The 72,089-nt window shown below is 34.6% G+C and overlaps 1 pseudogene across 1 annotated transcript; it reads right to left on the minus strand.

The window, feature by feature from the left end:
* Window positions 1-22,059: 22,059 nt before the first annotated feature.
* On the minus strand, window positions 22,060-40,467 carry LOC309656846 (poly(A) polymerase alpha pseudogene; annotated as a pseudogene). The gene has a single exon. The product of its transcript is annotated as a poly(A) polymerase alpha pseudogene (transcript).
* Window positions 40,468-72,089: the final 31,622 nt, after the last annotated feature.

Here is a 72,089-nt window from a genome sequence, read left to right on the forward strand (position 1 = left end):
TGTCTGTGAGATCATTTAGAGACAAAAACCAAATCTTACAGATGGTGATAAAATTTGGGGATTTTAAGAATGGTGGCTATACATCCTGGTCGATCTAATAAAATCCAGATTTATATATGTTGTCATGGTGTTAAAAATTAATAGCATCCTCATTCATTCTCAAAATGATTTGGTTTGAATAATAAATTATATGGTCACACTACTCTTAAAAGATGTAGAATCATATAAACATTCTCCAAGCTCTCAGTTAACTTTCTTTTTGCTTGAGCACATATTCCACAGAGAGATTGAAACAAAATGTAAGAAAAGTATGTATTTATTCACTAATCAGCAGTTCAATTGGTCTATGTGACTATTAGGTTTAATTGCCTGCAAATCATGATCTAGTACATTACTATTGGCAACCTAATTTCCATAAAGAGCTTCCAAATCAAATATTCAGAGTCAACATACTTCCAGCTTATGAACACACAATGCACAACAAAAATTCCATTGAGTTTTAAGGTATTCTGCTAATAAAGGAAGTTTTTTTAAAAAAATGATAGTGACCTAGGATAGAGACAGATATTCCAAAATTACATTTCTATGGTAATAAGGCTAACATAAAAGTTTAATGTGAAAAGTTCAATATCAAGGGTTACTTTTAAATTAATGTGTTATAGTGCTGTTGCTATGCATCAAATCCTCATGCTGTTTTAGAAAATTAAATGACTGTGTGATGTATTTATTTGCACTAACACACACACTTCATGTTTTAAACTGAAGAAGTAAGAGGACTATAATTGTTGGAAGACAATTCTCTGCGGGCCTTTTGTATTTCTGCGTATCAGGTGGCCAGAGACACTGATAGCCTTTTTCTAGACTATCTTTTTAAGGATGTTTGCATAAGGAATAGCCTTCTAAGGCAGAGAGAGTGTCTCCCTCCAGAGCAGACGGCAGGTGTGTTAAAGTTTAATAAAGATAATGTCTTCCCACTAGGCAAAGTTTGGGCAGGTTTGCTGGCATCTCGTTATAAAAGTTTGGTGTTTCCTAAACTCAGGTTTCCTCAGCTGTGATGCAAATCGCAACATTTTCAGCATCCACCTAGACCCACCTGATCTGCCTCCATTGGATTTCTGGTGTATGAAAAACATGGTAAGTATGAAGCTCATAGTGTCTGCTCTAATATAATAATAAAGTCCTTTGTCTGTGACCCAGGAGTCTTGAATCTATGTCAGCATATGAAACTGTGGCAGGCTAATTTGTTACCATGCAAACCAGTAAATTTCTCTCCACTGAATCATAATAAGAAACATGTATTAATACTCTGTATGTGACATTTTATTTTTTTGTGCATAGGCACACTTACATCTGGGGATATGTGTGTGTGTGTGTTATTTGCAATGCATGCTTTTAAGTAAACTATATTATTAAAAATGAGTTTTACTTCACAACTATAGAAATAGGAATTATGACCTCATACAAACCTAAAACTGGTCATGTTATCAGAAAAAGAATAATTTGATTAAATGACTTTTTTTTTTTATTAGTTTAAGGTCCAGCAGAAACATAATTTACTAACAACTTTCTTAATGACTTCTGGTAATGAACTTAACAACGAAAATATCCAAATATTCTTTCTACAAATTTATCACCACTTCTATTAATAGATAGAGAAATTACATATTTTAAAGAAAAGCAGAAGTGTATAAACTACAAATATTTATTTGCTAGAGACGTTTAACAAATTAATTAACTTGTTAAATTAATTTAATTTTAAAATCTTAATTTTTACAAGGATATTTAATTGTCCTTATAAATTTTCTCTCACATGATAATCTCTGTAACCTGTACTACAAAATGATGGTATTTTTTTTGAACTTCTATTTTTTAATCTGTACCAATTCCTGAGCTAATATACACCCTTAACATACTTTAACTCACAAATGTCACATCAAATATTGATAGAATTACCTCTCTGGTATGTTAATATAAAATTATAATTCCAAATATTGCAGTTTAACCTCTGCATCAGATTTAATAAGAAAAAATAAATAAATGGAGAAGTTGTTGAAACAAATTATTTTGTAAATACAAAGGACTGCGTTAGGTTTTTACTCTTTGTTTGGAACCAGAAAAATAGAGAAAGCTTGAGAGTCTAGAAATACTTACCTAACAGCATAAAATTCAAATTATCCTTGCGTATTCTGACTCTTCTCATCAAAACTAAATTACATCTTTATTTATTAAATTTTGTGAAGTTCTACTTTATTGAAAGTTTCCAATAATAGCTTTATTCTGAGGGCTATCTGGTAAATTAAAGAGAGATATCCTTTGCCATTTCTTCCATCAATTTGTGGTTTCTATTTCCCTTTCCCCTGGAGATGGCTGGTAATGTGATGGCCTTCAATTAACAGAAAGGATCTAAAGGGACGCTCTGTAACTTCTGAGGTTGGATCTTTAGAGATTTGCATCTTCTGCTGTCAGCTCTCTTAGAAGGCTCCTTTTTTAAAACTCAAACACCATGCTGTAAGGAAGTTCAAGCAATAACATGAAGAGGCCCTAAAAGCTCATGGAAAGAGAGGATTCCAGATTGACAAACCCTCTCAACTGACAACTCCAAATGAATTCCCAGTCACCAGCTTTTCCAGCTGGCACCTCCAGCTGAGATCCCTGCCAAGATCAAGAATCAACTGCTGGTCACATGACTGAGGCCATTTTGAACACTCCAGGCAAAGCCTTGCAAGCAGTGAGAAGCCATCCCTGTCCAAACCTGTCTGAACTGCAAAATCATGACAAAGACCTGTGATTATTTCAGGCCAGTTGTCAGCAAATATTTATGTAAAGGTATATATGTGAGCCACATGCAATCTTTTTCAAACTTTTTAAAAAATTCTACAATCCTTTAGAAAATGTAAAAGCCACTCTTCACCCATGGGCTTAACACTAAGGAACCCCGGGCAGAGTTTGGCCCATGGGCATAGGTTGCCATCCCCTGCTTTAAGCCACTGAATGTTGGGGAGTTTTGTCACACAGCAATAGAAAGCCAAAACAGACTATATCATGTAATCTCCACATTATTTACATTCTAAAGGATTCACTTGTTAAAATGTTTGTTGTAGAGAAGTGTGTATAGTCACTTGAAGATCTGAGTTTTCATAGATGTTTCAATGCTCTCATTCACTTCTATGTAATCACTCCCACTTTTTCTTCACTTAACCCACTAAGGATATATATATAAAACAATATAAATTTTTTTACAAGTAAAAGATGCTTTCACCCTTGCAAAGTTAATTTTTGAAAGTTGAATGAATAAAATAAGAAAAATAACTGATTTTAACAGATTTATTTTAGAACATAACACTGCATCTCATTCTTTCTCCAATTTGCAACTGAGAGTTTTCTCTGTTGATTTCAATCTTTTAGATATATTTTTCTAAGTATCAGCAGTAGGAGCCCAGCACATTTTCTTGTCCTCTTTTGTACGCTATGTCTGTTAAGGACATAACCTTAGCTGATCTGCTTAAGCTAGAAACATAAGGCTTATCCTCAATGTTTCCCTCCTACTTACTCTACACAGTCAAATAATTATTCTTCAGCTAAATGTTATCCATAGTTATTCTTCCTCTTTATCCCAACTGCCACTGACTTTTTTTTAAAAAACTCCTTCATTATCTGGAAACTGAATTCCTGATACATATTATCTCTGGTAGATGAAATACAGAAATTCATGGAAACTTGCCTTAAAATTCATAATGTTAATTAATGGAAATTCCAGCACTCATTTGTTAGACGTGGCTAAGAACATACACTGATTACATTAAATTACCCCTTGCATGCAGGAAACTGTTCTTCCTTTTACTCCCCATCTTCCCGGTTATAATTTTAGAGTCTGCTTTTTCAACTATTCACTTTAATCCATCACTTCCCTAATATCACTAAGGAATTCCTCAGATATCAGGCAATGATGATGGCCTTTTTAATTTTAATTTTTTAAATAATCAACTTTCTCAGAAGTATAAATACTTATTACTTTTATTTTTTCCCTATTTTGCAAATCCATCTCTTCTCAGATATTCTTCCCATGCTAGTGAATTGCTTTTTGAGCATATAGATATTATTATCCAGTCACCACTTAAAACAAATTCCCGTTGCCTAAAGTATCAAGTACTACTGTTTAGCTGAAAATGCATGTTTTTTCTTGAACTGCTCCCTACCTAGTTGAACATTACTCTGCTCCTCTCTTGTGATTCCTAAACATAAACCTGACTAACTCTTCAATATACCTCAAGTAAGTCATTTTCTTTCAATCTATTAACTTTGCACGTGCTGATTCTTTTTTTCTGTGCTACTCCCCATCCCCTTTTCTCCATTTATCCAATCCTAACAATTCAGTCTAAATTTCACCTCTTTTTGAAAACTGCCAGGACATATATGAGCAGAATTAGTTGTTAAACTTAGCTTTGTTTCCATAATACACTGTGCATTTCTTAAATAAACTCTATATTCTGTTTAGATTTTGATTTCTTCAAGGAAAAATGGCAGTGAAGTATTGACAGATTCTTACAATTAATATTATTTACAGGTGCTCTCTCTTAGTGGAAGAACCATAGTCTTTTCTTTCAAATATCCACTTGCCTTGGTGAAGTTATTCAAGAAGAACACTGCATTTTTGCTGCTGTCCTATAAGAGTGGCATTAATAAATAAAAATAAACGTTTTACTAAAGCCAAAAGTAAAATAAGAATATATGCAGTGAGATACCTAGGTACTCTATCTACCAAGGTACTCATAAAAATTTTCTGTTTCAATGAATGGATGTCACATATTTCCCATACTTGATTTTTGTCCCCTCAACTTAATCAGAATTTACTTGACAGCAGCAGCTAGCTGTATAGTGCCTGCTATTATCAGATAATTTTTTAAAGAACACAAAATCACTGTGAATCAATATAATCTCCATACTGTGGTATGAGGAATTCTAAGATATTCCCTGGTATCTCTTTCCCCTGGTGGTACACGTTGTATAATTCTCTCCTCTTGACTGTGGCTGGGAACAGTGACCTGCTTCTAACAATAGAATATGGCAAAGGTGATGGGACATCACACACATAATTAAGACTTACACCATACAAAAGTCTGTGCTAGCAGAATAGAGTCTCCTGCTGGTCTGGAAGAAGTAATCCTGTACACTATGAACTGCCTATGGAGAGGGTCACATGGCAAGAATCTGCAGTTGACCTTTAGATGCTGAGGGTCACAGTCACAGGGCCACAATGAAATGAATTTTCCCAAAAACATGAGTGAATCTGGAAACAGATTATTTTCCATTTGAGCCTCCAGATAAGAATGAAGCCCAGTTGACAAATTTATTGGAACCAGGTGTGACCCTAAGCAAAGGACCAACTAAGCTGTGCCTGGATTCTTTATCTACATAAACTGTGAAGTAATAAATGTATATTGTTTTAGGCCACTAAATTTTTAGTAATTTGTTATGCAGCTTTAGGAAACTAATATAGAGCAGCAATAAAATTCGAATACGCGTATTCTTGGCTGCTAATGTCAGGTATAACCCCTTTCTCTAGATTTCACCTAATGTGGAATTTTCTAAACACAGTAAGAAAATGTTCAGGATACGAAGAATCCTAGACACTATTCAAAGTTTACTCCAATAATCTTTAATCCCTACTCAAAATATTAGTTAAATATACTTATTTTGATCACATTCATTTCAGTCTTTTTTATATGATTTCTCCCTTTTCTCTATGTCTTATCGTTCTTGACTTTTCACCACCTGAAGCTTGTTCACTTTGCGGCTAAGTGATCTTAGCAATAGATTTACATAAGCACATTTTTACAAAATATGCAAAAGTAAAGATTTTAACCACAATTGTTTAAGAATACTGCCTCTTTCAACTTTGGTCTCCAGTCTGCACACTTCCTCTCTTGTGGGTGACTTTTGAAGTGGCTATAGTTATTCTGGAGATCCAACTATGGGAAAGTGATTTGGGGGCATGGTTAGGAGTTAGCCTGATTCATTTATGTTCAGAGTAACTTCAGTAACTTTTTAAGTTATTGCCAACTTTCTCAATGTTAGAATATGTTCCAGAAACACGTCTATGGCCTGGATTTCTGACTCATACAAAGTTGTGAAACCCAGGATGTGTATAATACGTGCTTATACCGATTATTCTCTTAATGAAATCAGAGAAAAAGCTAACTTCACAGTATCTACATTTGTTGGCTCTTGTTGCCTTGCAATTTTTTATGTATTCTTATTTCAAGTTCATCTAGCTGCCAATATGTATTTTTTTAAGTGTAATAAGATTATCTGCCCACTATAAATCTGTTCAGGCTTTGCAATATGAGAATAAAACCATTTTAAGCATTCTAAAACATATTTTCAAAATCTGAGAAGTGAAACCCAAACACAAATAAAATGCTAAAGTTTATTTTAAAAGTTGATATGGCTTAAATATGTCATTCAATTGCAATTCTAAAAGACATTTTGGAATGTTATTATAAAACAGGAGAAATAACAGATGCCTAGTTTGGACACTTATGAAAGGAGGCCTTTTTGTTGGATTAATATTTGTTTATTGAAAAACTGAGGAAAAATTCAGATTGGAAATAAATGAAATGTGCAATAATGATAAATATAATTGGTGTAATTAATAGAAAATATTTTGATATTATGAAGTAAACTGTTACAGAAATTTGATAATATTAAATATAATAATTCACTAAGAATAAGAGACAAATTCCAAAAATAATTAACAAATAAGGTTTGGGTTTTGTGAATCCATTCATATGAAGGAATTAATCATAAGAAAATATATCAAAAATTTAAAAGAGTTGTTCATTTGACATATAAGACCAACACCAGTGGAGGTAACATAAAGTAATGAAATGTCTTTTCCATAAAATATTAAAGACAAAGTAGTTAATGAGTGAATACTGAAAATTAGTCACTGAAGAAAAAAAATTTGAAACACCTTGAAATCTTACAGCTCATATACCAAAAATATTTTGTTAGGAATTTCCTCAAGTTTAACAACAATTCTAAAAAGTTGTATGACATCATAAAAATTTACTATGAAGCCCAAAGCTACTTTTCTAAACGATCAGTAATATAATAATAAAAAATGTATCTAGTATACTAAAGAAAAGAGTGAAATATTTTCTCTTTCTCTTAAAGAAAATATCATAAAATATTTTCATATTAGAGGGTGATCAGAATATGCAGCCAAAATTACTACGCTAAAAGTGATATAGAAGCATATCAGGCTGTTAATTAATAAAAATACCCTATTTTTTCCTAGCTTTTTAATTTGTGAGCCCTTTAAACTTTTAGTACGTTTTGATTCCTTTTCTCATTTAAAATATATAGTTGCTTGCACAATCAGTTTTGTAGTGTTTTCTTAAAACTGGCTCTTTATGTTCTATACCCTTGAATCTGTCCCAACTTTGGTGTGGGGAGTGCAACAGAGTGGTGTTTTTCTTATAAGTACATGTTGTTTTTTTTTTTTTCTATAGGGAAGCAGTTGATGCTTTTATATTTAGTCTTTGAGCAGATACAGTTAACAGTAAGGACACACAGTCAGGGATTCACTCCCTTCTTCGAGACAGGTCAACTGTTCTCCAGTAACTACATCACACAAAATTTTTGAATAGAAGGTTCTCAAGGGAATTTAGCAAGTTTTTAATGTTCCATCTTTTGCAATAATGTTAAAGAAGATGGATGGCAGGGTGTAGTTTAATTATTTACTTGAACATATACTTCACAGTCATTGTTGGGGTTTGTTTGCCTTAGTTTGTTTGTTTCTCTCTCTTTCTAAGAGGGGGAAAAAAGTAACTTTCTGATGAATTCTAGGGAAGGTTTATGTCTCTGAAATAAGTCTTGCAGAAACTCTCTTGAACCACTGATACTCTTTTTTTTTTTTTTTTTGGCCAAGAGGCTTGCAGGATCTTAGCTCCCCAACCAGGGATTGAACCTGGGCTCTCGGCAGTGAAAGCATGGAGTCCTAACCACTGGACCGCCAGGGAATCCCCAAACCATTGATACTCCTGATTAGAGTTAAGGGATATGCTAAGAGAGGATTCAGGGCAACACACACCATCAGAAGAGTCAGACACAATTTCTGCAAAAGCTTTGACCTCGTGAATTCTTGGGGAAATAGAGAAAGGGACAATTTGCTAAGCGTGTATTGATCTCATGGTCTTCACTAGTTCCAGCCAGATTTCGATCTAAAATGAAACATTTACAATTACCTTTTTGTGGCATCTTCACTGATATATACTTCACACATGATAAAGTTCACCTACTGAGGTGTACAGTTGAATGATTTTAAGTGTGTTTACAGAATGATGGAATCATCACCATAATTTAGCAGTACTTCCCTAACACACGCTTTCGTCTTCATCAGTCATAGGCAGCCACTAATTTCTTTCCTGATAGATTTTCTTATTTTGGATGTTTCATATAAAGAGAGAATCATACAATATCATATTTTGTGACTAGCTTCTTTCCTGTAACATAATGTTCATCCTTACTGTAGCACGTATCAATACTGCATTCTTTCTATTGTCAAATAGTATTCCACTGTATAGACATATATCACTGTATTTATCAATTTATCAGTAAATGGACATTTGAGTTATTTCCAATTTTTAGCTATTAGGAATAATGCTGCTGTGAACATTTATGTACATGTTTTTGTGTGGATGTATGTTCTCTTGCCTCTTGGTTAGAAGTTTAGGATTAGACTTGCTAGATTATATGGCAGCTCTATTTTTAAACTGCCAAACAGTTTTCCAAAGTAGCTGTACCAATTTATAATACTTTTCCACCTGCAATGAATGTGAATTCCAATTTTTCTACATCCATGTTGACACATGTTACTGCCTGTATCAGGGCTCTCTAGAGAAACAGAACCAAGGAATATAAAAGGAAATTTATTAAGAGGAAATTGTTCCCATAATTATGAGTGCTGAAAAATCCCATTCAAGCTAGAGATCCAGGAAAGCTTGTGGTATAATTTCATCCAATTCCTAAGACCATGAGCACCTTTAGAGGAGCTCATAATGTAAATCCAAGTCCAAAGGTGGGAGAAGATGAGATGTGATGTCCCAGCTCAACAGTGAGGCAGGAGAAAAGAGGCAAATTCCAACTTCCTCTGCCTTTTGATTCATTCATGACATCAGCGGATTGGATTATGACCACTCACATTTGGTAGTGTGACCTACTTTAATAAGTCCATTGATTCAAATGTAAATCTCACCCAGAAACACCTTCACAGAAATAATGTTCAGTGGAATATCTGGGCATCCCTGACACAGTCAAATAGACAGATAAAAGTCACTATAACATTATCTCATTTGTTATAAGCATTCTGGTGAATGTGAAGTTCAGGTATATCATTGTGATTTTAATCTGCCTCACCCTAACTAATGCTGGGTACCTTTTCACATACTTAATAGCCTTTTGTGCATCTTTAGGGAAATATCTATTCTAATACTTTGGCATTTTAAATTTAAATTTTATTTATCTTTTTATTATCTAGTACAAGTTTAATATTTTTATTAATAGGCTATATTTTTAGAACAGTTGTTGATTTACAGAAAAATTGAGCCTATATTTTTATTTTTACCTTTTCCTGAAAACAGTTTCCTCTGTTATTAACACCTTACCTTAGTATGGTAATTTTCTAACCATTAATAATTTAGTGTTGATATATTATCATTCACTAAAGCCCATAGTTTATTCAGGTTTTTCTTTCCTTTTTTCTTTTTTTAGTTTTTATCTAATGTCTGCAACTTTTGACACCAATATTAAAATAACTAAATGACTTTTTCAACCATTTCCTTCTCCTCTGATTCCCCCCAACTTCATCACAATGAAGGCAGCAGAAAGTGTTTCTGAAGATAAAAATGTCAAGAGGAGTTTTAGTATAATTGGGGACAGATCTCCAGTGTCCTGTGTGAGATTCTAGCAATGTGTTCACATGATCACAATTTTTTAACATAGAAAAATGAGATTTTTAAAAATATATTAGTATAAATAAGACTCCAAGCATGTAAAACCTTCAAACCCCCCAAACTTGGATAAGCCCCCAAATACTTTTTATTATTCAAGAATATAAGACAACACCAGGTAGGTTTGGCATCAGATTTTACATTGTACAGTAAATACTTCAAGTTACCTATATTTTAACTGGCAGTAAAGGTAAGGTGTTCCAGTCATAGAAAACTTATTATTGGGAGCTCAAAAAAGTGTGATAGGAAAATATATCATCTTTTCCCCATTAATTATCCCTAAGGAGAAATGTCATATCCTTCAGAGAAAATGGAAAGCAGGACAGTATTAACATACACTGCTTGTTTGGGTCATACCAATTCTGTTTGAATAGTATCACTTTCATGATTAATGTTAGTCCTCTATAGAATAAAGGTATTTTATATTTAAAATCCAGCAACACATTTCTTATCATGTCTGTTGAGCGTATTGTTTCTTACATTATTCATATCTACTTGAAGACTCTTGTGAGAAATTCATTTTGAGCCTTAGTTTATAGGGCTATAGGGCAAATAATTTTACTTTTATCTTATGAATATGGTGAAGTGTATGAATTATAAAATTTCTGAGATATTTGCTAGAAAGCCTAGAGCTAAGATATAAGATATTCATCTACAGAAGTGCCTGGATCTGTCTGTCTATCTATCTATCTATCTATCTATCTATCTATCTATCTATCTATCTATCTATCATCTATAAAACACCTTTTTAGCTCAAACTGTCCTGACTCTTGTTAGGACATCTTTTTAGCTCATCTTGTTAGCTCATCTTTTCCTGCACCTAGACTTAAGATCTTCTTCCATTTTATTTTACATGATATGTCTTTGCAAGTCAATTTAAAATCTATTTTAGAATAAGGCAGGATATAAATTAAAAATATATGTAATAATCAAATAATGAATACAAGTAAAATTGAGTCATGAAATAAAGCTAGCTTTATGAGTATGTCTCATTAGTTTCCTAGCATAGTTTTGAAGTTGAGAAAATGTACCTTAACTTCATTTTGCTATTGAAAAAGTCAGCTTCCTTAGTATCTTTTAGTTAGAAAATTTCACACTGCTGCACTTTTGGGGATTTGCTTTGCCTAAATAGAACCTCCATTTCACCCATCAGTTTCTATGACCTAGAGTTTGAAAAGCCTTGGATTGATTGGTTGTTTCAAGTATTAAGATCTTTTCCCCACACACTCAAGATTCGCCAGCCCAGCACTAATCTTGAATCAATCCTGAGGATTATTTTTAAAATTTTGCCTACAATTGTGGAATGTCTGGATTTAAATTTATGATTACCAAGATCTATGAAGATATCTGACCTTGTTATATTGACACTCTATCTCTGTTTTCTTATCAAAATGTTGTTTGATTTCCTAACTCATTCAATTTTTGTGGAAATTGAATTTATCTCCTTAATTCAATTATTCTTGGCACCCTGACCCACCCTTGCCAGGCTAATCACTCTAAACTAGATTATATCTCCCATTCTCCTAGACAGAGTTAGATGGTTTAGCCAAAACAGAAGAACCACATCCTACCACATGCATGATTCCAAGAGGTCCTGAATTTAGATTACCTGTCTGCCCTGTCCCGAAATGATTGGTTGTCTTGTGATCATTAGGTTCCTAGGATTAAGACTTGCTTAAACATTAATTCGTGCTATTAGCCCCATATCTGGGCTGTTTCAATAACCTTCCCATCTGCACTGAGCCATGTTACTGTGGTCCAGCAAAGCCACAGAATTATGACACTGTCACCTTCTTCTTGTTCCCCTTCCTATGGGAAAAATGAGCAAACTTGAAATTTATTCCAAACATGCACATTTCTGTTTTGAAACAGGGACAATATTTTCATGCAAGTTGTGCAAGGAACATTCAATAGTTTAGGTGAAACTGATGCTTCACCTCAAAACTCTAGTTAAGGGGCCACAGAATTCAAGTTACAGGGCTTATCCTGATCATCTTTTTGCCATTATTTTTGTTTTTCTTATAGCTGAGGTAAGAAGATGATGAGAAATATTTTTCTGAAAATCTTTCTCTCTCTCTCTCTCGTGTGTGCACTCACTCTTCAAAAATATAAAACCTTCACTGTAATGTTCTGGTCCAAGTTCTGCTTGGCTTTCCTGTAAAAGAAGCGCATTTGCCCAGTGACAGGTCTGCTTCTGTAGAAACTCTATATATATTACACAGGAAATTTGGAAATGTTCTCACCACCAAATAGTTCCACCATTTAGTCACCTTTAAAATTCTATATCAAACTTACTGAAACTAACCTTACCAGAAGCATACTTGTTACTGTCAAGTCAGATTTGTGTGTTTTTACACTAATGGATAAAATTCAGGAGCCCTGTGCTTAACAGACTAAACAAGGGGTACTAGGACTAGAAGTTCTTCTGCCTATGAAGGCAGGTGTGCTTCAAGTAATGGATAAGGAGATTTCAAGAGCTGAGCAAATAACACGGAGAAGAGATTGATAGACGCAAAAGCTGTAACAGACAGATCCTTTCTATTGAACATTCCATAGCATTTGGGTACTATGGATCACTAAAATCATCATAGTAGCCTGCTGCTATCATAGAAACCTTTTATGATTAATGATCAGAAACCATGCTAGTAAATATAAGAATAGAGAAGGATAGTCTGTTCAAGGTTGTGGAATATATCATCGCTCAGTAAGTACCAAAATGGCCACAGACCCGAAAACAACTACGTGTCATGACCATAATTTGTTCTACATGTTCCATCATAAACATTGTCCTTATAAAGAGTGGCCTTTGTGATAGCTGTGCTTTGCAGAATATACTTTTGGTAACAGCATTAATACTTCACTCCATATATTAAAGCTCAACAAATTGGGGGCCCACGAGTGTGCACAGCAAATTGTAAGACTAAAATAAATCTTCTGGAAATGACCCATTTGTTTAGTCAGGATTGACCAGGTTCTGCTCCAAAAACAAATATCAGTGACTGAATTCAGCATAGGTGTATTTCTTGCTCATATCAAATACAGTCTGAGTTTCCTAAATTTTTGGATAGCAGTCTTCCATGAGGTGCCTCAGGAATTCAGCTGCTTCTACTGTGTTGTTTCTCCATTCAAAATATGGACTCTGCGACCCAACTAAGCCCTAAGAGAGAACACAGAGAGCTTACACCTCTTCTCAAATACCTCTTCATAAAAATGAGACAGGTCACTTTTGCTTGCACCCTGTTGGTGAGTACTGGGCAAGTGCCCCATTAACTACAAGAGGGCTCAGAAATCTAAGCCACCCAGGTGCACAGAGAATTGAAGACTAGAAATATCTGCAACACTACTGGGCAAGAATATGAGATAGTTTTCCACAAGAGGTCTTGTTGGTCATACAGATATAGATTCTGTCTAAATTATAATTATTTTGCTATCACATTTCTACTGTATATTTTTTATTATAAAACATTTTGACTCAGTCCTGCTAGGGTCTGGGTTATTCCCTGATTGAAATATACATTGAATTCTTAGTCACTAAGTTTAGAGAAATTAACTTATTTATATAAGAAAATCATCAGATTATACATATTGTACTAAATACTATATAGATATCAAGGCATCTTTTGTTTCATTTCTACAGAACCCATATTTCTACACTGTATTTCTCACCAATGGATTGCCCAGAGATGCACAGAATTAGGCATATAATGATGAAGCAGTGATGAACAAGATTTAGAACCTGTCTGAGGCAACTGTCATTTCTCTCTGCAGTATATTTCCTCTCCTCACCCCTGCTATCAAAACAAAGCCTGTTAAAAGTCAGCAATTCTGCAATTCTCAGTTTCAGACATTAACTATGGATTCCATAAGGATATACATACACAGTTCCTAGTCAAGTTTGTTTTTATTAAAGTATAATTGACTTACAATATTTTATTTGTTAGTGGTGTTCAACATAGTGACTCAACATTTATATATTCAATATGTTACAAAATGGTTACCACAATAAGCCGTTAGCATCTGTAACCATACTAAGTACAGTATTATTGACTATATTCCCTATGCTGGAGACTACTTCTCTATGACTTATTTATTTTTTAATGGAAATTTGTACCTCTTAATCCACTTCACCTATTTCATCAATCCCCCCACTCTCCTCCCCTCTGATAACCACAAGTTCTCTGTATCTGTGAATCTATTTCTATTTTGTTATGTTTGCCCCTTTGTCTTGTATTTTAGATCCCACATGTAAGTGAAATTATAAAGTATTTGTCTTTCACTGTTTGGCTTTTTTTACTTAGCATAATATCCTATAGGTTAATCCATGTTGTCACAACTGACAAAGTTTCATTCTTTTAGATGACTGAGTAGTATTCCATTGTGGTTTTTCAAATCTGCTTAAAACAGGGAGCAGAAGATTAGTATTAGTAAACTTAATTATCTCCCTCCAATGCAATCTAAATAGCAATAAAGGTCATGCTTTGCTATGGACTTAGGAAATATCTTTATTCATTTTAAATTTGGATAAGGTCTTTTCCTTGAAAAACTGAGATTTATGCTTGAATTTTACAAGCTTCTTTCAGATATGCTAATATTAATGATTAATTTTAGTAATATCATTTTTGAAAATATTATTTGAATTGTATTTTGACTTCAAAATACAAATACATTTTTGAATTTGTATTTGATAATGATTATAGGGTGATTTTTTTCCAACAGCAGATTTTAGGATATAGAGAAACATAAACTTCTCACACAGATCTCAGACTTTACAGAAGGATTTTACAATTTTAGAGGTTCATTTTACATTGCATGTGTTATGTTCACTGAAACAGAAGTGAAGCAATGATTATTAAGTATTATGAAATTCTAAAAACTAGGATTTAATGCACATACTTCCCTATACAAATAGTTTGAAACCATCAAAAATTTAACTTAATATATTTCATTTCTGATATTTCTTTATACCAGCTTATTTAAGCATAAGTATTTTAAGAATCAGAATATTTACCACAAATATCAATAAGCAAATATGTAAATAACTTTCCCAAAAGTAAAAAACTGAAACATAATTTACACATTTTTCCACAAGTTATATGAATTATATCAGTAGATTTTTGTTGTTAAACCAAATATTATGGACATTTAATCAAACTGGGTCTTAATGTACTGTACTTAGATTACTTTGTTGGATTTGGTTTGCTAATATTTTAAGAGTTTATTTTCATATTTTCTCTTGCGTGTTATTATACTGTACTTTTCTTATTTTGAACTGTCTTTTCAGTCTCTGACATAAAGGTTTATGCTAGCTTTATAAAATCACTTCATGATTTCTCTTTTGCATCTATCTAGAATGATTTATAAAATATTGGAGTTGCAGCTTAAATAGTTGATAAAACTTAGTAATGAGATTATCTAAACTGTGTCTATGTTTGTGTGTTTGATTATTTTGATTCCTAATGCAATTTCTTTGTAATAAGCGTACCATATTCATGTTTTCCATTTCTTCTTTCAAACGCTTTTGAAGATTAACCTTTATAAATATGTGTCTATTACATCCAGGTTGTCAAATGCTGGCATGAATTGTTTGTATTTTCTTTTTTATTCCTGATTTATTCTGTGTAGCTTTATTCTCTGTCTCTCTCTTTATCTCTCTCTGTCTCTGATATCATAAGATGTATGCTTAGCTTACAAAATTTACCTCAATTTCTTATATTAAAAAGATATATGAGGATAATATTAGCAAACATATTTTTATTTTGTAGAAAGTTTTGAGACAATAGGATTAAAGTCAAGCAAAATTTGGTAATAAAATATGTATACAAATCTCATAAATTGTTAACCCTATAAATAGATAGATGCTTAGAAGACAGACGGATAAATACAGTTGTCCCTTGGTATCCACAGGGTATTTTTTTCAGGACCCCTCCCCTCGCCATCACCACAAATACCAAAATCCATAGATGCTCAAGTTTCTTACATAAAATGGCATAGTGTTTGCATATAACCTATAAACATTCCCCAGTACACTTTAAATCATCTCTAGATTACTTAGAATACTTAATAAAATGTAAATGCTATGTAAATAGTTGTAAGTACAATGTAAATGCTATGTAAATAGTCATCAGTGTGCAGCAAATTAAAATTTTTCTTTTTGGAACTTTCTGGAATTTTTTCCCAAATATTTTTGATTCACAGTTGGTTGAATCGCAGATGTGAGACCCATGTATACGGAGTACAGACTGTATAGATAAAATATTTAAAAATGTAATCAACTCGAGTTGATCACTAAAGTACATCAAGTATGTTCAATCAGAATTTTATAATAATTATCTTGATAATATACATTTACTGACTAAGACGGTTATGCAGCTTTTACATGGAACTCACTCCTGTATCATAAAAACAACAGCAAAGGGAAATGGATTTTTAAAAAATAAATTTTATTATTAATCTACAGATTATGCTTTCATAAATTAAACTGGAGATACTTTCATTTTGGTACATAGGTGTTTAATCAGCTTCTCAGTAGAAATATACCTAGAACTAGAATAAGGACTGTGTCTCTGCTTTTGAGCAGGAATGTGCATAGAAGTTAATTGTATCATAAAGATCATCTAACTCTTAGTGGATGGGCTTTGTTTTAAATTCCCTGTATTTGTGTTTAGCATTAATCAGTGGTAGTGAAGATGGGTAAAAAACATGGCTTTCTGTTTAATTTCTGTTAGTTATTCCAAATCATTTTGCTCAATTTTCTTAAGACAATGATAGACCTGAAACAAATGTAGGGCTTTCACTCAATCTACCTTTATTGATGAATACTTCAAATAATTGACAACTCAAAACACTTTTTAAAAAATAATAGTTTACAGCTGGCATCTTCCAAACAGACCATCCACTGTCAACGAACATCATAAATCATCTCAGACTTGAAACATGGCTTAAGGTAAGGTGAGTAAACTAGAGCAATAAGGGCACTTGATCTCTCAAATGTTAGTGAGGCAAAAATAAGTGTTCAGATTTTCTTGAGAGAGAGCACAAACTTTGAAATAAAATTTTATTAAAATAATATTTAGAGATGGTTCTCAATAGATATGGGATGGTTATGCTCAAAATACTATATTTTATCTTATACATATGCATGTTAAATATTTCAAAATGAATCATGAAGAAAGTTTCCTTTCATCTGAAGACTTCATTTGTCCCCATTTTTTTGGCTTTCCTTAGTTTCATTTATCTTTTTCTTTGAGATTTGCTAGGATGTCTGTTTGCCTGAAGGGACCATTTTACTAAGGGGTTATCAGCAGTTTGTGCTTGTAATATATTGTCACATAGACAAAACTCTATTGTTTGTTTGTTTGTAATTTATTTATTTATTTATTTTGGGCTGTGTTGGGTCTTCGTTGCTGCGCGCAGGCTTTCTCTAGTTGCGGCAAGCAGGAACTACTCTTCATTGTGGTGCACAGGCTTCTAACTGCAGTGGCTTCTCTTGTTGCTGAGCACGGGCTCTAGGCGCGCAGGCTTCAGTAGTTGTGGCACGAGGGCTCAGTAGTTGTGGCTCACGGACTCTAGAGCACGGGCTCAGTAGTTGTGGCGCACGGGCTTAGCTGCTCCACGGCATGTAAGATCTTCCCTGACCAGGGCTCTAACCCGTGTCCCCTGCACTGGCCGGCAGATTCCTAACCACAGCGCCACCAAGGAATTCCCAACTCCATAGTTTCCATGTGGACCTTACAGTCACTAGGATTTAGAAAATGAAGTTACTTTTTTTCATTACAAAAAAAAAAAAAAAAGCTTTCTCTGTTAAGCTAACATATTTCTCAACTGAATGCTTACACTTTCAAAATACAACTTAAGCTGCTCTTTTTTTACACAACTGCTTGAATGATGCATGGTATTACATATTGGAGTTTCTTGTGAAAATTAATTGCTTGCTTCTAAATGGGTGATTACTTTATAATTTTTACTCCTGTGAAAATAAAATGTTGTTTTTACTGAATGTTGCTTGATACTAAATCTTTAGCATAAATGAATAAAATTTGTTGTTATCTAATAGATCTTACTTGGTAATACACAGACACTTTTTGGTGTTAAAATAATGTGATCTAGTGAACTTCATATAGACATCCTTTTTCTTTAGTAAACTATGACAAATTTAAGTTTTAATGTAAGTAGACTATTTCAATTTATTTCTCTTCTTTCAGTATTTTGCTGTAGTTGCTGAATAGTTTCTTACCAAGGGAAGAAAAAGGATTAACTTGACTAAAACCCAGTTAAAATGCAAATGAAATGAATTTCTGGGCAATAAAGCATGCATTAAGCTGGGACTTTAATGAATATAATAGTAAAAAGTCCCTGGAATATTTATGCACCTCTATTTCATCTTTATGCTCATTTAGATGTAAGTCTCCTGATTATTTTAGAGCCTTTGCATTTCTGCTTGCCACAAACATGATTAACAGCTGTATTGCTCCATTTTCTCCAGAGAGGTCTTAGAACCTACTTCATTTCACTCTCTTGAAATCCAACCATGAAGCTAAAAAGAATCTTATCTGACTTCTAAGATTTATGCTCATTTCAAAGAGATTACTGAAATTCAATGATAGAAGCGGTATATAGTATAAAATGGCTAAGTATAGTTACGAGGCTTTGGTGCCTATTTTGAAAGGAATTTTATATTTGAAATGAAAGAAAATGTAACATTTGTGTTATATCTGTGTGTTAATTATTAGAATAGAGATAATGAATATTTCTGTATTTGTAGAAACAGAGACACTAATTCCTCTTATCAGCCTGAAGGTAAAGGGTAGACATTTGTAGTCTGGGGAGGAAAGGCTTTGATCTTAGTGATGGATTTTGCTGAGTCAGGTTTTCCTTTTGTAGAGACAAGTCAGAGTTTAAGCAAATGCAACTAGGTCATTTCTTTTACCTTGTTAGACCTCTTCACATTTTGCTCAAAGGCGTTTTTAAAATTCAGAGGATTTGAATATATTATCCTATAAAATAATTGTGTAATCTATTATTGTAATAGATCATAAAAGAGTATGGTCATTATGGAGTAAGTACTATTCTAGAATCATAAAATGTTAATAAGTGTTCAAGGTCAAGAAAATATAGGATAGGTTGAGAGTTAAATCTACAGAAGCTGGTACATTGTAAGTTGAAATAGCTGCAAAAGATTCATAAAGTCTATTCTGTGCCAAGAACAGTATCCTTGAAACTAATTTAAATGATTAGTTTTGCTTTTTTCATGTTCATCCTTTAGAAAGCATATGGTATAGCCTCAGTGATTATAGAAATAAAGAAGGACCATTTGCTAGTTATGGCAATGCTGTGACTACGAGATGTAAGGTCAAATAGAGCAAAAGAAGACTAGTCTTAAAACTAAGAGGCATAGAAATGTATCATTTAATGTGCATTATCCACTTTATGTACAGTATATTTTTGATGTTAAAAAGAAGGTATTTCTACTTGGCCATGAAAAAGAATGAAATAATGCCATTTGCAGCAACACGGATGCAACAAGAGATGATCATACTAAGTGAAGTAAGTCAGAAAGAGAAAAACAAATACTATATGATATCACTTATATGTGGAATAAAGTATGACACAAATGACCTATCTCCAGAACAGAAACAGACTCACAGACGAAGCGAACAGACTTGTGGTTGCTGAGGGGTAGGGGTGGGAAGGTAGGGGGAGGGATGGACTGGGAGTTTGGGGTTAGCAGATGCAAACTATTACATATGGAGTGGATAAACAACAAGGTCCTGCTGTATAGGATAGGGAACAATATTCAATATCCTGAGATAAACCATAATGGAAAAGAATTTAAAAAAGAATATATACATATAACTGAATCACTTTGCTATGTAGCAGAAATTAACACAACATTGTGAATCAACTATACTTCAATTTAAAAAAAAGTTTAAACAAAGAAGGTCTTTTGGCCTCCGCTATATATTTCCATCTATCTACTAGAGAGAAAAAAAAAATCATTGAATTGGGTGGTGCAAATGAATTACTGAGTGGGTGGCCCCATCTACTCATCCAATTTGATAGACTATCTCCGGATTCGCTTTCTGAAGCCAGAATATTAACTTTGCCAATTGCTTCGTGACTGAAAGATCCTCTCTCACGTATATGCGCTGTCCTCTAGGAAATACAAAGTGCTGTGCTGCCTGGTGACTCAGAAAGCACTTTAAATGGCTGAGGAAATGTAACTCTTTTACTGTCCTATTTAAATTATCCTATCTACAGTTAAAATTGAGCTGTTATTCTATCATAAAATATGTAAGTATATACTCATTTAGATTCATGTAGTCATGTAGTTCTTAATCTTAGTTTCTCTGGAACAATTAATTCTATTCCAGTCATGCTCTGGGTACTGCTCTTCCCTGCCATTTCTATCTGGTTCTACCTCTGCGTTCTATTTGAATTCTTCCCTATTATTAAAGAGAATAGTCTCAAGATGAATATGCATTTACTGTGCTTATCTGAGGCAGCAGTGCTTTGCCTCTGTGAAATGTTTCTTTTTCTAATTTGTAATGTAGTATTTATTCTTTAAGGTAATCCACTATTTCAGTCATTAATAGTGGTGGTTGACAGTCTACGTTCTTGGTGAACTGTGTGTAGATAGAATATTGGCTTGCAGATGAAAAAATTAAGTCACTTGACTAAACACAACCGCCATTGTTTGCCCAACACTTTACCTCTCATATCCCTACAGGTATAATGTCACCATCTATTTATTGGAGATCTTCATTTAGTAGGACATTCTTCTAGTAAACACTCCATCAAGGTGTCAATGCCATTGCCTCATCCCCCCACCTCTGTGATGAATTCAGGGATGAGCACATAATTAGGCAGCCTGATAAAACTCTTCCCAGTAGCTGCCTTACTGTAAAGGGAAGGGATAATTTTCTCTTTGTTTTGATGGAATTTATTTGTATAATCCAATATCAGAATAAGGGGTCACTGTTCTGATGTAGTTATTTCTATTCAAGAAGATAACACAAAACATATATATTTTTTCATATACTTTAACAATGGATCAGTCTACTTTGACATACTAATTTAATAAGTTTTAAGGAGTGCAGGTTATAATAATTATGTGATAAAAATTGATGCACACAGTTTGAATCAAAATATAGCTCAAGGAGAGTGTAGGAATACATGCTATTCAATTAGAAAGTTTTCTCATAAATAGATGAAGCATTACTTAAAATTAAGATGTGGATAATTCTTTCAATGAATGAAAATTGGGTAATAATTGTAACAATTTGATAAATTTTAGAAAGGAGAAGAACACTGTTTTACCAATAATTTTTTTCTTTGCAGCACACTATTATCCAGGTATTTGAGATTTTGAATGAACACTAGATATATTTAAGTCAATTGTTTAAGACTTGATTATATTGGGTAAAATATATATTAATGGGAATAGATTCAAAATATTGTAATAGATTCAAAATCATCCTGGTCATTTGTAAAAATTTCTAACCAATCCAATTCCTCTATAACCAGTGGAAGTGAGTTAAATTTCACTTAGACATCTTATCGCAAATATCTGATATAACTTATCAGGCTGTGGTAATATATGGGGTGTAAAAACCTAAGAAATGTATTTCACCCAAGATCCCTTTTGCAGCAATGGTATGTAATGATCATGGAATCACTTTACCGTTAAAAACAGGAAGTTTTCATGTCAGCCTAATCAGGAAGAATTTTTCTAGAGTTCCCTAGCTGTTTATAGTCTTCTTGTATACCTCCACTCTGGTTTCCTCCATCTTGTACTTTCTCCCTAAAGCCATCAGTAGATGACAGCCCATTCAGACCCCCCTGCACACACCTGTCTAAAATGCTTTTCCTTTTTTTGTTAATTGAAGTATAGTTTATGTACAATGTTTCAGGTGTACAGCTAAGTGATTCAGTTATACACACACACATATTTTTTTTTCATAGTCTTTTCCATTGCAGGTTATTACAAGGTATTGAATATAGTTCCCCATGCTATACAGTAGGTCTTTGTGACGCCTGTGGTGGGGGCCTGTCCCATAGCACTCATCAGGCCAGTATCTCACAGTATCAAAAATCATGGGGGTTCCAGACATCTTCACTGATGTATTTTACCTTTTCTTTTTCGCAACTACCTTCTCTTCTCTTAAATCCCAGCCCTCTCCACAGAAAAAGACCGTCTCCTGTGTTCAGGCATCTCAAACATTAATACTTCTAGCTGGAACCTACTCTGATCTGCATTACAATAGGAAATGGAATCTTTTCTCCTTGAAACCACAGTACGGGGTGGGTGACCATCCCTGACAGGTGCTCATCTTCCTCCCAGTGTGCCTGGGCTGTGTGCATGGTCATTCAAATGGAGAGACAGGGGGGTGTGGACTGTGTGGAAAGCCACTCATGTTAGCCCGGGTGATGCAAAAAAGTTCTTAGTCTTCCTCAGTCAGGGGCCTTGGAGGGCACTGACATACAAAACTGCACCAAACCGGGCAAAAAGTTACGCTATTTCTATGCCCATGTTACCACTCTTGAGAAAGAAAATAAGACTGAGGAAAAGTAGTTGAGAAACTTCTAATGTATAATGTGAGAAGAAGTGAGTTTTAGAACAGTGGATGATTAAGAAATCTAACACTGTTAATGCTTTGAAGGAGAGAGAGGAAACAGAACCAAAAATGATTGGAATCACATGATAATTGTCAAATGAAATGCATTTGTTCAAAAATGTTTATTTTAATATATGATAATAATGCTCAGAGGAGAGAGTCCAGGTGTTTCTGTCCCACTTACCTTAGTTGCTCTCTTGACTCCTGTTACTTCTTATTCTTCTCAGCTACACTATTTTCTTTCTTTTCTTCCTTCCTTCTCTGTCTCCCATGGACTCAGCCAAGAGCCTCACTGGTGCTTTCTCTCAATGACATGTTTCTCCTTCTAATGTCAATATGTTACTGCTCTTTGTATTAATACATCGCCTAAATCATTAATGGTGGCAGTCTACACTCTACATTCTAGATGGAACGTATGTGGGTTATGGGCTAGAAGGCTGACAAGTTAAGTCACTTGACTTCTTTTTTTTCAATCAATTTTATTTTAACATAATCTAAACACATACCATTTAGAAAATATGAAGAAAAATTTACGTACAAGTGTTGATGCTATTGCATTTGGATAAAGCTGACAAGTTCTTGCTACTAGCATAGCCCAGGAAACACCATGGAGGAAGACCAATATATTGGAATAGATGTTGTGGTGTTTGGCCCACAGTTTGATAGCTTGCAGGATTAACCTGAAGTTGTCAATGTTTGGTACTCGATGTAAAATTTCATTGGTTACCCTGCATCTTATATGTAAATTTTTAAGCAGACTATCATCTCTAAAGTCCAGGTGTTCTGGAATAGGCTGCAAGTGCTAATCTTGCAAACAAAGTAACAATCTCTATCCTAGAACACAGTTTGATAACTGGTACAAATGCTTCTCTAACAGCTCTTAAATCGATTTCTTCCTGTAATTTCAATTCATCATAGAATGAGGTGAAAAAGTCACTTCGATCACCATGTCTTGGTGCAACACACAACACATCAAGATCGGCACCTTTTTTATGTACTCCTAATTTATAAGTTCCAAATGTAAAAATTTTTCCTCCAACATTTTCAATTACAGATTGTGGAAGATTCTTGCTTTCACTGATTTCTTGTATCCACTCTTTTACCACGTTATTTAATTTTCCCAAAATTTAAATCCTGTGCTGCAATTCCTCTTCCTCTTCAGAAACCCCAAAGGGCTTCAGTCTTAATTAGTTTCTGTGTAAGTAGGCAGTCAGTCTCCTTGGGGGCTGCTAAGCTGATGGGAGAGGTAATGTCCTAGTGCTTCTGCGGCTGCTGTGTTTGTTGTGATCCCTGCATTGAAACTGTCCTGGAAACTCTACCACCTCCCAACCCTGCCACCACCCTGGGCATGATCCACTGAGGCAGGAGGGAGGCAAGGGTCTGTCTCAGCCCTGGGTCCAACACCAATATCACTTGACTTCTTGACTAAACATGGCGATAAGCCATGTGAGCCTATACTTAGAAAGGTTTTACAGCAAGGAATCTTAGTATTTAAAGGGAATAAAAGAGTAAAAGTCATAATCATATACCTTCACAGGAATTTACAGTTAATTAGGAAAACCTTACATTAAATAATATTCAAATTCCAACCGATGTTTGTGTTGGACGTACAGTGAACAATAAAGAAGGTTCCCACTCTACCCTCATTATAAACACATTTGAGGAAGATTTTTCTCATGGTTCTGACAGAGCTGGAGACATTCTCTTCTTAGTTTGAACTATATAGAGTAGTTAGATACTAAAGGACCAAATGAGGTCGGTCTCAATCTTCTCAATAATAAACAATTTTTGAAAATTTAATGGTAAGTTATAAACCATGGTATAACAAAATTTTTTAGAGAACAGATTACTTCTAACATTTAATCATATAACGTTTTACTTTAAAAACAGGATAAATAGATTATTTTAGTTTAGGAACAAATGCATCAAGGGTGCTGCTGCTGATGAGATGCTGCTCCTTTTCTAGGCATTCTCTTCTGCCCGTGATTTTACACTGATTAAATTTAAACACATCCTGTTCCACCAGTTGTAAGATCTAATTTTTCCTTTAGTCCTCTGAGTATAGAGAGATTTAACTCTTTTGTTTAACATTATTCACTTACAAAATAAAAATTCACATGGTAATTTGGCTGGACTATTCTAACTTTTTAAAGTAACTCCGTTTAAGAATATACCTTATGCTTAAACACTTTTTGACATTGTCCAGATTTTCCTGCTAAAGTTCTTCTTTTGTTCCCATTTTACTTCTCATTTTTTAAAGTAGATCTCATTTCATGTTTGTAGACGCCATACTTTTTTAAACAAAATCTTCAGTGAAGCCATTATTCCCCACTTTTATCTACAAATATTTTTAATATCACTCTAAGAGAATTCACCTGCAAGCAGTGACAGTTTTACTTCTTATTCTCCAGTTTGTATTCCTTTTATTTTTCTACTTTGTCGGTAACTTATACAAAGACAGTTGGTATCAGAAAAGACCCTTGAAAATCCTCTGGATGAGAGTTTACTCCTGAATTACTAACAAGCAGAAGAGCAATGAGGATCTCAGTGAAAGAAGGACGTGTGTGGGGATAGCTCTGGCTTTCAGTGGCATCAGAACTATTGTAGTTTTCACCTGTGCCCAAGTAGGATCACCTAAGTAGGAAAGTGAACCACTGTGATGTCCATTTGCTGCTCACTTGACCAGTATGGGAGAAATAAGTATAAAGATGGCAGACTTGTTTGGTTAACTGATTGAAAGTCTTAAAAATAAATATGCCAGGCTAAGACCAGCACAATTTAACTAAATGAGAAAGACATAAGATCTCTAAGGTAACTTTGAAACAGTTCCTCATCTTCTAGAGCTACAGAGAAGTCTGTGCTAAAATCAGGTCCAGGTTCAGAATATAAAGGTGGCCGACCTGTAAAGTTTTGATGGATCTCTTGTGTCAAAGTCAGGGTGCTCTGGAAAAGAAATTAGTGAGACAAACCTGGAATGGGGAATATGGATGACAAACCTGAGAATCTTAAACTTCAAGTATCCCTTGAACACTCAAGAGAGTGTTCCAAATATGCACATTTAAGTTCAAGGAACTGAATATTTTTGCCCTTTGGGGGATTAAGGTCTAAATACACCTAATGGGAAGTAATCAGCCCAGGGGATAAAGCTGAGGGTAATCTAGAACATGTGATGGAGAAGGAAGATGAGAGATATTAATTATAGCCTGTAATCAGCTGTAATGATGGGGTACAGAGCTTGCTGAGTGTCATTCAGTTATTGTATATGGTATCACTTTGAAGGGAATGCTGTGGTTCATTGAACTTTTACTTCCACTCTTGTAAAATAAGTGAAGACCTCTTATGCTCACAAAAATGGTGTCCATGTATCGCATCATGGCAGCTTACTGTAATCAAGGAAATGAGTGGAACCTAGTGGTTCGGGGGGTAAACTGCATCAGACACCTCAAATACAGCATTTCATATCTACTTTGCCTCACCTGTCTCTTTCTCCAGCTGCACTTATTAGCTCTTGGTGGACACAGGTACCACCTGACTGCACCTGACTTCATGCCAGTTCAGCACGCCTCTCAACGGACTTCTTAGATGATACTCTTGATTCCATTATGGGAACCCCTATGTATCCACTCATGCTACCTGGGAGGATGGAGGAGTTGAAAGCAAAAGATATGTCTTTTACCAATGGAGGAGCAGAACCAGTGGATAAATACGCCTCCCTTTCCTCCCCATGATTGGTGTTCCTGAGATGTATTTTATATGGCTAATACAGTACGTTCCTGTGGTTCAGACAATTGCTCATTTATAGGGCATCCACTTTGATCAAGCTTTCTTTTATTGGGCCACCCTCCTTTCATCCTGAGGTTCCCTCCTCATGTTCTCCGGGATTATATGATAGTGAGGTAATGGCAACAAAGATCTCTGCCTCAGATTTCATTTTCAGGGAAACTCAGATCAAGATATCATTCAATAAATACGATTAAATAAATTACTTTAAATGAACAAATCATACCTATTTAGTGTATAGAGAATACACTAAAACTAAATTTGGCTATTTTTTTTTCTTTGTTTATAATTTAGTTTTTGTAAGAAACTCTGATGTTTCTCAGATTTTCTTATATGCTGCTCCCTTCTCTGAGGGGCAGTTTGGGAATAGCTGCAATAATTTATTCAAATGATTTCATCTAAAAAGTATGCAAAATATTTTATAATTATGATTATAATGTAATTTCTGTAATAGGAGGAAAACATCAGAAACAGATGTATAGAGAGTCAAGGTAAATAATTTAAATAAGGTATGATACATATAAAGGATGGAATATTATGCAATAATTAAAATGTACATTCTGGAAGCATATGTAAATGTCTGTAATGTGATCCTAGGGAAAAGTCTGTTAAAACCTGAATATAGTGTGTGACTTTCATTTTAGAAATATACCAAAATATTAATATATTATTAATAATTATTATAGGCATCTATGATTTTGTAGAATATTTTTTATTTTGGATATCATTTTTATGTTTTTAAATTTCATATAATTAAATTATTACTTCTAAATTAGATAAGTAAATACCTTATTACCATAAATAATCTGATTCTGATTTTTGCAATATTTTAACCTTTTAATATTTCAGCATCTTTTTTCATGGTAAATGATCACAGTAAATGAATGTTCACATCTTTCTCCCCCCAAGTGCTCTCCAAATACTTTTTTCTCTTCTCAAATAATGTTCAAAATAGACTGCATCATAGAAATTCAAACACATTGGTAACTAGTCTTATTAACATTTCCAGAATCCATAATGGAAGGCAAGTGATATATTTTAAGAATACAACTAGTTGCATATTCTAGAAATATTATCAATGCTAATATTATTAAAATATAAGAAATAATATCAAGACTGGTATTATATTTACTTTTCCTAGATAAATTTGCATAACGAAATCTAAAGTTATACTCAAATGTTATGAGCAAGCATTCTAATGACTCCTAATTTAATACACACATCTGCCAGACTACTCCTTAATTTCCCACTGATGTCTCTTCTGAGATGTCAGATCTCAGGTGTATGGTTCCTTTCCCCAAATCGCTCCCACAACCCCCAGTATTTCCTGCCTCTTTGATAACAAGTTTCTATATCCAGCTGCTTTCTACCTAGAACCTGAAATTCATTCTTGTTTCCTCCATCTCTTCAACCATTCTAAGACCCATATCTAATACAGCAAAAAATACCTTTGACTTAAAACTCCAAAATATATTTTGAAATAGTTTTCTTATGGTCAGTTCCACTTTTACCAGCTAAGAACACAGCTCCAGCTCTTACTTTGCTAAAAACATAGTGAAAAGAGTCCCACAATATTCTTCCCCTTCTTAAGAGTAGTAATATTGGTCTCTTTGAAAGAGAAATCCTATGTTATTAGCCCTTTGATAAAAGAAGAGAACAAAACCATGATCAAATGTGCCCCCATTGTATCGAAGATAACTCAGGTGTGTCAAACTCCTTGTGCTACATGGCTTTCCCATCTCTCAGTGAACTGATCCCTGCCTACCTCTCATGTCTCCTCATCTTCCTCTTCTTCTCTGTCCTAGTCTTCCATCTTCCACATCATGCTCAATTCTTGATCAACATAAAATGTGAGAGCTTAAGGGACTCTTCCCCCCAAATTCACCCATCTGGCCCCTTCTCATTAGTCATGTCCCTGCTTAGAGATCATTTCTTAACTAGGTGTTCTCTACCCTGACCACCTATTTAAGAAGCTTTCCTTTAAAAGTTACTCTCTGTAATGTTTCTGTATTGTATTCTTTGTACCACACATCACAAACTATTAACACCCTATTTTTCAATTTAAGTTGGTTAATTTCTCTCCACTAGAAGATAGGCTCCAGCAGAGCAAGAGTTTCTGTCTTTCATCACTTTTGTATTCACCTAAGAGGATTTCTGGCAGAGAAGAGAAAGAGTGAACCTAAAATAAAACAGCAACTTCCCCTTCTCCTCCTCCCCACCTCCTTCCCCTTGTCCCTTTCTTCCTTAAGTCTGTCACAGTTGCAATATAAAGCTCATGATGTAAATTTAGTCGAATTCAGAAAGTCACTTGATATCTGAACAGCTAATCTCATTACAAATAAGAGCATCACTCCTGTCTGAAATAACTTTATTTTTTTAAAATTCTACCTTGGGTTTAATTATGTGGAATGGAAGCCAGGTAAACCTTCAAAGCCAAGGTCACTATTATGATCCTTCGTGAAGGTGGTAGAAAAACCAGAGATTGATATTGGAAAGAGATTGTTGTAAAATGGCCTCAGAATTTCCAAAGAACCTCTACTCTGCTTTCACAGGAATATTTATCAAGGCTCCCAAACTCGTTTGTCACCTACATCAAGTAAAGGGCATTGGAAAGTGCTAGCCATGCCTTCCGTCCACTCCCTTCCTCAGTGTATCAAGCATTTGGCCTTGTTGGTTCTTCGTCTTCATGATATGAGAAACAATGCCATACAGCCATTCAAAGTGGGATTGAATATCATGAGATGCTAGGAGACAACTTTGCAGTAAATCAGATGTAGTGCTGTCCAGGGGAAAAGAGAAAAAATGAGGTACTTCTTTGATTTGCTGGAATCACATGTATAAAACACGTAAACTAGGTTAAAGAAGATCACTTAATTACCATGTCTTCTACATGGCTATGACCATGTAGAAAGGCTGCTTCAGCACATTCCTGAGTTTCTGCTCTCTAAGAACATATCTATATGACTTTAGCTACCAAGGATAAATTCCAGTGGTAGAGATAAAGTCAGTTTGCAGAAATTATGATGATTGCATTCAACTGTGCTTGCTAGCGTCTCTCTCTTTCTCAGTTAATAAGAAAACCGTAATTAATAGCCCTTTAAAGCTTTTTGACACATTATTTCTGGAAATGCCATGGTCAACAGCAACTAAAGTCAGAGAGAACATTTGTTGTTGCTTCCTGAAGCTCCGGCAATAAGAGAGTTAACTACTGACAACTGATTTGAAAACCAATATTATCAGGTGCTCAAACACCTAATGATATGGAAATATTTACCTTTTATGCAAATATCTCAAAGAGACAAACCAACTGAAGAAGTTACCAGATTGGGCACTGGTTGATATTTCAATACTGCCTACTTGTTTAACAAAACCTTAAACACTGTTATCTTTTTCTCAAAGACTTTTGAAGGTCAGCTCCCTGATCAAGGATGAATGTTAAGACTAGTACCATTAAAAACATGTTCCTGAGAATACATAGCCAGAAGACCAGACAGTGTATGTTCTAACCTCAGCTTTCTATGTAAGCTCACATGTTACAATGTAAATATTCTTACCAACCTGATTACTGTTTTTCTGATTTAGTTGTAGAGATTTGATATTTTATTAATCCATTGAAAGGAAAAAAAGTCCACATAGTTTCCCAGTGGGGCTATGAGGGCTGCAACATTTTCTTTGGAATGTCAAATGATTGAAATAGACATCCTCATTGCAAGTAATAATAATAGAATATTACTGCTATGTATCCAGTACAATTATCACTGTATATATATATATACATACACACACACACACATATATATATATATATACACCCATCTAAAAACCACATTTAAATGGTAAGGATTCTATATAAGTATGTATATACATATGATATTATAAAAGTGTATAGATAGATGATAGATGATTGATACAGAAGAAACCATAAAATATCAGTTTACCAGAAATGTTTTGGAATTCCCCAAGCACAAAAGGAATTGATATTAAATTCTTTCATTTGCTGAAAAATGCCAGGAAACTCTTCTAGCAATTTAGCACTATCCACCACTCCCCTGTGTTCTCATTTTCCTCCTTACCAGCTTACACTCTATGCTGAATCTTAAGGAGACCTACAATGACCCCAACTTCCTCTTTCCTTTTTTTCCCAATAATATGCAGTTGATAAAATCACAGTCTTGCTTAAATCTAACTGTCCAGGACTCCTGTTCAGCCTCTCAGCCCCAATGTACTTCAGGGCACTGCTGAAAGAATTACACACATCTGACAAGCTGTACTTTAAACGAACAATTCAGTCACATTGTTTGGAAGAACAGTGAACCTAGACTTTACAAAAATGTCAGTGTCATAAAAGAAAAAAGGAAAAGAGGCTGAGGAACTGATCTCTATTCAACGAGAATAGAGATACATGACAAATAAAAATAATGTGCAATCCTTGCTTGGATCCTGGATCAAACCATAAGCCATGCCTACAAAGTTCATTATTGGGATAGTTGGATAACTCTGAGTACAGACTGCATATTAGTTTGTAGTATTGTATAAATACTATAAATATGATATATTAACAAGTATTATATTATTTATTAGATAGTATTATAAATATTATATTCCTGAGGGTGGTCATTGTATTGTGGTTACTCAGAAGAAGTTTCCTTTAAAAATGTCAATAAATTGACAGAAGGAGCAGAGGGGGAAAAGTTGAATCCAGAATCCATGTAGAAGGGCACGGTTGAAGGACTGAACAGAGGCGTTCACTTAGAGCAAGAGAGAAAAGGGGGTGGTGAAATGAACATAAGAGTCACTAAGAGAAGGCCGACCTCCAGAACACCAGGGACAGCAAGGCCTGGCCTTTCCTATCTGGTTGGAGCAATGAGTCCAGGTGAGGCCTTGGCGACCATTGAAAGGGAAGGAACTTCCTGGAGAGCCAGCATGTACACTGAGGACATTGAACACGGGGGAGTTTGAGTGAGTACTCACAGATCGTTCATAGGTCTGCTTTCTACAATGAGAGCTCCTAGGGCAGTTAAGAAGCTCCCAGAATTTAGCTAAGTGGTTCTTAATACTTAAGGCTATTAATAATCTTGTTAGAAATGTTGACTCATAAATCTAGAATTGCCTAGGAACCTACATTTTAACCAGGAAAACAGATGATTTTTATGCAGGTAATAAAGTTTCTCATAAAGAAACTTAGATCTAATGTATGTTTTTCTATATGGTTTTGTGACTTATTATGGTTATATTTTTTTCCTGACGAGATTGAAAACATTCACCCTTATTTTGCATTTCCAGATGAGTTTTAGCACAATACTCGGGAGGTATGTCAAGCTGTATGGCTATTTACAATTACAACTCATCACCTATATATTATACTTAATATTACCCAAAGTATGTTTGTATAGAATGATGTTTTTCTGAAGCCAAACTGATAGCAACTCTGCCAGGTTGGTAGGGCAGGGGCCAACCTCATTTTCCTTATAAGAAAACAAATTATAGAAACTTTAAATAACATAGTTATAACTTCACTTACAATTTTTATGACAGAAAAAAATATATTGTTAAAACAAAACCACCTTATGTTACTGTGGCTTTATGTCTTAAATTACTGAATTCACACAAATCTTGGTTATTGGTTGACAGAATAAACACCTCCTGAGGGTAGGTGCTGCTATACCCCTAGCACCTAGAAGTATGCCCAGTGAAAACAAAAACTAAAGAGAAAGAATAAAAGTTAAAAAAAAAAAAAAAGAATGGTGAGGAAAGGAAGCACAGCTAAATGTATAATGGTGAAACTAAAATATTCCTAGAATTTTCTTCCTCAAGGGGGAAAAGATATGTAGTGTGCCTCCTGTGTTTAAGTGTAGCTTTATCTTCTTACCCAAAAGTCTTTTCCTAGCCTTTAAACCCTCTAGATGCATGTATACAATGGAATATTACTCAGCCATAAAAAGAAACGAAACTGAGTTATTTGTAGTGAGGTGGATGGACCTAGAGTCATACAGAGTGAAGTAAGTCAGAAAGAGAAAAACAAATGCCATATACTAACACATATATATGGAATCTAAAAAATAAAAAAAGGTTCTGAAGAATCTAGGGGCAGGACAGGAATAAAGACACAGATGTAGAGAACAGACTTGAGGACACGGGGAGGGGGAAGCGTAAACTGGGACGAAGTGAGAGAGTGGCATGGACTTATATACACTACCAAATGTAAAGTAAGTAGCTAATGGGAAGCAGCCGTATAGTACAGGGAGATCAGCTTGGTGCTTTGTGACCACCTAGAGGGGTGGGATAGGGAGGGTGGGAGGGAGACGCAAGGGGGAGGAGATATGAGGCTACATGCATGCATATAGCTGATTCACTTTGTTATACAGCAGAAACCAACACACTATTGTAAAGCATTGTAACATCCAATAAAGATGTTAAAAAAAAAACAAACAAAACTAGATACTTCTTTATTTTCCATTATACTCCATTGTGAAGTACTTTCCTTAGCCTGCAGTGAATTTGAATCAAAGTTCCATATGCTGTTCTGAAGAGCTTGTTTCTATAAAGTGTTAATTACAATTATGGGCGACCTTTTCAATTTTTGTTGCTGCTGTGTAGTAGAACAGGAGGCAGATCAGATAAGCGTGATTATGAGAGTGTGTGCATGTGAGTATACTTTATTGACCTTTATCCGTACCTTTGTATATGATTAGTATTTTACCTATGTCAAGATGTATTGTTAATATGTCAATGTATTTTATTCAAATGATTAATCAAAGTGAAATGTAATAGAAATATTTTAAGAATCTATTTATAGCTTTAGATCATTAACTCCAACTATTTTATGTGTAAAAGACAGTGTAAAGATATATGCTTGAAAATATGTATCTGCTTTGACAATCATCTTATGAAATAATCAATTGGATTATATAAGAATTTTTCAAACATTCTTTGGTGTATATGTGCGTGAGTGTGTGAATCAGTTTTCCCATTTGATCTTAAACAGGAGATATTTTATTGACATTCATTTGCTACTACATGGTCCCAAATTACCCTGAGTTCTTCCTTCCTTCCTGGAAAAATTTAGCAGGTTCTCCTCCATAGTAAAAGGAGTTATATTAACATCATTTTTTTTTTTTACAAAATATTTAAGAATCTTGAAAAACATTTACATAGGGTAGGAAAAGTGGCTTTGGGGATTTTGTTTCATTAAATTTATAATTCTTCTTAATCCACATAAACCAAATGTTTTGAAACTTCATGATTCAAAACTTTTTAAACAACTCCTATGAGTATTTTTCTCATGTAGAGTATAAATACTGGTACAGCAGATATTAAATGTGCAGTGCAATTGAATAAATTTGTTTTACCTGTAGAGTGTGTACCTGTAAATAGATTTCTAGTCATGCACTGAACTGAAGTTTAGGTTGGTGTGGCTAGGGAAAGAGAAGATAATTATGTAGACGTCTACAATAGAAGGTGGTGCATTGTATTTACTTCTACACTCTCTACAAAATCACAGGCTGCCCTCCCCACACTTATTCTGCAGTTAAAGAACTAGGAACTACCTGGCCTCAGTATTTGAATGATTCCCTTCACTTCAAATAACACAGGGAGACTCTTCCTTTTCAGGAGTAATCAGAGCCATTAGTCCCAAAGACCTGTCACTTAAGAAGAAAATTGCTAGTTTTAAATTAAAAGCTGTTTCTTACATGCAGGTCTGAATTGTAATAGTATCTTTGTGTAATTTTCATTGTTTCTGACAAAATAGAAATTTGCTGGTACAAAGGAGCCATGGTCATATATTCAATACATAGACTATTCTTCCAAAGGCTAATATCTAAGAAGCTAGAGGTAAAATGAGCTTTGTAAAAACATTAAATATAAGGTAAATTCCTGTATTGGCTGCTGTCTTTACATTGTACAACTGTTTAACAAGTTAAACACAGTTTAAAAGATGGAGAAGTGGAAGGGTGTTTCTTCTCCTCTGTGTCTCTCTCTGACACCAAGTAAAGCGAAATGACTATAAAACAGTTAAAATAATGTAGACTATTTGAATAACTAATATGAAATATGGAGGAAGGATGCCATTATTTAATATTTTCCTATCCTAATCTGCACAGAGTGTACCATATATGTTTAAGAGAAGAAAAAGGAGGGGGAATAATAACCAAAAAAAATGTAAGAAAAGTGTTTAGAGGAACCATTATTTCAAGAAGCAGAAAATATTAACAAGTACTTGACTTTTTCCAAATTGTGAAAAACTTAAAAATGAGCAAAAGTTTATTGAATGTTCTATACATTGTACCATTCTGAATGATCTCTCTTTTTCACTGTCTTTAAGCTATTTTAGAAATCTGTGGAAAAACTTCAGAGTGGTCTGAGATTTCACCAAAAATAATGAAAAATCACTGTCAAAAAAGAAAAAACAGTAAAAGAGAAGTTAGGAGAGAGATATAAATATAGAGAAATTATTAAATTCCAGAAGAAAACGACACCAGGTTCTCCAATAAAACTAAGAACTTGAGGATACAGGGCAGATGATAGTGGTGTCAGCCTAGATTTTTAATCTTTTGATCTCTCTGATTTCCCCACTAAAAACACAGTAAATAAGATAATTCCAAAAAAACAAAATAACTTATTGACAGATGACGGCATATAACCACCAAGCATCTGTGCAAAAGAAAGCAGACCTAAGCAAATGGTCCACTTATTCACCTATGAATGGGAAAATAACCGAAGGGCTAAGAGATACTCACTGGAAAGTGGGAGTGGCCAATTTAAGATCAGCCTCTGATAGGGTGAGGGGTTTTGCATACTGCAATCCAAGGGTGAGTACAAAGGAAACTTGGGGATGTAGTAAATTCAACAGCCAAACAAACTTTTTAAGACAATCCCATACTGTCAGAAAGACAGATAAAATACTGTCAACAGGAGCAGGGACTCTAAGGGCAAAGGAAATGGAACTTCCAGATGAAAATGAGGGAGTGGTAGAAAAGCATTCCCGCATTCCATTAAGCTATACTTTTGAGTATTGATGAAACCAACAGAAGAAACTCCAGCATTGCAAAATGAGTCTTTTCCTACCTGCTCCCCCCTCCCCCGCTGCAACATACTTCCTTCTAAAATTTGGGCATGCTAATTTCATGTCAAATAAACAACGGAAAAGGATTGTATTTAGAGAGTATACAGATTTTCTTTTGTTAGAGAAATGTAACTAAAACAAAATCTCCTCCCAAACCAGAAACCTCTCCGAAGGTAGAAGAGAAAGAAAATGATTTCATTATTAAATAAGCACTAAACTAGAATGTGATGCACATCACAGGCAATCCACTAAGAGACTGGAAAGGCAGGAGGAAATCTCACCCTTTATGTTGCCAAGCAGTTACAACTCATAATATAACGTCCCCAAGATGAGAAATAACTCCTCTTAAAGTAAAAGGACTTGACAGCACATTTTGTCACCGATAGGTCATCTTAGATTCACCTGGTAATCTGGGTTAGTTATCTGCATTGACTAATTAGCTTCATGCAGTGGAAAAAAATGGACAAAATATAGTATTGGGACTTGGAGTGAGGCTCGCACAGTAATTAGTCTTCTCCCCTCCCATAGGAACTGGGAAACTGAGGCTCTATCTCCCTTGAAGATTACATTTCAAAGAGATGGTTCCGGGTTTCCTGAAAAAGACATTTTTGGATTCTAAATCTGGCAAGACATTTATTTAGCTTTTTTTAAAGGTTTACGTACATTTCAAAGAGACAGAGAAAGAACTTTCTAAATCAAATGATCTGAGAAAATTGAGGGAGTCTCTTATGTTCAGCAGGGAGAATTAAGCCTTTTTTGTTTGTTTTCTTAGGTGTATACCTCCTATTCAATGTAACGATTATCTACTTTTAAAGAAGTGATGATAAACGGGTGTCATCTTGGATTATTTTTGTGTGTGTGAAAAATAAGTATGTTTTCCAAATCAAACAAAATTTTTTTTTTGCATTTCTTTTTAATTCCTAGCTTAACAGAATACTGCTGCATTGTTATTCCTGCTTCTGCATTCAATATGTAGCAAAATGTTACGGTTGAAGTATATGAAGAAACATATATGTGCTGTGTATGCTATATATCAGAATGGAACAGCACGTGGGGTTGCTATGGGCTTGGACCTTGGCAGATGTCACATTGGGTCCCCAGGTTCAGCGCCAGAAGGCCAGTTCAGGCCGCCTTCTGGCTCCGGGAAGATTATAGATTGGAAGCTCACGCATGCGCAGTTTACTCCCGCCTTCTGGCTTGAAGTGGTTGCTCTCGTGCACAGCCTGTAAGCCAGCGCCTGTCTTTCTGCACCTGGTCCAGCCTCTGGAGCGAGGCACCACCGCACTATGAATCTGGGGCAGGATTGGGGCGGGACAGGGCTTCCAAAGAACTGAGATAGATTTGTGTGATGGGTGGTGTGAGCCATGCTTTCTACGGGCTAGAGTCTGGGATGAGGCACCTCCAGTACCAAGGACACCCAGGCGTTTCTCATCCCAGGACTCCCTTGCCAGACCCAGTAGAACTTCTGAGATCCCATGAGATGGAGCTTCCTCTGGGAAAAGTGAAAAAAAAAAAAAAAAGAAAAAAAGATATATAATGGATAGTGAAGGTGGCTCTCCTGATTACTGAAGAAGAAAATAGCAGTTATTTGATCCAGAATAGATATTGGATCCAGCATAGGACTATGAGAAAGTAGGGTAGGTGTGTAGGTTTTCAGATAGGAGGAACTCGAAGGGAGAAACTTGTCTTGGTCTAGGAATTTGTGAGTGTCTGGCATGCCCCTCTAATTTTGTTCAAGTTCAAAAAAAATTAGTACTAATTACAATGTTGTAATACACTGTGCTTGATAGTTTCCCCAGGGTACTTGGACTGAGTGTCTGTGAGTGTATAGTTATGTGTGCCCAAATATAATTTTTATGCTCTGATGTAAAAACACACAGCAATTTGCACAATTTGAACACCTCTATGAGGAAGATGACATCATTGCAAAAGAAATAAAGGAAGCAAGTGTCCTAAAATTTTCAGGATGGAGCATGTAACTACCATTGACACCCACACTAGAAGTATTATTTATAGGTATAACTTGTTTACTTTGGAAACTGGGCAGTGTTTGTGGAATTGGATGTAGGGAAAATTATTTCAGAGACAGACAAGATGTGTTAACGATCATAATGTTTAACAGTAAAGTACTAAATATCTTAACTGTATAGCGATAAACATTTCCAAAAATCATCATTGAGAAATGACTTATCTTTCATTACTTATTGACTTCTGTGTGTGTATCTGTGCATATTTCACAGATTATAGTATACAGAAGGTTTTAGTTAGACTACTCTCAAACTCCATTAGTTTTATCTTTCTATTTAGCCAACATTTAATAAAAAGTCATAATTTACATAGTTAATTTGAAAATACCAACCCCCTCCAAGAAAATAAAAAAGCTATATGAAAAATAGAGGACATGTTTAATCCTATCTTCCAGATACAACCATTGTAAGTATGGTTGCTGTTTTCCCTTTTGGTCAAGTTCATATTCAGTGACAGGTGCATTTTATGAGAAATTGACTGATGCCAATTTTCATCAGTATATTATAAAATATCAATCACATCGCCAGGCATAAAATTCCAAGTAATGTGAATCCCCAGATTAAAATTTTGTCAAAAATTAATTAATTTTGAAGTTGTCAGGCTCAACAAATTGCAAAATGTTTTTATACTGCTGCCACATGATACCACTACTTAAGTTGAAATAGGGAAATATCTGACAGACTTTATTAAGATAAGGCTTGAAATATGAAAGGTTTAAACTGAGCCAAATATTCAGGCTTGCATCTCTCACAAAAGTGCCACATTCCTGAGTGTATTTCTGTCTCTTTGTTTACATATATAGACTATGAGGTCCCAGCGGAACCTCAGTCAAAACTCCCTGAAGCTTCCCTGAGACTTACCAGGTATTTAATTTGGGGGTGGGTGGGTGTAAAACATGTTTTTAAAACTGTGACTATTACCCAAATTACATGAAGAACATACATATTTAAGAAGGGTAGATATCATGAAGTGTTTACACAATACCTGTGAAATTCCACTTTTTTCCAGAAATTCTGCATTCTTATTATTTACCATTTATGCTGCGGAATATAGGGTGGTCTGTCCATTGAACTTGACTCAAGAGGTATAATAGAGTTATGATTTTGGGTGGCTCCATGGTCCACTGCTTATGCTACATTGGAGATAATAAACGGTCTCAAAACACCATTTATAAAAAACACCTGTTAGTGAGCAAAAAGCTTGACTATGGGTCCCTAGTAAACCCTTTAGGAAAAAAAAAAAGAGCTATACTTTGTTGCACTGTAATGCTTGGACATGTGACCAAATTCTTTCATTAACTGATGGCTGAAAGAACTATGATGTCTACATGTTGGGTAATACACACAAACCCTTGACGTGGGCTTGGTTTCTGTTTTCTGAATTATGTTCCCATTATTACGTTTAAATATATATATATGTTTACATTTGTATTTTATATATAGTATATGTCTATATTATGTTTTAAAGAAGCATATACAGGGAAGTATATTCTGGCTTAAAGGAGTAAGTCTTATTGAAATTTGACAAGATCCCGATCTGTTCTTTTCATTTAACATTATGTCATGAGCACTTTCTTTTGTCATTAAGTAATCTCTGACAACCTGATTTTTATGACTAACACTACTACTACTCCTACTACTATTACACCACTACTGCTAGTACTACTACTAGTATTAACACCACCACCACTACTACTACTACTAACTACCACCACCATTGCTGCTAGTACTACTACTGTACTACTACCTCTACCAGCAGCTGTGACAGTGAGTACTTTTCATTTTAGGACAAAGAGACCGAGGCATAAAAGGGATATGCAGTTTGGCAAGGTCATATATAAGTAGCAAATCCCAGATTTCAGTCCATGTTATTTTACCCCAGAACTCTCACTCACAACCACCTTAACAATGTCTCACAAATGACTTCATAAAATTCTACCTTAAAACTATACCATAATTCATTTGAATGAATATTTAAATGATTCCAAATTAAGTTTTTGTAAGTAATAATATAATTAATATATTGTGTATAGTTTTTTCATTGGAAATGAAACTAAGTTAATGCAGATTTGTATTCTAGCACTATTATAATTTTTATCTATTTTACGTTATACATGGTTTCTTTTAAAGCAGTAAATGCTTACCTTACGCTGAATGCTGTTTTTGATGAAAAACATGCAGGTGGCAGGTGGTTGTTTTAAATAATTTTATAATAATTATTAAAATAACACTGATTTCAGACAAAACAATTTAAATTAGATAAACATCTTACTGGAAAAACAGGAAATGTGGAGGCAAAATATTTCATAAAGAAAATGCAAGAGAAGAGCTAGAAATAAAATAGGTAAAAAATTCACATCCTTTTTACACACATTAGAGTTTTGAGACCACGTAGGTGATGAATAATTTTGTAACTTAGCAAAACACACCTTCTGACGTTGTTTCTTGATGTGTTAAAGGAGAATTTATTATTAGAAACAAGTTTTACACAGTGACTTTATTATGTCTGAACCCTCATTATTCAAAAGATAAAAGGGTATAAAAATGTTCAATCAAGTAGACCCCTTTGTTAAGAGTAAAAAGTATAACTGTAACTCCCCAGAATTTAATAATAATTTAACATTTTCTCTCTTCACATGTACACACGCAAAAAGCCAGAGATAATTTGTAAAAGCTAGCCTCACCACAGCTCATATGCTCTTTTGAATATTTTTTATTATTCACATATTCATTCATTTTGTGCGTGTTTCTCTTTCTCGGCTCCACCTTAATTGTTTTTCAGCCCTAATTCTTCTCTCTCCAATTTCTGCACATAATTCTTGTTTAATTTTATCATGCTAATTATGTTGATTTTTGAAGTTTCTTTGAATTCTTTCAAAACAGATGGAGCATAAATTAATATTTAGCCCTGATGGGGGTGTCATCAACCACTGTCTCAGTCCAGAAAGTCTCAAGAATGTTTAATTCTGCTTGCATCAGTTACATGTCATCAGTTACATGGCATCAGTTACATGTGCAGGTGGAGGTATGAATTAGCCATCACCAGTTTGTTAGTTTTTCAGAATACAAATCTCTTTTACTTGACAATAAAGTAACCCTGGGTTATTGTGTGAAAAATGGTAGGACAGGTATCCTTAACACTGTGGATACAGTTGATGAGTTACTGATGCCTAGAAAAGAAGCAGTAATGGAAGGAGCAGCTTTGAATTTTTGCAGGGGGTCTTGTAATAAAATTTGGGAGATTTATACGTGTTGCCTCTACCACCACTTGGCTCTCAGACTGTCAAATGCTAGACTCTACCTGATTATTTGCAATTCTTTTTTCTTTTGATAACGTCTTTTGTTTGCTCTCAGCCTCATATGCTCCTTACTATGTTGGTGGTAAATCCTCTACTTCATGTCTCAACTGCTATCGTTTTTTTTTTAATATTCTTCATGATAGTCATAGCTAATAAGAAGGATAGAAAATTGGCAAAAGCAACATGAAACAGTCTTTCAGAAGTTGGTTCTGAAATATTTTATTTACTTTTTTTCCATTCTTTTTTCTTACTGAGATATAATTGGCATACAACATTGTGGAAACTTAAGGTTACAACATGTTGATTTGATATACTTCTGCATTGCCATGTGATTACAAATGTAGCATTAACCAATACCTATGTCACATCGCATAATTATCATTTTTTTTGTGATGCAAACACTTAAGATCTAGTCTCCTAGTAACTTTCAAGTATATAATACAGAATCAACTGTAATCACAGTGTTGTGCATCAGATCACCAGAACTCATTCATCTTCTAATTGCAACTTCTTCCCAATCCCCCAGCCTCCCAGCACCTGGTAACCACCATTCTACTCTGTTGTTTTTATTAGTTTGCCTTTTATGGATTCTTCATAAAAGTGATATCACACTGTATTCGTCCTTCTCTGCCTGACTTATCTCACTTAACATAATGCTTCCAAGTTTCATCCATGTTGTCACAAATGGCAAGATTTCCTTCTCTTTCATGGCTGTGTGTGTGTGTGTGTGTGTGTGTGTGTGAGAGAGAGAGAGAGAGAGAGAGGGAGAGAGGAACATCTTCTTTATTCATTCATCCCTTAATGGGTATTTAGGTTGTTTTCATATCTTGGCTATTATGAATAATGCTGCAATTTCCATTGTCATCTAATGATCATGAAGTCAGGTAACAGGATAAATCCAAGAAACTGAGGAATGCTAAGCATAAGACGGAAAAAAAAAAAGAAAGAAAAGAAAAAAGTGGTTGTTAAAAATATTTTAATCAAATTTACAAAAAAGTGTTTACAACATTTAAATATTAATTGGTCAATCCAGTAGCCAGAACTTTTCCTTATATTAAATATTTGATTGTTTAAGATATTTTATATTAGATTTTTGGTTATTTGCATCTCAAAATTTTTGTTTGTTTAACAACCCCTAAACCTATATCATTAATGACCAGAAAACTTGCTTCTCTTACTATGTAAACCCTAGAAGTTAGCAGGAAGAAATATGTATATTTATGTTTCTACAGAAATAAATAATGGGGGAAAAAAGAACATATAATTCACTATATCAATACAATCTGAATGGACCATATTTCACTAAGTGTCCATTTGTCAGTATAAAACAACAATCATCTTCTAATGCCATCTCATATTTATTTACCATTCAAAGCTGAATACTGCGAATTTCAAGTGTTATATGGATGTGTTCATTTGGAAACTAGAACAATGAGACTCCATTTTCTGAATAATAAAGACTTTTTTTTTCTTGTTCATGTACTGTATGGGCTCTGTAAACCTTAGAATGTTATCATTTCCCTGTACCTTGCTCAAGCATAATTCCCATTTACTTTGTGATAAACCAGAACGAATTTAACATTCCAGAAATCCTTTAAATAAAGGGTGCTGGCTGGAACCTTATGTTTTAAGACATGTAAACACTGCAGAAATAGTATTTCATATGCTCAGTGGAATTGACTTGAGTGATTATAGAAAGCCAGGAACCTGAAGCTTATGATAAAAAATACCTTTGTAAGTTGTATTAAGCTGATTTGTTCTCATGGTTGCATCACCGATCACGTATTATCACTCTCTCATCCATCTAAAGACAAAGAACAGTCACCAATTGCAAAGTCATCAATAAAAAACTTCTCCTGCTTATGGAAACATTCCAGGATTTGCTATGTGCAAAGAATGAGTTATAATAGAATTCTCACAGAGCTGCCTTATGGCAATTATGGGTCAAATGCAAAGCCCAGAACACAGCACATTCGCTATTTGTATTAACGTGATGACACAGATCTTTACTTAATGTTGAACGCCAGTTTCCTCCGGCCCCCACGTCCCCATATAGATGCTTGTTGGGGCAAAACTGGGAGTTATATTAATATTAATGGACAAATCAGAGATGGGGCAGCTACTGGATTGATTCCCTTGTGTCTCTATATCACACCTGAAAAAGCAAAATCTATCATTAAACAGAGAAATTACAAAACAGCAATATATAATCAATGAAAAAGACAAGCAGCATATTGTTTTGTATAGGGCAATATAAAAATATGTTAAATAGGTATTTCTATTGTTTTGAAAGAGCATTTAAAATGCAAAAACATAACAGAATTTTAGTACTTTTTCCTTCCATCTTTACTGAGATATAATTGATACACAGACTGTATAAGTTTCAGGTGTACAGCATAAGGATCTGACTTACATACCTCATGAAATGATGACCACAATAAGTTTGGTGAGCATCTATCATCTCACATAGATACAAAATAAAAGAAAAAGAAAAATATTTATCCTTGCAATGAGAACTCTTAGGATTTACTCACTTAACTTCCATATGTAACATCAGCAGTGTTAATTGTAATCATCAGGTTGTACATGACATGCCCAATACTTATTTACCTTATAACTTTGTGCCTTGTGACCACTTCATCCAATTCCCCCTTCCCATACCCTCCACCGTTGGTAACCACAAATCTGACCTCTTTTTCTCTGAGTTAGTTTGTGTTTGAAGTATAACTGACCTACAACACTATGTTAGTCCCTGTTGCAGAACATAATGATTTGATATTCTTATACATTATAAAATGATCACCATGATAAGTTCTAGTTACCATACAAAGATGTTACATTATTCTTGACTATATTCCCTACACTGTACTTTTCAACCCTATGACTCACTTACTTTGTAACTGGAAATTTGTACCTCTTAATCTCCCTCACCTATTTCACTCATCTCCCCACTGCTCTCCCCTCTGGCAAGTCGTAGATACAGAGAGCAAACGGAGTTTTAGTTCTTTATATAATGACTATTGCAATCTCTCTTCCCTAGTCCATGTTTGGGATGTTAGACTTGACGTATTTTTCACTAGAATGTTGCATAATGACAATACTGTAACTTATAATAACAATGTAGACAAACTAATTTTAGCATCATGGTCTTTGCTTAACGTTGAGAAATAACCTTGTGACTATTTTCTCTATGTACGTCTCGGTATTTTTGAAGACACTACCAATTTTGTTGTTTCAGGTCCCTATATAAAAACTTTACTCAGACTGTATTACTCTTTGAAAAACTCTGTTTTTCCCTAATGGTTTAGTAAACATCCTTTCACAGAATCCTCATCATGTTTATGTACTTATCTTAGCTGTCAAGAAACCCCGCAGGAAGATCTCTGCTCATTTCTAGTTACTCTTCTCAGGCTAAGTTCTCTGGAAGAATTATTCTCCCTTCACCGATTCCTTTTTTATAATCATTTGATTTTTGCTTACTTGCCCTATGATTTTATTGTAATTATAGTTTTTATTACAAGCTTCCTCCTGCAATTTGACTATGTGCTCACTCTTTGAGGGTATTATCTCACTTAACCCAAGAAACATTGCTTTGCTATTATTATTTATGTATTCATATTATTTGCATTTTAGGGATGAGGAAATTGAGTGTAGCAAAGTTGTTTGTCCAGGATTTCATGACAAATATGTTGCCTAGGTCTCTGGTTGGATTCAAAAGTTGTGACCCTAAACACAGTACTCAAACTCCATGAAAGTCAGAAAAATTGTGTGTGTTCTGTTGTGAAGAAGAAACCTGTTCATTTTCTTTCTTCCCTCCCTCCTTCTTTCCTTCTCTCCTTCCTTCCCTTATATATTTTTTCTCTTTTTCTTTTGAAATTTTAATTATTTTATTCCTTTCTTTCAAGAAATTTTATTAAGCCAACATTTATATTATGTGTTATCACTGTTCCAAGTGCTGGGAAAAGAGCAGTGAACAACAGAAAACAAACTCAGTGACTCGGTGTTTCCATCAGAGAGGAAGGAGTATTTCATCCTTTTCATCCTCATCTTCAAATAGGAAAATTAAAAATTAATAACATCTTCTCATAAGTCCTTTAATTTTGGATTTCTAACATATTGCAAACAGCTTTTCTGTTTTACTACTGAGTGCATATTGGTATTTATTCAATGGTTTTAGAAAACCCAGGTAAAGAAATCAAAGATCCAATCTTGCAGTGCAAACATTTCCCATGTGGACCTATCGCACTTACAACATATCAGCCAGTGAGTTATATGGTTGCTAGAATTTTTTGTTGTCACATGAACCTTCCCATTCTTACCTTTCTTCCCCAAGCTTAGACTGTAAAATGTTCAAGCGTCGTGAAGGCTTGCTAAGTAAAGGGATAACTATACGTTTAATGTTTCTTTTACTTTAGAAAATTTCTGAAAAATGTGGATAAAGCACATTGCCCCACATGAATAAATCTAGTTGAAGATTCACTACCACTTTGTAGTCATTTATAAGCTTTTGGAGGCTGCTTTTTCTCCCTCTCATTTTCTTTATGTTACTTCTAGCAGAATGTATTATTTTTAAAATTGTTCCTTCAGAACTTCATTCAGCCTCTGACAGCTGATCAACTGTAGATTCCTTCCTAATGGTAATAATGTTTCTGCCAGTGTATTACTAAGAATATTCAATTTATTGTCATTTGACAATTTAAAAATAAGGGGTCTGGGCTTTCTTGGTGGCACAGTGCTTGAGAGTCTGCCTGCCGGTGCAGGGGACACGGGTTCGAGCCCTGGTCTGGGAAGATCCCACATGTCGCGGAGCAACTAGGCCCGTGAGCCACAACTACTGAGCCTGCGCGTCTGGAGCTTGTGCTCCGCAACAGGAGAGGCCACGACAGTGAGAGGCCTGCGCACCGCGATGAAGAGTGGCCCCCACTCGCCGCAACTGGAAAAAGCCCTCGCACAGAAACAAAGACCCAACACAGCCAAAAAAATTAAAATTAATAAATAAATAATTTATAAAAAGAAAAAAATAAGTGGTCTGCTACACACTCCTTATCTCTTCATTCAGAACATGATTCAATGCCATGTATTTTTGGGTTCTCTTCAGACTTTGATGCACTATTCTGTATTCTTAATATGGGATTTTTATCCCACTATAATTCTGAAAAACTGTTAAAAATATCCAAATACATATTTATGATGTGTATATATATATATATATATATATATATGGGATAAAAATCTATCTACCTATCTATCATCTATTATCACAGTAGTTTTTTTTTTTTTTTTTAATGGAACACAGGGTCATAATATCTGCAGTAATAGCAAATATTCTTACTGAGCTCTTATTATCACAATAAAGTTTTAAGTGATTTATGTTTAGTAACTGTCACATTAAGCCTAGGGTGTAGGTATTACTGCTATACACATTTTGCTAATGAAGATATTGAGGCAGAAAGAGATTAAGTAAAGGGCAAGACCTCACTGTTGGCAAGTCAAGGAGATCGGTTCTGGCAGGTTCTGCATCAACTGTTAAACTATGCTGGATCCTAAAGTGCTGCTGACTTATCTAAAGTAAGATATATGCTTACTTTTTTAGTGTGTTGTCACACAGCACAATCAGCCACTAGGCTAATTTTTGAAAATTCCATGTTGCAAATGATTTAGAGAAAGGAAGAAACACCACTATACTCATTTCATACAGAAATACTGAGTGCTCAGTTTGCTTCCACGTAACAGATGCATAGGGTAACATGTCAATGTGACTAGAGACAGAATACCTACTTAATTAGATCTTCCTTTGTCACTCTCGAAATTTTTTACTTTGACTCTTTTTTTTTTCTTTTAATTAATAGCTACTTTATTTATTTAGTTATTTATTTATTTTTGGCTGTGTTGGGTCTTCGTTTCTGTGCGAGGGCTTTCTCTAGTTGCGGCGAGCGGGGGCCACTCTTCATCGCGGTGCGCGGGCCTCTCACTATCGCGGCCTCTCTTGTTGCGGAGCACGGGCTCCAGACGCGCAGGCTCAGTAGTTGTGGCTCACGGGCCCAGTCGCTCCGCGGCATGTGGGATCTTCCCGGACCAGGGCTCGAACCCGTGTCCCCTGCATTGGCAGGCAGATTCTCAACCACTGCGCCACCAGGGAAGCCCTCTTTGACTCTTTTTTAAAACTTGTTGATTATTTTTACCTCAGGAAAGGCTTGGCAAGATTAATATAGATATGTGGTTCCATGAAGGAAGTTTCTATAGTAACAGAAAATACATAAAAGAAGGAAGCACAGAAATGTAAAGTTCAAGTCACACTGAAAGATGTATTTATTCTATTTATAAATCTAATATCATGTTGGAGTCAACTTTAATTTCCATCTTCAACATTTTCTAGTTAATTTGTCTTAAAAGCCCGTATAGTGTTGGTTCTTGAAAGATAATTGAAGTAAAGATATTTCTGTTTTCTACCATGAAAGGGAAATTGGGACAACTGAAAAATAATGTTTAGACATAAATTTTAGTCTTCATATGCTTATCACTCCCTCCTCCCACCCACTCCCCAACTTGCTAAGAAGTCTACATTCTGTGATATGTCCTTGGACACTCAGCCCATGAGGACCTTTATGCTTGTTTACCACAGTTCTGAGCAGATATGCAAACTGTCCTCCCTGCAGAGCTGTTATGTATCTTAGTTTGATCCAGTCTAACACCATGCCCCCTGCCACACTTCCCCAATAACAAACAAACAAACAACTGCCCCTTTAGTTTCTTGGACTTAAATTTTGTCATAATTAAAATTCTTATAATGATCTCCATCTCTTTTATTAATCCCCCTTTAACTTTAGCTTTAATTGAAACCTAGTCATTCCCTAAGAACCATGCTTCCCTTCTTTGAAGTCTTAGTGTCTGAGTGTAGGTGTTTTTATTGTCCACGTGGCTGAAGATGGTATAAATTCCTTACAATGCATTGCTTCTTCTCGAACATTATTTATCTTCAGTAATTCCACTCTCTTTAAGACTATACATGAGGCTATATGCATACTCTCTCTCCTTGCTTCACTAATCTACGCTATTTCTGGAATTCTTCTATTTCATAAAATATTTGCTCTCTTGATTTTCTGTCTTTTCATCATGACTCCAGCACACCTGGATTACAGTTAGGCATTCCTACAAAATAGGTCCAGCTATTATGCACCTAATACTCTCCTCTACATTGTTTCTCTTGATCCTCTACATCTCAGTTAATGGTTTCATCATTTACTTAGCTAGGTCGAAATCTGGGAGCCTTTTCTGACTCATCTGTTACTTACACTCCATTTTCTATGCATCACCAAGTCCTATAACAGGTAGACATGTAGAGGCTTTTAGGCCCTTTTAAGCAGTCTGTATTTTACTCTGATTGTGATTATAATCCACCAGAAGTTTTTAAGTCATGAAAAGGATTTGACTGTTGAACACATCTCTGCTGCTAATCCATAGAGAATGGGCTGAAGCGGAACACTAATAGAAGCTGGAAAACCTGGGGGACGCTATTTCACAATCAAAGGGAAATAAAATATTGATAAAGACTTGGGTGATTGCAGTTGAATAGATGAGAAGTGCGTAGTCTTCCAGATGTTCATTCCAATCTGGCTATACAGATTTTCGTACAGATTCTAAAATACAAGGAGATCACTCTTGCCTTAGGGTTTTTCCCTTTGTTGTTGCCTTGACTTTGACAACATTCTCTACTTCTTTTGCATGGTATCGGTATCACCTCATTTCTTAACAGTCTGTTCAAATATCACTTTAGGGGAGCCCTGTTAGTATACCTTTAAATACTCCCCATCAATCACAATCTGTTTTACAACCTGATTCTTTTATCTCACATATATGAAAGGTATATCACTATATATGATAGCAATCATATATGCCCGTGTATATACACACATTAATATTAAGAATATATTATGCAGTATATTTATTTATTCCATACCATTTATAGTTGAATGACTCATAAACTCTGGGCTTTTGATTATCTTTTTTAACGTGAATCTTTAGAACCTAAAACAATAAAAAAGTACATGATATTTCAAACAATGATTAATTGAAAAAATGGAGAGTTTATTAAATTTAGAGCTTAGAGAAAAGGGTAGAATATAATTAAATGAAGGCAATTTATACCAACATCTTTATTTTATAGGTGAGAAATCTTAGGCCTGGAGAAAATAGGCAAAATATTTAATATAACCAAATTATCTCATAAATAGGCCTAAAACAAATTCTCAGTTCCAAGTCTGTACTATTTTACATAATGCATTAAAGAGACAGAAAATATATGTTAAGTGGAAAGATAATAGTCTGTGAAATGAAATGAATCTGACTCAAAACTCCATAACCATCATTGTTTAAACTATGAGATCTTGGGAAGATCATTTAAACATTTTGAGTCTCAGTTCTTTCAATCTGTTAAATGACAATAATTGCATTTCGCTTTCAAATTTGTGGCAGGACTTATCAACTCTCTATGGGAAGTAACAAATAATGGAGCGATGTCACTAAAATCTTATATAAGTGATAGTTTTGTGGTGTTGCTTTTGTTTATCATGGCTACTTTGAGCCCAAGAGGCTATCCTTTGAAATGGTCAAATAGTTTTTCTATAAATTAGCTCTTTAATAGTGGGCCATATTTTTCAGCATCGCTATCATGTAAAATTGTGCTGGGAATGAATCACTCATGATTTATAGGAAAAGCAATGTGTATTTTATTACCAAAAAAATTATCTGTTTCTGTACATCAAAATAAATTATATGTTTGCTTCTAAATTTAATAATCCTTCTGTCAAGAAATTAATCAAATCATAGCCTTCTCTTTTCATTTGAATTGCTTGCTATGGATTTATTCAATTGTATTAGTTTCTACTCTATTGCTGTTATCTAATCCTGATTTAGATTTTTTTCTTTCACTAACACATACATTGCTTAAGGGTAGACACTTATTCTCTTTTTTTTCACAATTTCAGATGAGGAGTCTATTTACATTAATCTCATATTATTTGTCCTAACTGAAAGTACCCTCTGTACAATATATTTAGGGCATTTATTTTAGCTTGTGTAGTGCAGAAATCTTCCTACACAACTCCAACTATCAAAAAGCAGGCATTTCATTGTGTGTGGGAGTGTTGTCTGACAGCCTAATGGATAAATGACATATTTAAACAATTTTACTATATTAAAGATCTTTGTCTAAAGCATTTTGAGGTTACTCTATTCCCTATTGTAAATGACATATTTTAGAAACTTTAAGCTGATGTTCCTTGTTTAACCTGTCAATTTTAGTTTCAGGAGCAACAGTGTTCAGAAGTCAGTGCTATAAGCATAGCTTTTTATGTATTTTGTACATTGGTTCTGTTTTCTTGCATTAAAAACTTCTAGGATTCTATCACACACTTGTGCCTAACTTAAAAAAATAAAAATTGATGATTGATATTGGATTTCTCGTTAAGGAGATTATTAATAATAAGTCAAGTTAAATATAGCTTATGATTGACATGCCTTATTAGAAACCCCTATTTCTTTCGATTTCTCTGGTACTACACAACTTTCTCCTTTAAACACTGTTAACTAGCTCTTCTCCTGATTGACTTTCTCTTACGCTTCCTTAAAGATTTAGTTCTCTGTTATATTCTTTATTATCTGCATCCTCAGTCCCCTCATCCAGAAACTATGTTTGGGCTCAAATGTTTAACCATCACCTCTTTGTGGATGCAATGTTTTACAGTAATAGGAAGACTAGATTTTCCTTCCATCTCGGAATATTGTCCAACGCTCTATATATGAACAACTCTTGTTCAGAAAGGAATAAATCCAATGACAGCTAGAGAAAACATTTTCTGGAGCAAAAACAACAACAGCTATCACGCACGACACCAAAACCTTGGCCCTGATCATTCTAGCCCATTTGTAAAGTAGTACTGGGTGTGAAACTGAAAGCAGATGTTTCTGTTATGTTATGAATTTGTGTAAATTCCTTCAGTAAAATTTCTCTCACAAGGACACACATATTTGTATTTGTGTGTGTTTATGTGTATTTTCATGCGTGTCTTCACTATCTATTAAAACACACATTCATGCATAGACTGCATTGCATCAAATCTAAGATGACGTTGACTTTAAGCTGTGCTATTGTTTTATTTATTGTTAAGAAGGAAATTAAAGTAAGCCTATGAATTAAATTTTGGCAAACAATCAATTCTAAGACATATTTTAATTTTAAAGATATAAAATGTGAAAACCCATGAAATGGGGTCAGTTTATACTGTATGTTGTATTTCCACAGACTGTTGGGGATTCTGCAAAGATTGGCCAATTTTCTGGCTGGAGTTTTTTTGAACGGGAGCATTAGAAGGTGGGAGGGTGGAATTAGATAATACGAGCTATGTAGCAAGTCAAAGCATATACTGTGTTGTAGAAGGATGAGATTCTATGAAGTGCATGGTGAGGGAGATGGGAAGAGAAGCTGATGTCTTTCAACAACACACTGGGAAAACTCAGAGGATGATATAAAGGTATCCTGTTGGGTTCCCAAAAGCTATCAAATGTGCCTCACAATATGGACAGTAGCTGGATACCACCATCACTAAAGCCTGACCTTGGTGATATAGTTTGAGATGGCAGAGAAATAAGCACAAGAAGCCACCTGGTATAACTTTCCATTTCTACTCACATGGTTTTCCCCAGTAAATAGATCTCTTTCTCCATAGGACACCTTAGAACTATGGAAATTAGGGAGCATAATACATTCTTGGATTTTATGATCAGCTTGACTTTGGATGAATATTTTACTCATTTTCTATTGCTGATGTAACCAATCCACACCAATTTAGTGGCTTAAAACCACACAAATGAATTCTAACTGTTCTGAAGGTCAGAAATGTAGGTGGGCTCAACTGGTTTCTCTGTTCAGGGTCTGCTCAGGGTCTCTCAAGATTGAAATCAAGGAATTGTCTGGTTAGGTTTTATCCGGTAGCTCTAAAGAAGAATGTGCTTCCAACGAAATTCAGGTTGTTGACAGAATTCAGTTCCAAGCGGTTGTAGGACTGAGGTCCCAGTTTCCTTGCTGGCTGTCCATTGGGGAGTCATTTTCAGCTTTTAGAGACCATTTGATTCCCTGGTTCATGGCCTCCTTCATCCTCTAAGTCAGCAATGACAAGCCATTCCCTTCCTGCCTCATCACTCTTGCCTCCAGCAGGAGAAAGTTCTCTGCTTTTAAGGGATCATGTAATTAATTAGACTGGTCCCAACTGGATAATCCAAGGTAATGGTCCCTATCTTTTAAGTCCATGCAAAGTACCTTTAGCCACCTGAGGTTCTCTAGTCACTGGTTCCAGAAATTAAGTTGTGGACATGTCTGGGAGGACCATTCTGTCTACCATGTTTATATCCATAATGCAAACTTCTTAAAACCAAAATGTGCTGAGAAATAGTGGCCTAGTCTGAGGTTAACACAATGAATTTGAGTGCTTCATTTATTCTCATAACTCTGTAATTCGTGTCCCCTCCCTATCTGCTGATATAATTGAAATTATAATTTTACATCTTCTACATTTCATTATCCACTCTAGGAACCCAGGAGTTAGCATCCTGAAGAGTATGAATCATGTTTGCATATGCCTCAAGGGAACTCATTCACTCAGTCTACACTCTGTATTACATAACTATAAGAGTTATGTACTGTGGGAATGCTTGTCATTAAATAACACTAGTGCATATATAAAATAAATCAACACCTTTGCATTTTCATTTGGTAAGTTCTTATACACTTAAGGAGTTAAATGAAAAAATGTAATTTTTAAAAAATTTAGTATATGTTTATGTTTGAACAAATATTTATAGAGCACCTGTTATATTTTCTACTCTAGCTGTAGGAGGTACAGCAGTGGACTACAGAATGCATCTACTCTTGTGGAATTTACATTTTAAATATCAAATTCTGATAGGTTAGAGTGGTGGTGGGGAATAACATCAAAGCTTTCTTTCACTTTTCAAAAATTAAATTTCCGATGGTGTCATAAAATAAATTAATTTTAGTAACACGGCTTTTTGAAAGTGCAATTAAAGACAAAAATTGCTTGTTTTTTCCCTCAGTTTGTGCTTCAGAGTTTACAGACTTATTGTAGGAATTTAATGATGCTGAAGGTCTTTGGCTCTGGTAATTAAATGTATCAGTCTAATCAGTATCTATTTCATATTTTAATCTAGGGTTTCATATGCAGGTAGAAGAGGCTTGGTTATGAGCCACAGGATAATATCATAGGTAAGTCTTTAAAGAAGAACCATGCTGGATAATACACCCTACTGTATATCAAGACATTATAAATCAGCAGTAATTAAGAAAGTATATATTGGCACAAGGATAAATAAAAAGATTTTTAAAAGTCAGACTAATTAATCCATAAATAGACCCATATTTATGTAAGTCCTTGATTTATTAAAAAAAAAGGAGGTACTGCAAACAGTGAGAAAGAATAGTCTCATCAATAAGTATATCTATATTAATCATAAATCCATATGAAGGCAAAGATACTTGACTCCACAGCACACATATAAACAAGAAACATTAAACCCAGTACACTGTGGGACAAAATGTGAAATATAAAATAATAAATTACAGATATTTTAAGAAAACATATATTATCTGACCATAGAAATGGCAAAGATTCCTTAAACAGGGCACCAAAAAGAAAAGATTGATAAAAATCGAGTAGTATTAAAATTAAGAACTTTTGTTCATGAAATTACACTGTTAAGGGAATTTAAAACAAACAAACAAAAAACAGTGCAGAGTGAAAGAAAATATTTGGAATACATATGGCTGACAAAGTACTAATATCCAGATCATATTGAAAGTTATGCAGAATGTCTTCAAATAAATTAGAAAGAGATTGAAAATACAAAAATAAATGGCCAAGAGTCTTGAAACAGCAGTTCACCAAACAAGGATAGCTAAAATGTCAATGAACGTGTGAGAAGAAAAATAAAACTTAACATGATGTATCACTGCACAGTCACCGGAACATGAACACATGATGTGTGTGGGGTACGGGGGTGTGCGGGGGGTGAAAATACCAAGTGCTGGTGGGGAAATGGAGCAACTGGAACGCAGATTCGTTATTGGTGGAGAAAGTGACGTTCAACAGCTCCACCATGATGAACACATGCATACCCTATGACTCAGAAATTCCACTCCAGAAGGAACAGCAATGCGTATAAACGCAGACCAAGAGATTTGTACAGGGATACTCAAAAAAACACTATCTGTAGGATCCAGAAGAAGGAAAAACATACTTGTCACAAACAGAGCAAAAAAATTCATTTCGGAATATTTGTACAACACAATACTGAATAGCACTTTAAGTGGAGAAAACTACCCTACTTACAATATGGACGAATCTTGTAAAATATTCTGATGCACGGCAATAAATAGTGCGTGATTTCATTTATAATATATAAATTTCAACAGCAGGCACAACTCAGCCATGGTGGTTATGCCAAGGGAGGATGTCTGATAAGCTACATGAAGGCTACTTTTGGAGTGCTGGAAATGTTCTGTTTCTTTATAGGGACAGAAGTTACATACACATTTAGAAACTGTTACTGTAGACTTGTGTGTGTACAATGGTACATAGGATTTACTACTTTATATGTGTTTACATCTGTTTCTCTACATTCATGCTTTAGTTCAAATTCTAAACAAACAAAAAGTATAGACTTTAGACTTGTACTAACCAAGTACAGTTCTAATTGCTAAGCACTTATACATTATAATAACATTGGACAAATTACTTTAACCTCTCTGAACTTGTCTTCTCGTGTGTGCAATCAGAACTATATTACTGAATTAAAGATCTGTGAATAATAAAATTACAAACGTTTTTACATCTTTTTATGTGCCGGTCCGTGTGCATTATGTGCAGAATTCCATCTAACTCTCACAATAATACCATAAGGAAAGTGCTGATATAACTCCTGTTTTAGAGATGGAGTCATACAGGCTTAGAAGTAATTAAATATCTTCCTTAAAAGTCTTACAGCTGGTAAGTGGCAAAGCCATGATCCTCTGTCTTAACCTTTTAATCATAGATGTAAATAAAGAATTAAATGGTGCCATGCATTTTTAGTACTACAGCGATCAGGAATTTTTGGGTTGCAAGTAGTAGAATCACAGCTCAAGTTGGTATTAGCAAATAGTGGACATTTTATATCTAATAAGGAAACTTGCAAAATAGGCAAGAGTGTACCTAGGGATTAACAATGCCTGGAATAAAGTAATATCCTGCCTACATGTGCCTGATTGCTTACTCTTAATCCACAGAGAATTCTAAGCACATTGGTTTGGGTCCTAGACGGTATGGCCAAGGTACAATAGTAGTATGAATGGCAGTCCGTGATGAGCCAACGTGGCTGGAGAGAGGGGAGTAACAGCTCCTTCACTGTAGATTTGTGTGTTCTCTGAATTATATTTGTATATTAAAGATGGACTCTGGGAAAACAAACTGCACATGTCCATCACAACATGAGCATGGAAATATTCAATAAATGTCAGCCATTATAAGCATTTTCATCATGTTTAGAGGAAGATACCCCCATTTTTGTTTTCTAAGCCTTTATCATATTTTAAAAAAGAAAATGTCTTCTATCTCATCATATTCTCATAGTCATTTCTCAGCAAATGCAGTGGATACTATTAATATTTCTACTTCTAGGAGTCCCAGAATTTGAGGTTTTATTAAACATTTTCCTTGTAGCCAACTGACTTTGCCTGAAGGATATAGACAATGGAGGGGAAATTGTATTTCTGCAGAGGGTGTAGAATGGTGACTCTTTTCCCACAGGCTCCATTATATTTACATATAATGTCCTTCATGAAATACAGATGACAAATATTTTACCAGAAAAATTTACCTTTACACATTTAAATAGGCTTACACCCAGAGTTACTATTTTTTAAATTAAACAATGCAAACAACAGGGATTAATCTCCAAAATATGCAATGAGAAGGAAAGTGGGTCTCATCAGGTAGCAAGTACGCTCAATAGGGCCAATAACATTTTTATAGGTGGTCTATGGCTTCCTCTCTCTTCTCACCGAAGTGTGTTTCAAACTTCTGACAGTAGGGATAAATCAGAACTGAAGTTAGATCAATCATATAATTGCTTTTATACAAGGGCTCCTTATCATGTCTCTGTTTGAATATGAATCTTAAATTCTGAATCCAAAGACAAATACTTTTACTTATTCTTTTACTTATTCATTATCAGAGATTAGGCATGTGCATTTAGATAATCTACAGATGACTTTAATGCCCCAGTGGCCTAAGGAAATTAGTGACTTCCAAAATTAAGTCAGAGCAGTGAGGGAATATGTTTAAACAGTGATTCTCATCCTTGGCTATGCGGTAGAAACGCATTGGCAGTTCTTAGAAGTACAGTCCCCATAAGAGACCAATTAAAATATAATCTCTGAGGACATGTCCTAAGAATATTATTTTCTATGGTGCTCTCTAGATGAATCAAAATTTCACCAAATATTACCAAGATCTTAAGAGAAATAAGGGATCTTGTTATAAACCACTGCATTAATTCCAGAAAGAATTTAGCTTAATAAAGACTACTTTTTTTTTTTTTTTCTGGTGTACTTTAACATACTTTGGAAATATTTGTATTTTATATCATTTGCATTTTAAGCAGAGAGTAGAGGAGAAAAGGTTTGAATTTCCCCCCATTTTAGTTCATTACACTAATGAATCTAAGCACAAATGCTGAGTCAAATCCCTGCCTTTTTTTCACTTGCCTCAGCTGAGTAGAGAGAAAATGTACATCAGTTAGGGAAAGGGGTGAGGGGGAAAGAAACCTCAATATGCTGAACTGATTTTGCTATAAGTAGAAAGTAGAACCAATTGCTTCCCAGGCTATTCTACACACATAAGATGTATCTGATGCTCAAGCAAATTTCAAATTATAGGCAGGAGCTGGTCTTACTTGTAAGTCTTAATCACCTGTGGCAGTGTCATTTCTAGGTCATAAACATGCTTTGTCAGCTCTTATTTATTTTTTCCAAAGGGCCTTGACACTATCATTCACAATATGCCTATATATTTGATCAGCAAGCTCATACATTTTTTAATAATGCAAAAATAAATAAATACATGCCTATGCATGCCCAGATGCATCTCATTTTTTTTTTCTTAAAGTAGCATTCTCCCAAATGGCTAGCTCCTTACTTTCCCACACTTAACTGGCAATAGACTTTCATTTTCCTAATAATTTTTCCTTATAAGAACTTTGTTCCTCATTATTTTCTTATATGTAATTTTATATGTAAATGTATACACACACATATAATGTCCTTCATGAAATACAGATGACAAATATTTTACCAGAAAACTTTACCTTTACACATTTAAATGGGCTTACACCCAGAGTTACTATTTTTTAAATTAAACAATGCAAACAACAGGGATTAATCTCCAAAATATGCAAAAGCTCATACAGCTCAATATCCAAAGAGCAAACAACCCAATCAAAAAATGGGCAGACATTTCTCCAAAGAAGACATACAGGTGGCCAAAAGACACATGAAAAAATGCTCAACATCACAATTATTAGAGAAATACAATCAAAACTACAATGAGGTATCACCTCACACCAGTCAGAATAGCCATCATCAGAATATCTACAGATAATAAATGCTGGAGAGGGTATAGAGAAAAGGGAATGCTCCTACACTGTTGGTGGAAATGTAAATTGGTACATCTACTCTGGAGAACAGTATGGAGGTTTCTTAAAAAAACTAAAAATTGAGCTACCGTACGATCCTGCAATCCCACTCCTGGGCATATACCCAGAGAAAACCATAATTCGAAAAGGTGCATGCACTCCAATGATCTTTGCATCATTATTTACAATAGCCAAGGCATGGAAACAACCTAAATGTTCATCAACAGAAGAATGGCTAAAGAATATGTGATATATATATATATAAAATGAAATTTTACTCAGTCATAAAAAAGAATGTAATAATGCCATTTGCAGCAAAATGGATGGATCTGGAGATTATCATACTGAGTGAAGTAAGCCGGGCAGAGAAAGACAAATATCATATAATATCACTTAAATGTAGAAATTTAAAAAAAGTGATACCAATGAACTTACATACAGAAGTAAGACTCACAGACATAGACAACAAACTTATGGTTACCAAAGGGGAAAGGGGGGTGCAGGGATAAGATAGGAGTTTGGGACTAACATATACATACTACTGTGTATGAAATAGATAACTAACAAGGACCTACTGAACAGGGAGCTATACTCAATATTTTGTAACAATCTATAAGGGAAAAGCATCTGAAAAAGAATATATATATATATATATATATATATATATATATATATATATATAGCCAAATCATTTTGCTGCACACCTGAAACTAACAAAACATTGTACATCAACTATACTTCAATTTTAAAAAGCAACATCAAAGAAAAATAAATTCCAGTATTAAATATAAGTATATTTAATAATATAAATATAAAATATAAGTATTTTAATAATATATTTTTAATAAGTATTAATAATATAATATTAATACTTATATTTTTAATACTATAAGCATTATTTTATTAATATCATAAGTATTAATACTTATATTTTAATAATATAAGTATTTTTATAATATAATATAAATATTGAATATTTTATACTTATAAGTATTTATAAGTATAAATTCCAGTATAAAGATTCCAGTATTACAGTATGTAGGTCTTATTGTTGTTATTTATTACACGTTTATGATGATGTTAAATATATAGGAATTTTTCAGTAAATTAATATTTAATAAATGATTAAATGAATGTAAAGACAAATTAATGAGTTCATAAATCAATATTTCTGGATTTTCTGAAAGCATTGAACTAGGTGGAAGAGAAAATGGATAATTCTATTTATGCCAATACTTAAAAAAATTATACTGGTGAAAATAAAATATAAATTTAAGTTGCCTACTTATTACTACCCATCTGCCACATAAGCATTCAAAGATTTCCACAAATTCAGTATAATAAATATTTAATCAAAAATATAATAAAATCACTGCTTCTGAGCTATATGTTTCTTGTTATTTCATTTTACTTGTTAAACTGTAAGGCAAATGGTAAGACTTTATCAGATAAAATTATAAAACTCTAACGAAAGACATTATAATAGGCGTAACTTAAGAGAGACTTACACCATGTTATAAATAGGAAGAATAAATAATTTGAAGCTGTAGATTTTCACTCAATTTAAATGTAGTCAATACAGTGTGTAGGTTCCACAGCAAAGTAATTCACGTAGCTTAATGAGACAATTCTCAAATTTATACAATATTGATATAGCAAGGTCATTTCTGAAAAAGGGCCAAGTGGGACAACTGTTCATTCATGATACCAGGACTTATGAAGAAATGTTAGTATTGATATTATGGCATTAACTCAGAATTAATCAATGAAGTAGGATAGAGATCCTGTAAACAGGCAACTTTGGTGGATGACAGAGATTGCTTGTCATGTCATTGAGGAAAGAAGGGGTAGTTGAAAAAAAAGAAGCTGGAAACAAATGACAGAAAAAGAAAGATGGACTTGATACAACAATGTACTGTATATTCAATGATTAACTTCAGACCAGACAAATTCTTAAAGACAAAAGTCATCACCAATAACAAAACAACAAACAAACGAAAAAACCTTGGAAACACTGATTGGTAAATTTTTTATACTCTAAGGTTTTGAAAGATTTCTTTAACAAGACATAAAAAAGTTAGTCATAAGGAAAAGATAGATATATGTGCCTATGCTTAATTGAAAAACCAATACAAAAGGACAGAAAAGAGAAACTTATGGTTTATTATTGGATTATACATCTTCATGTTTTAAAAAATGCGGATTTTCCCTATTTATCCTTAAAAGCCTCTATTGCTTTCTTAAATTTTCCCTTTAGAACGCAAGCCCCATGCAGACAAGAGCCTCATCTGTTCACTCCTGAATCCCTAACGTCCAGGACTGCATCCAATGCCCACTTGGTGCTTAAAATTTGCTGGCATTGAATGACACTTTCAAAAGGTGTGATTTTGTTGTTCGAAAATCTAAGATTCAGCTAGGAACTAACAACTGTGAAATAATTAATTAAGCTTATTGGTTAGACCAATTCACTCTCAAATGAACAATAAATATCCTTATAACTCATCAATAAATAATTGGGCTAAACAATGAAAGAAAAATGATATTTGCAAGAGATAAAGAAAAGTTATAAATGCTGGGAATCAACTTAGGAAATGTGAAGAATTAAACAATTAAAGGATATAATAGTAGAGATGTACAAATGGAAGAACAGATCTTATTTTTACTAAAATATCTCAAAGTTTTCAAAATGTTTCAAAATCATGTTTAATTTCAAATCCAGCCATTCAGAATACCAGCCAAACACACACACACACACACACACACACATATTTATACTTTTTAAGAGTTTAAACAGTTATTTTGTCTGGAAGATTATATAAATGGAGAGAGTAAATGAGAGGGTTACTTTTTTTTTTTATTTGACTAGCAGACTAACTCAGTTTTCCCTTTAAATGCTTTTTAAAATATCTTGTACTCATATACATTTTAATAATGAAAGTTAAAAGATAGTACTACATAGAAATTAAAGGCATACATTTGAAAACATTCAATTTAATCAAATATATCAGACATAGTATAGCACTGTTTTTAATCATAATGAATGTGCAAATTAATATGATTTTCACTTAAATTTAATGCCTCTTCACGGGAATTTAATTAAAATAAACTAGGTACTCTTTCTAATTAACAAGGCAAACTTAAATTGATTTTTACAAATGAATGATACTAGTGCTCACACAGTCTGTGCCTTATACATTGAGTGCAGATACAGATTAACATATAAGACGTCTTTCTGGGTGGCAGTTAGGGCCTTGTGAGCTTTTAACTGGCCTTGAAATACTTTTCACCGATGGTCAGGTTGTTAAGCAGATGGCTGTTTCCTTGACCTTTTAAAATCTTTGCTTTTCTTTTCATAATTACCTGTGCCTCATAATGGATCAAATTCTTCATTTTGTGTAATTAGTTTTTATACTTCTAATATATGTCTGCTCTAAAATATTACTTAAAGAAGTAGAAAGAGTGCATATATTTATAAGTAGAAGATTTTAATAGAATCCATTATCCATTGGGTGAGAAATTGTGGAGTGGAATAATATTCTGAATTAAAAGACGTATGCATCCCCTTAGCACAATGTGTAGATGGAACAGGCGTCTTTGTTTTTTCTGTTTCCTTCACCTGAAAGTTACATCTCACATGGGTGTGGTACAGAAGGTAGAACAAGAGAGGCCACAGTGGGACTTAAGTATTCCATTTCCCATAAAGAAGACACAGCAGGCACTGTATAAAGGATCTATTATGCTTTGATCTGGTTCTAAAGGATGGTTCTGAACATTTATCCAGGCAATGTGTCCTACAGAGCTCACACTTGATGGAAAGTCTCGATCATAGGAGATACTGTGTTTGCTTAGACATTTGGGCATTGTGGGAAGTGTAAGGGCCCTGTCAATCAAAGTCCAAGAAATTTATACTGGTATAGCATGTCGATTAGCTACTCTTTGCCAACATGCTGATGGAGGTGTTTGAAATTTCTCTCTAGTAGGTGAACATTTGCAGATTCTTGGTGACATCTAAGATAAATAAAATGTGACGGCAACTACGTCAATTGAGGAATTTGGGGGAAATGGTCTATTACCGTGGATCTAAATGAATAAAAATAATCTTAATAAAAGTCCTCCAATCCCTGTTTCACCACTTCGTCTGGATGGATGAAGTCCTGGCAATGTTTACAGCCATCCATTTCATAGTTGTGACTACAAGGATTGTCAGATTGACGCGAGGACCCCAGCAGCTTGAAAGGGCACTGGAGATAGGCTCTGCCCCACTAAAGATTGTGGGGAGTGCAGGGGAGCAGTGTGATGCAAACCTGTTAGAACACTAAAAATACACCTGCAGCGTGCACCGCGGTCTAGTTTTCAACCCCTTTGACTCTTGTGTGTGCAATCCCAGGCAAGACTTATTCTTTACTCATCTTTATATTCTGCACCTTGCTGTCTGTCCCCTCATACTCATTTCACATCCTGCACTCCTGGGCTGCTTTGTGGTGGAAGCTAGTCCCTCCCTCCACTTCCCAGGTCCTGCACACATCTACTCCCCCTCAGTCCCGGCTTGTGACCCAATAACCATGCTCCTTCCTTTCAGGTGACATCAGAAGTAGGGCAGGCTAACTGACTATTTCTCAACTAATATGAAATCACTGTTTTCTTAAACTTTGATAAGCTAAAAACAGTATTAAGATAACAAGAAATAGTCTTACACCTTTTTTTTTAAGATATCAAGTTATCCCTTTCACCCTTAGTTACCTTATATTTAACAAAATGCGTATAAACACTAATCACCAGTAGTTTAACTGTATGTTTTTATATGACTTTATTTTTCAGAAGTGGACATTGTGTAATCAACATCACAAAGTATGTTGTCTGATGGCTTAAACAAACCCATTGAAAGGCACTCATCTCCTCTGGGAGTAGTGTCACAGAGTGATTACAAGTTCTACCTCAGAGTAGCCAGGTGACTTTGGGCAATTTGCTGGACATTTCTGGCTTCAGTTTCTTCATCTTTAAAATGTGGACTCTAAGACAGCCTACCTCATATGGTTCACACGACCAGTAAGTGAGTTAGCGCAGTTGAAGCACTCAGAATGACACTAACATATAGGAACTACTTGTATGAATTATAATCATTGCCCACCAATCAAGTTACTCTGTATTAAATGCCTACTGTAGATCTACATTATCTCTTAGGATACCTCAAACTGTCAGACGGATTCGGATTTCCTCTTTTCACAGACACTCAAGCCCGGAGACATTAAATAATGCACCCAAAGTCTGCCTTTTTTTTTTTCATATTGAAAGTACATTTTTTTCATATAAAGTCTTGAGAAAATTTTATTATTTGATTAAGTTCACTTTTGTAAGTTTTCAAAGTTTTAAGAGTTAATATTTAACTTGAAGAGAATCAGACTGCCTTATACTCTTCATGCAACTGGAAGCTAGAAGGTCCTATTTTTTTTTTTTTTTTTAACAAGTTAATTCTTCTCCAGATCTCAGTTTCTTCAATTCTATAATGAGGTGCTTTGATTGGATGATTCCTAGATCTTTTCTAAGCCTAATGATTTGTGCTAATAAGACTTACATCTGTATGTGTTCTCCCCTACTGTTTCAATCAGGCTTCACATGCACAGTTTGGGTAAACTATGTCCCATCAGTAATCATGTAGAGATTGTAGCATCTCTTAATTTATGATAATTAACAAAACATTTCCTGTGGACAATTATAGACATTTATTTTGGCCTTGATCTAAATAGGGTTTTAATCTATCTATCTATCTATGTATCGATCTATCTGTATTTCATTATTTATCTATCTACGTTTCATATATATACAGGATAAATTTCTAAAGCTATTATATTAAATATGTAATTTGGAAGCTGGAGAGAAAAAAAAGAAAATTGTTGTAATTATATTCATTCTCAGTATATGTTTTAAAACTCATTATATATTTGTTTACTCATCACTGAATTGTAATTACCTTGTCCAAAATAGTGCACTGTACTATAATACTTATTTGGAGATATAATACAGACTTTTAACACAGTGTCTCATAAATTTATGTGACCTTTCTCTCATCTAGTTACATGACTTTAACTATATATATATGGTAATAATTCCTAAATTAAGAAAAAATATGAATATATATGCCTGTGACATACTCTTCCCTGGCTTATATGTCCAATGCCTGAAAAATATGTCCACTTGGATGTCTCAGAGGTGCCAAACATTAGAGCCCCAAATCTTGATTTCACCCTAAAACCTGTTCTACTCACATTATTTCTCATGTAAAATAATAGCATTGTATTTTTAGCTCAGCTCAAAATCATAGGTGTTTGTTTCCTTCTCCCTTTTCATATATAAATGATCAGAAATCTCTTTTCTCAAAGCCTGACAGCATTTGACTCCATTCCACTATCTCTACTACTGTTATGCTGGCTCAAGACACTATCTCACATGGAGACCATGACAATATCCTTCTTCCTGGCCTCCTGCTTCTTCTTTTGCCCATCTTGAGTACCAAGTTATCTATAGGGCAGCCAAAGTGACTTTTTCAGACGGTGAGTTCCCTGCACCAAGTTTGCCAAAGATCTCCTTTTAAAATTAGAACGAGTTTGAAATGTTTTCCCACAGCCTGCCTACACAATCACGTGGAATATGATCTCTCCTTCCTAAATGACCTTGTCTCTCACCATTCACCCTCATTCATAACACCCATTCTACTGGGCATCCTAGTATGGATGTATCATGGCTATCACCATCATTTTCCTAGCATGCAACACATTGCCTCTAAATTGCCTCATGGCTGACTACTCCTCATCACAAATTCTCTTAGGTCGCTCCGCTTACCATACCCAGTTTTACTTATGTCTCAGTATTTTTCATAATGTGAAATTAACTATTATGTCTTGGTTTACTTGAGTGGTTAATTTCTTCTGCTAGAGAATGTAAGCTCACTGAGGTCAGCGACTGTCTTTGTCTGAACTTTAGCATCCAGAGTAGTACCTCCCGGAAAACAAACACTCAAGAAATACTTATTTTAATGAATGAATAAACAAGTATTCATTTATTTCTGCATATTTCCAAGCCATTATTCTTTTTCCTTTTTTAGATAACTGTTCTGGTTATCTAGAATTTGAATTTCTAGTTGATTTTGGTCATTTTCTAAATTATTGTGTTTGTTAATTCAAAATTCTGTTATTCTAATGTGGTGGTTTTACTAATATGATATATGTGTCTATGAGAAACAAGTTTATCTCATCAGTCAAACATTTTTAATAATAAAACTATTAAAATTTAATATTTAGATGATAATTCTCCTCTACAATCAGTTTAACACCTAATACACACCTGGTTTTTTTATGTTGTGCACAATTATTCTTCTGTTTCAGATGAATTTTATTACATGCCATAAAATCAGAGAAAGTAAAGGCAAAGTTGATAGGATTTTTCTTCAGGTGGATTTACAGATCTTATCACAATGGTTGAAAGATGTAAAATCCTTCACTATGTTTGTACTAAAAGATTTCTCACTAACTTTTTGTTCTTTAGACATAATAATAATATCCTAAAATCATCCATTTTATAATATTTCCTAAAAAGTAAAAATTGCTATTCAGTGTATTTAAAGACAACATATCATTTTATTAGTTCTGTTTCCACTTTAATTGGCGTCCACAAAGGAGGAATGTGAAAAAATACCAGTTGTAGCATTATTTTCCCTCTGTCTCATGAATCCTGACACCAAACATTGAGAATTAAGTAGTTTAGATGAATATTGTCATCAAATATGCATATACATTAGGGCAATGCTTTATTTGGATCTGAAAGACTAGGATCAGTTTCTATACCTACCTGCTTCTAAGTGTGTGAGTTTATGCAGATTTACTTAACTTTTCATTGGTTAAATTGTAACAAGACATCTTGTCTTATACTGTTGGTTGCACAAAGGCTTCATTAGATTCTATATGCTACATAAATTCTATATCTAGGTTTTCTTCTACTTGTTTATTACTTGATTATTTACCAAAACTCATGAAAAATATAACTCCTCTTTACGTTTTTTAAAATGTATGTACCACATGGCATTAAAAAAAGTAAACTTGAATGATTGTCACATTAAAACTAAAGAAAATTAATTCACAAAACACACTATATTGATGACATTGGTTCACTAAAGATTTGAGTTATTGCTAGTTTTGTTTCACTCTCATTTTTTACCTCCTGTATTTTTCACATTTTATTTAACAGGTCCATTGGATAGTTTTCCTGTTTTGGCTACCCTTTTGATTTGGGAGAAATCTCAAGATAGGTGGAAGCCAACAAAGCCATATGCTATGGAAGCTGAAGACACATTGATAATCCCTCCCTTTTCCCTTTGGCAGGATGTAATCTATGCTCACTAGTCACATCTCCCCTCTCTCCCACCGCTGAAGACTTTGCATCTTGAGTAAATGAAGCAAAAACACAATGACATTTAGATATTTTTGATAGCAGAATCAACAGAATGGAGAGTTTAACGGCCTAGGACAAAGTGTCCAAAGAAAATGGAACCCAGCAGGAGAGTGGCATGTGCCCAGATGCAGTTGTCCCAGTGGAAGAGGTAGTGAGGTATAATTGGACAACAGCAGTGTTCTGAGGTGGCTAATCTTGGCAGTTTTTGATTTTTATTCAATGTTTATTGAACTTGATTTTCAGTAACCTTTTCCATATTGGGAGCAATCAAATTCCCTGTCAATAAATTTCATTCATGATTAAATTAACTAAGTCATAACCACATGGAAGCAAGAATTGCAACCTGTTTAGAATTTATACCCGAAGAGTTGGGACTGGTGCCAAGAGGAGAATACTGAAAATTTAGCTAGTTTGGAATGATAAAATTCTGGCAGGTGGTTTCCAAGCATTTAATAAATGTCACCGGAAATAAAGTTGCAATTAAAGGCAAGTCTTATGGAACCAATGGCACTCATCACTATGCAGAACAGAACGTGTGGACGGACATGAAGAAGTTTAGGATGATAGCAATGAACAGCTTAAAAAAACAAAATGATAATCTAAAGTCCTTCAGTTCTCAACTGAAGTCAGGATCTGGAACCTTCCAACAATCTTGCTTTAGAGAGTTTTTGTTGTTATCTCTAAAATGAAGCAAATTAATCCAGTTTCTAGCGCTTGGTGTGCAACTTGATTTGGCAAATATTTTCTATATACCAATAAACAGAGAGCACAGGAAACAAACAAGTCAGAGTACTCCTTTGCTCTGTGACTTAAGTTTCTATGACTCTCCATGCTTTAGTAAGGAGAGAGATTGATTGACTTACCAGGACATCACAGGATTCACTTTGTAGATGACATCTTGCTTATGGGATGTAATAGACAAAAAATATGAGGTTCTCCAGCTGCTTTGGTTGGGAACATGCACGACAGATAATGGAGATAAACCCCAAGAAAATTAATGGGCCTGCTACAAATTTGGAGACTACATGGTCAAGCCAAAGTCAAAAGCGTGGTGCTACACTTTGTACTCTGACTCTCCTGCCACAAAGAAAAAGGAATAATTCTTTGAGGGCCTCACTGATTTTAAAGGGAATGTTCACGATGTTTGTTTGTGCAGTTCTGACCTAGTTAAGGGTCTGAATGGTTCCCAGGGTAAGAAAAATAAATTTAAGTGGTTCAGGGTACAATTCAAATAACTTTGTCACCAACTGTCCCTTATGACCAAATGAATCCAGTTCCTCTCAAATCGTATTGTGGCAAAGCGCTGTGTTGTATGAATTGCAGAGTCTGTGGTAACTTGCAATGGAATAGTCACTGTTCAGGTGCCTATGTTTTAGGAGAAAAGCTATACTGTCTCTGGTAAAAACAACATCTGTTCTTTTGAGAAACTGCTTCTGGCTTGCTCTTGGACTCTGATAGATAATAGGCAACTGATCATCAGAAAACAAAATTCATACAAACTTAGCTACTGACAAGAACTGGGTTTTAGCTAATATACCAAGCTCTGTATTGAAGTATATCTAACAGAACCCCATTATTTTGTTGTTGTCAGTCAGCTTGTGTCTGCTACCATCTCAATGCTTCCTCGTGGCACTGAAGACAAAGTGGCCAAGGCGTCAGGGTAGAGATGTCAGAGATGCCCCTCATCTCATCCAGGCTTTTCTGGACACTCCCTGTGGTACTGATTGGTCTACAGTACACCAGAAAAACAAAAACCACTCCAGGTATTTTAAGCAGATGTGGATTAAATGCAGGTGTCATGAGCCAAAATACTCAGCTGACTTCTATGGGTTGCTAACAAGAAATTTGAGTGGTAAAAATGTATATTAGGTATATGAAATGTATATTAGGTACCGATATAACTGGCATATATTCTGTTTCTTTCATCTTTTATACATTATTTTGCCATTCAGTAAATATTTTTCAGTACATACAGAATATATTTCAGGATCTATGCTGAACTGTACAAATCAAGAAATGAGATTGATAGACACAGATCCTAATTTAATGGAATTTTACTGTATGCCTTTTTATTAGTTGTATAAAGAGTATTAATAGTAGCAGTTGTTGTTGCTGTAATTAGGATTAGGTTTGAGGAACTAGCTGGTATTTCAGTTCCAGGCATGTTGAAAATGCAAAATTATTGAGACATCAAAATCTGGAGTCCTGAACATCTTAGCAGGGACTCAGCAGTTAACTTTGGGCTGAAAACACAGATTTGAAAATATTGATTTCTACTGCATTGTCGATGACCTGATTTGGGATCAGAGCAACCAGGGAAAGTATAGGATTTCCTCCTCTCACCAAATAAAAGCAGTTGGAAGACTGGGAATTCTAGAATACCTATTTAGTAGACTCATTATAACAATTGTGTAATACACAAAATGTGCTAAAGATAGTTCTGATTCAGAGTAGATTCTTAGCATATGTCAGTCATTAATTTTGCACTTTTACCTACAGGCATTGGTTATAAATATCTACCTTATATTCACTTTCTCTAGTACAGTGACATATTTATGGCACTTGTTCAATAAATCCTTGTGGAATCAGATGATTTATAATTTTAAAGTTTATTTCACCATATCGTTCAAGACTCACAGAATTAACATTTGGAAGAAGTCATCATATAAAACTACCAATAGCTAGGGCTTCCCTGGTGGTGCAGTGGTTGAGAATCTGCCTGCCAACGCAGGGGACACGGACTCGAGCCCTGGTCTGGGAAGATCCCACAACTAGGCCCGTGAGCCACAACTACTGAGCCTGTGCGTCTGGAGCCTGTGCTCCGCAACAAGAGAGGCCGCGATAGTGAGGGGCCCGTGCACCGCGATGAAGAGTGGCCCCCGCTTGCCGCAACTAGAGAAAGCCCTTGCACAGAAACGAAGACCCAACACAGCCAAAAATAAATATAAAAATAAATAAATAAATTAACTTAAAAAAAAAAACCTACCAATAGCTAAATTACCTGGAGAGTGGATGTTTAGCGTATCACTATGAAACCAAAATAAAGAGGAACGCTATATCCCAAGGCACCACCTCTAACTCTAGGTTTGATTTCCATATCAAACAGCCACAAAGTTCTGTTGATTCCCGAGTTGCTGACCGACCACAGGCAGAACTTCCTGAGAATATTTTACCTTCATTCCTGCTAAGTGCCATACTGTGCTTTGAGCTTGTAGATTTTTCAATCTGACCAACAGAATTTACATCTGTTACATTTCACCTTGTCAAATTCAGCTTGTTCATTATGGCTGTGAAGATTGTGGGGCAACCTGATTCTGTCAAAATATTTTTGATATAAAATAATCTCATAAGAAATAACTCTGCTTAAGAGGTTTACTTTTTTTTTTAAATTAATTAATTTATTTATTTTTGGCTGTGTTGGGTCTTCGTTTCTGTGCGAGGGCTTTCTCCAGTTGCGGCGAGCGGGGGCCACTCTTCATCGCGGTGCGCGGGCCTCTCACTATAGCGGCCTCTCTTGTTGCGGAGCACAGGCTCCAGACGCGCAGGCTCAGTAGTTGTGGCTCACGGGCCTAGTTGCTCCGCGGCATGTGGGATCTTCCCAGACCAGGGCTCGAACCCGTGTCCCCTGCATTAGCAGGCAGATTCTCAACCACTGCGCCACCAGGGAAGCCCAAGAGGTTTACTTTTTTGATTGATATATAAAAAAAAATTCTGAAACTGTAGTTCATTTGCAATCTCCCAAAATATACGGTAACACAACTGTTACTGATAGGAGATCTGACATCATAACCTCTTTAAAAAGAAGCCAGTCTTCTCCGTGCAAGTTTTTAACTCAGCACTATGTTAAATAATCTCTATTTACTTTTCCAGATCCTCTCTCTACCCTTGTTCGTTCTGATCAATGTCTAATGTCCTGTAGACTGACTTCTATAGAGTGTATCACCCAAACGTCTGTCTGTAGCTTTCAGTTAGATTGGGCCAGTGAGAAGCATTAGCAGGCGATTGGAAGATGAGAGAGAGACAGACAGAGAAAGAGACAGAGAAGAGAGAGAGAAAATGGAGTATTCGTTTTCCATGCTTCCTCCTATCAGGCCATTACAGTCATAGCGACTGTGCTCCTTCATCTATGGCCAGAGGTTCCAGAGCTACAGGTCTTTCCAGGTTCAGGTAACCTCTTGCATCCCTTGCTCCTTCAGACTTGGTTATAGTAATGACATCCCGTTATCACTATCCACAGGATGCAATATCCTTGGTCCATAATTCTACAAACTGTCCCTTAGAAAACTGTCTTAAGAAGTTACCATATTAGGTGTGCTGCCTTTTTTTTCTGCCCAAAATTAGACTGCTATATACAATATATGTATGTATGTATGTATGTATAAAGATATTTTATTGAGGTTTTTTCCTTTGGTGTCTTGAATTTAAGCAATGTATTACTTGTCCCATGAAAATGTTTTTAGACATTTATACATACAAATGTTATGTGGGTGGTAAGAAAAAAGAACAATTACTGTGATGTAAATTATATTTTACATACTACCGCATTAGACAGTTTAATAGAAACAAGTTTGTTACGTGCATTATATATAAGGTCTCATACGAGATTGTTACATACTTTGATTATCAAGTTTTGTTTTGTTTTTTTTGAATCTCTAATCTGTAGATTTTAGAGTCTATGCTAAAGAAATTTCCTACAAAAAATAGTCTCTATAGATGCAGTAAGTTAGGAAAAGGGAATTAATATTTTCACAAACCTCAAGGAAAACAAGAAAAATAGAAATGGATAAAGATAATAAAAAAAATTTTAACCTACACCAAGAAAAAAGCTAGTTGAGTTGGTTTAGAATCACATGCATTTCACAGTTGCAACATTAGCAAGGGAATATGAGGTCAGTCTGTATGTACCCCTCATTAGTCATTCAAATTCATATGGCTTAAACCTAGACTTATGCTTCTAATTGGTGTGGGATCAAGTTCTCTGCAACAATTGCTAATTTATTTCTACTCTAAGATTCACTCTTGGGTTTTTATACTCTTATAAATTTAGTAGAAATACAGAAAATGAAATTCATAGAACTTGTTTTATTAACCAAACATGGCATTTTCCATTTCTTGGGAACTGAAATTATCTTTACAGTTTCATACATTTTTTTCTTCTCAATTTCACCATTAATTACTTGTGTACTTTTCAAGAATATGACGTAATGATTAGGCATAATAGATTATAAAAATATGCATTTATTAATATGAATACATGAATCTTTCTTTCAACATTCCTTTTTAATTTTTAAAGTGTGGCAGATTGGGGAAGGGAAGAAGGAAAAGAGAGAGAAAGAGGAGAGGAGAGAGGGTGAACGTGAGGAATATATTATCAACTTTAACCTCTAAAGGGGACTAAGATTGATTAAATCATTGTTAAAATCAGTAGTATGGCAATGTAAACTGTGACTCCTTTCTCGTATCCCTGTGACTACCTTACAAATGGGATTTTCTCAAAAACTTGAAAAGTTGAGGGATAAATTTCATCTCTCATTCATTTTAGGTATAGGCACATAATTTTCTAGTTGCTATCTTTCAAATAGATGGGAATAACCTTATTAGCACAACATGAAATAAGGTAGATAATTGGAAAAACAACACAGCATATCTGAAAACATTTATCTTGCAATTAGAATTTGAGACAACTGTACGAGAAAAAATTGCCTTATTTTCCTGTGTCAAGGATATATTGGTGACTATCCAGCAAAGGTATGGCAAATTTTAAATTAAGTTTAAATATATGTAGAATGGCTGTGGAATAGCATATTTTACTTTGTAAAGATATTTGAACTTAACAAAATTGACCCACCTCATTTACCACTGTATATCATGTGAAGATTGACTGGATTTTTTGAAAATTATTATTTTTTATTAAGAGGGTGAAAATTAATCTAAATCTTATAGGATGGCTGATGTTATTATGCAAGAAAATTATGATTTTTCTACTGGATGTGCCTAATGAAATATTTATTATAATCATTTAATTTTAGATGATAAAACAAAACAAAAAAGAAGCTGCAATAAAAACTAGATCAAGAAAAGTTCTCACAACAACAATAGAATTAAGAACA

The sequence above is a fragment of the Balaenoptera physalus genome (genome assembly GCF_965194825.1).
Source record: "Balaenoptera physalus genome assembly, chromosome: 3".
Classification (NCBI taxonomy): domain Eukaryota; kingdom Metazoa; phylum Chordata; class Mammalia; order Artiodactyla; family Balaenopteridae; genus Balaenoptera; species Balaenoptera physalus.